Consider the following 72,089-nt stretch of genomic DNA (forward strand, 5'->3'; position numbering starts at 1 on the left):
CATAAAAATACCTTGAGTGTGATGATCTTTCTGCATAATGATCTTGAACCCTTCTTCTTCTACATCTAGCTGCAACATGTCCAAGGTTATGACATACATAACATTCAACATTATTCATAGAAGGGGTAAAGAATTTTCTTTGAGGAATTTCTTTCCTTGGTTGATGATGAGATTGATCTTTCATTCCTTCATTGATCACTTTAGATTTCTCTTTAGAATTTCTTGCCTCACCTTGTGAACTAGATTCACCTTCAACAGATTTATGGAAACCAAGACCAGTCTTTATAGCAGGGGACCTTTGACTACTAAGAATATCATCCAATACTTTAGAGCTATCTTGAAATCGTAAAAGCTTATCCTTTTCCTCTAGTTTACCTTTCAAGATATCTACCTCAACCTGGAGCTGTTCTTCCTTTTCAAGAGATTTCTTTTTCAAAACTTCTTCAGCTTTCCTTCCTTCTTCCATTTGTTCCCTTAGTTTGAGAATCTCTTTTTCTTGTTCTTCATTCAGATCCTGCTGCATTTGACGAACTCGGAAGGCACATTCTAGTTGAGATTTTAAGCTGGTGACTTCATTTTCTTGTTTTTCAATAGCTTGGAGTAGATCTGTATTCTGCTTCTTTGATTCTTCAAGATCTCCTTTTAGTGAGAGGATTGTAGCTTCAAGATTTTCATAATAACTGGATCGATCTCTGAGCTTCTTGATTGTTGTGTCCTTTTCAATGACTTCATTTCTTAGAGATGTTGCTTCATCCTGCAACTTTTGATACCTTTCCTTGCATAACTTGAGGGCATTACTCTTTACATCAAAACGTTTCTCTTGTTCAATAATTTTGTTTGTCAGCCTGTTAAATTCTGCCTCTATTTGACATCTTTCTTGTTCACCCATAAGAGCAAGTTTAGTAGTCTCACTATCACTTTCATCTCTTTCACAAGGAAATATAGCTGGAACATCAGAGGATAACACATTCATACCTGATAATGATTCTGAATCTGATTCTGAATCTGAAGAGCTTCTTATGCCTAATCCCCAATCGATTCTTCCACTGTCATAGTTCTTCTGAGATGACTTCTTTTTCTTATTAGCTTTCTTCTTAAGCTTCTTTCCCATTGTTCCACGGATCTCCTTCAAGCGATCAAGCTTCTATCAAAGGACCTGCTCTGATACCAATTGTTGGAAATAATACTGAGAGGGGGGGGGGGGGGTGAATCAGTATTATCACATTAATAAAACTTTTTCAATTCCATAATCAGATTCATATATGCTACTTCCACAACTTCTTAAGATTAAGTTAATCGATCTTCAATGAGTGCATTAGGACATTATCAACCATATTATCAGTTAATAGATGCAGTAACATAAAGTAGATCATCACACATAAGGCACACACATGAACACAATGATATAAGGTGGAAACCCAATGCGGGAGAAAACCACCTGCTGCAAGTCATCTCAATCTTCTTCTTAATAAGAAAATCCTTTTACAATATTTGTACTGGTGCAGCCTCATACCAGTACGGGAGCTACAACCCCCTTTGCTCTTGTACTAGCCGATCCATTTACTAGTACGCAGGCTACTACCTGCTACAATGCTCCAAAGATTTCCTTTAGCTCTTGTACTAGCTTAGATACTAGTACGTAGGCACTGGCCTACAATCTTCTCTGCTCCAAGTACCACGTTTCATCTATTTTCATACTGGATACACTGAAGCACAACCCATAATCTGAAAGGCCACATTTCATCCAATTTTCATACAAGGACCACTTTTCATTAATTTTCAAACTGGATCCATAAGCATCAATTAATCATCAAGTGTAAGAGAATCACCCAATCAACTGTAGTAACCAGATCAATAATAATAGGACCAAACCCAGAACACCATAATGATAAACAAAGATTTTAAGAGAAGGAAGCACCCTGCTCAACTGCTAGCCTGAGTCCGGACTCACCCTGCTCAACTCCTAGCCTGAGTCCCGGACTCACCCTGCTCAACTGCTGGCCTGAGTCCCTGGACGCACCCTGCTCAACTGCTAGCCTGCGTCCCGGACGCATTCTGCTCAACTGCTAGCCTGCGTCCCTCGCTCTGAGTCTATTGAACTGCCTGCGTCCCGGCGCACCTGAACCCTTCTGCGCCTGCGTCCCGGCGCACCTGAAACACTTCTGCGCCTGCGTCCCGGCGCACCTGAACCCTTACTGCACCTGCGTCCCTCCGGGCATAGATGATTTCAAGACTTCAGAAGTAACCCAGACAGTCAGATCTACAGATCTGAACATGCGCCGAAGAGATCTCGGTCCATCAGTAGATTCGCCTTGTTTAGATCTAGACCAGATCTAGCCCTCATAAGATCTTCAACCAAAACCATACTTAAGCCAAATGATCTCCTTGCTTTATATAGGCAAGCTCCTCCTTAAAACATGGAACAATACCACGAGCCGACACCATAGAAACACAAAACCGTCGGCTAGATACCACACAAGAAACCCCCACGTGCTTTTTCTCTGCCTTGAAATGTGTGCACTGGGTGGACGCACCCCCTGAACGGCTGGCCTGCGTCTCTGGACGCGGACCCTGCATGGTGTACCTGTGGGTACGCACCTTCTGAACTGGCTTCCCGCGTCCTTCATAATTTTTCAATAAAATGAGAGCTGATCATCAACCTTTGCTGCTGTCATGAAGAACAGTGATCTACCACCTGAATGGGTTGCCATCAAGGACAACACTTTAGCCATAATGCCAACAATCTCCCCCTTTGGACTTGATGGCAACAACACCAAAACACTCTCCCCCTTTGACATCAAGGGCAAAGGGGTATGCTCCCCCTAAGAACATGCTCCCTTTGACTATAAGCCAGATCTGCTGAAGTATCTGAATGAGCTCCCTTTTTGAATATGTCATGGTGCTCCAATCTGATAATGGTCTTTCTGAGAACAAGCTGAGATGTCTGCTCTGCTGTATAGTGCTTGTTCATGCTCAAGCTCCCCCTGATTGTAAGCAAGGTCTGCAAAAAGACGTTCTACAAGAAGAACATGACTCTATATATATCATAAATGACCTTCCTATCACCAAAAGACTCAATACATACATCCATCATCCATCACAATAAGGATCATCCATCCAACCAAGTGGGAATACATCAGAAATATGAAAACCAAATACATTACATCTTTATCCCATGCATAGTGGGGGGACATAGGCCGTTAGATGACCTGAAGAGATGACTACAATAGATAGACCATTACAACATGAGTCTTGCTATGATCTTTCAAACATCTAAAGATCATGACAAACATCATTAACAACATTGTATAATCTGCTCCATAGTATCTGTCAACATCAACTCATAACCATCCAGATCTACATGAATCAAGAGCCATCAAATGAAAGCATCAGCATCAATCAACATATGTCTGAATAATCATCCCTGTATCCAGCCAACAATCCTCATCCATTTGTGCCAAGAAAGAAATCATGCATCATGCTCATGTCAACATCATCATGAAATGCATATGAGTAACTCATCATCATCATGTCTCCAACAATGCAACTTTGAATAATCATCCACGAAATCAGCCAACCTCATCCATATATGTGCCAAGGACAATAAAGACTTCATGCAAGCATCATTAGAGAATCAACCATACATCTGATCATGTGACCAACTCATAATAGCAAGATGAATCATAAGCATTGTCACCAAGGACCATAATGCCAACAATGCATTTAGGACATATGCTCCCCCTGAACCAGTGCCATCTGTTAAATCTGATCATGCATATCAAGAAGAATCAGCCAATAAATGCTTTGAGACAGGTACGCACTTCATCTTCTGCTGCGCTGCGTCCTGTTGCTGCAGGGACGCACCCAAAAACACTATCGCGCCGCGTACTTTTACTCAGGGACGCACCTAAAATTACTATCGCGCCGCGTCCTTTTGCTTCAGGGACGCACCTGATCCTCAGTCGCTCTGCGTCCCCACGCAGATCTTCAGTTACTGAACTGCGTCCTGGACGCACCTGAACTTGGTCTGGCCTGCGTCCGCACGCAGGTCTCCTGTTACTGCACTGCGTCCTGTACTTTCAGCTTCCTCTGATTCTGGTATGTCTGTACATTGTACTGTGCCATCCTTTTCTGACTGTACTTCCTTTTTCCTCCATATCTTCAAGCGTGATGATGACATTTTCTCCTTTTGATCTTGTGCCCACACTTTGTTCCTGCATTCTTTAGCTATATGTCCAGTCTTGTTACATGCATAACATCTTCCATGTTTCATATTCCTCCTGTAACAATCAGCAGCTTTGTGACCAAACGTATTGCAAGCAAAGAAATATCCATAAAAATACCTTGAGTGTGATGATCTTTCTGCATAATGATCTTGAACCCTTCTTCTTCTACATCTAGCTGCAACATGTCCAAGGTTATGACATACATAACATTCAACATTATTCATAGAAGGGGTAAAGAATTTTCTTTGAGGAATTTCTTTCCTTGGTTGATGATGAGATTGATCTTTCATTCCTTCATTGATCACTTTAGATTTCTCTTTAGAATTTCTTGCCTCACCTTGTGAACTAGATTCACCTTCAACAGATTTATGGAAACCAAGACCAGTCTTTATAGCAGTGGACCTCTGACTACTAAGAATATCATCCAATACTTTAGAGCTATCTTGAAATCGTAAAAGCTTATCCTTTTCCTCTAGTTTACCTTTCAAGATATCTACCTCAACCTGGAGCTGTTCTTCCTTTTCAAGAGATTTCTTTTTCAAAACTTCTTCAGCTTTCCTTCCTTCTTCCATTTGTTCCCTTAGTTTGAGAATCTCTTTTTCTTGTTCTTCATTCAGATCCTGCTGCATTTGACGAACTCGGAAGGCACATTCTAGTTGAGATTTTAAGCTGGTGACTTCATTTTCTTGTTTTTCAATAGCTTGGAGTAGATCTGTATTCTGCTTCTTTGATTCTTCAAGATCTCCTTTTAGTGAGAGGATTGTAGCTTCAAGATTTTCATAATAACTGGATCGATCTCTGAGCTTCTTGATTGTTGTGTCCTTTTCAATGACTTCATTTCTTAGAGATGTTGCTTCATCCTGCAACTTTTGATACCTTTCCTTGCATAACTTGAGGGCATTACTCTTTACATCAAAACGTTTCTCTTGTTCAATAATTTTGTTTGTCAGCCTGTTAAATTCTGCCTCTATTTGACATCTTTCTTGTTCACCCATAAGAGCAAGTTTAGTAGTCTCACTATCACTTTCATCTCTTTCACAAGGAAATATAGCTGGAACATCAGAGGATAACACATTCATACCTGATAATGATTCTGAATCTGATTCTGAATCTGAAGAGCTTCTTATGCCTAATCCCCAATCGATTCTTCCACTGTCATAGTTCTTCTGAGATGACTTCTTTTTCTTATTAGCTTTCTTCTTAAGCTTCTTTCCCATTGTTCCACGGATCTCCTTCAAGCGATCAAGCTTCTATCAAAGGACCTGCTCTGATACCAATTGTTGGAAATAATACTGAGAGGGGGGGGGGGGGGTAAATCAGTATTATCACATTAATAAAACTTTTTCAATTCCATTATCAGATTCATATATGCTACTTCCACAACTTCTTAAGATTAAGTTAATCGATCTTCAATGAGTGCATTAGGACATTATCAACCATATTATCAGTTAATAGATGCAGTAACATAAAGTAGATCATCACACATAAGGCACACACATGAACACAATGATATAAGGTGGAAACCCAATGCGGGAGAAAACCACCTGCTGCAAGTCATCTCAATCTTCTTCTTAATAAGAAAATCCTTTTACAATATTTGTACTGATGTAGCCTCATACCAGTACGGGAGCTACAACCCCCTTTGCTCTTGTACTAGCCGATCCATTTACTAGTACGCAGGCTACTACCTGCTACAATGCTCCAAAGATTTCCTTTAGCTCTTGTACTAGCTTAGATACTAGTACGTAGGCACTGGCCTACAATCTTCTCTGCTCCAAGTACCACGTTTCATCTATTTTCATACTGGATACACTGAAGCACAACCCATAATCTGAAAGGCCACATTTCATCCAATTTTCATACAAGGACCACTTTTCATTAATTTTCAAACTGGATCCATAAGCATCAATTAATCATCAAGTGTAAGAGAATCACCCAATCAACTGTAGTAACCAGATCAATAATAATAGGACCAAACCCAGAACACCATAATGATAAACAAAGATTTTAAGAGAAGGAAGCACCCTGCTCAACTGCTAGCCTGAGTCCGGACTCACCCTGCTCAACTCCTAGCCTGAGTCCCGGACTCACCCTGCTCAACTGCTGGCCTGAGTCCCTGGACGCACCCTGCTCAACTGCTAGCCTGCGTCCCGGACGCATTCTGCTCAACTGCTAGCCTGCGTCCCTCGCTCTGAGTCTATTGAACTGCCTGCGTCCCGGCGCACCTGAACCCTTCTGCGCCTGCGTCCCGGCGCACCTGAAACACTTCTGCGCCTGCGTCCCGGCGCACCTGAACCCTTACTGCACCTGCGTCCCTCCGGGCATAGATGATTTCAAGACTTCAGAAGTAACCCAGACAGTCAGATCTACAGATCTGAACATGCGCCGAAGAGATCTCGGTCCATCAGTAGATTCGCCTTGTTTAGATCTAGACCAGATCTAGCCCTCATAAGATCTTCAACCAAAACCATACTGAAGCCAAATGATCTCCTTTGCTTTATATAGGCAAGCTCCTCCTCAAAACATGGAACAATACCACGAGCCGACACCATAGAAACACAAAACCGTCGGCTAGATACCACACAAGAAACCCCCACGTGCTTTTTCTCTGCCTTGAAATGTGTGCACTGGGTGGACGCACCCCCTGAACGGCTGGCCTGCGTCTCTGGACGCGGACCCTGCATGGTGTACCTGTGGGTACGCACCTTCTGAACTGGCTTCCCGCGTCCTTCATAATTTTTCAATAAAATGAGAGCTGATCATCAACCTTTGCTGCTGTCATGAAGAACAGTGATCTACCACCTGAATGGGTTGCCATCAAGGACAACACTTTAGCCATAATGCCAACAATCTCCCCCTTTGGACTTGATGGCAACAACACCAAAACACTCTCCCCCTTTGACATCAAGGGCAAAGGGGTATGCTCCCCCTAAGAACATGCTCCCTTTGACTATAAGCCAGATCTGCTGAAGTATCTGAATGAGCTCCCTTTTTGAATATGTCATGGTGCTCCAATCTGATAATGGTCTTTCTGAGAACAAGCTGAGATGTCTGCTCTGCTGTATAGTGCTTGTTCATGCTCAAGCTCCCCCTGACTGTAAGCAAGGTCTGCAAAAAGACGTTCTACAAGAAGAACATGACTCTATATATATCATAAATGACCTTCCTATCACCAAAAGACTCAATACATACATCCATCATCCATCACAATAAGGATCATCCATCCAACCAAGTGGGAATACATCAGAAATATGAAAACCAAATACATTACATCTTTATCCCATGCATAGTGGGGGGACATAGGCCGTTAGATGACCTGAAGAGATGACTACAATAGATAGACCATTACAACATGAGTCTTGCTATGATCTTTCAAACATCTAAAGATCATGACAAACATCATTAACAACATTGTATAATCTGCTCCATAGTATCTGTCAACATCAACTCATAACCATCCAGATCTACATGAATCAAGAGCCATCAAATGAAAGCATCAGCATCAATCAACATATGTCTGAATAATCATCCCTGTATCCAGCCAACAATCCTCATCCATTTGTGCCAAGAAAGAAATCATGCATCATGCTCATGTCAACATCATCATGAAATGCATATGAGTAACTCATCATCATCATGTCTCCAACAATGCGACTTTGAATAATCATCCACGAAATCAGCCAACCTCATCCATATATGTGCCAAGGACAATAAAGACTTCATGCAAGCATCATTAGAGAATCAACCATACATCTGATCATGTGACCAACTCATAATAGCAAGATGAATCATAAGCATTGTCACCAAGGACCATAATGCCAACAATGCATTTAGGACATATGCTCCCCCTAAACCAGTGCCATCTGTTAAATCTGATCATGCATATCAAGAAGAATCAGCCAATAAATGCTTTGAGACAGGTACGCACTTCATCTTCTGCTGCGCTGCGTCCTGTTGCTGCAGGGACGCACCCAAAAACACTATCGCGCCGCGTACTTTTACTCAGGGACGCACCCAAAATTACTATCGCGCCGCGTCCTTTTGCTTCAGGGACGCACCTGATCCTCAGTCGCTCTGCGTCCCCACGCAGATCTTCAGTTACTGAACTGCGTCCTGGACGCACCTGAACTTGGTCTGGCCTGCGTCCGCACGCAGGTCTCCTGTTACTGCACTGCGTCCTGTACTTTCAGCTTCCTCTGATTCTGGTATGTCTGTACATTGTACTGTGCCATCCTTTTCTGACTGTACTTCCTTTTTCCTCCATATCTTCAAGCGTGATGATGACATTTTCTCCTTTTGATCTTGTGCCCACACTTTGTTCCTGCATTCTTTAGCTATATGTCCAGTCTTGTTACATGCATAACATCTTCCATGTTTCATATTCCTCCTGTAACAATCAGCAACTTTGTGACCAAACGTATTGCAAGCAAAGAAATATCCATAAAAATACCTTGAGTGTGATGATCTTTCTGCATAATGATCTTGAACCCTTCTTCTTCTACATCTAGCTGCAACATGTCCAAGGTTATGACATACATAACATTCAACATTATTCATAGAAGGGGTAAAGAATTTTCTTTGAGGAATTTCTTTCCTTGGTTGATGATGAGATTGATCTTTCATTCCTTCATTGATCACTTTAGATTTCTCTTTAGAATTTCTTGCCTCACCTTGTGAACTAGATTCACCTTCAACAGATTTATGGAAACCAAGACCAGTCTTTATAGCAGTGGACCTTTGACTAATAAGAATATCATCCAATACTTTAGAGCTATCTTGAAATCGTAAAAGCTTATCCTTTTCCTCTAGTTTACCTTTCAAGATATCTACCTCAACCTGGAGCTGTTCTTCCTTTTCAAGAGATTTCTTTTTCAAAACTTCTTCAGCTTTCCTTCCTTCTTCCATTTGTTCCCTTAGTTTGAGAATCTCTTTTTCTTGTTCTTCATTCAGATCCTGCTGCATTTGACGAACTCGGAAGGCACATTCTAGTTGAGATTTTAAGCTGGTGACTTCATTTTCTTGTTTTTCAATAGCTTGGAGTAGATCTGTATTCTGCTTCTTTGATTCTTCAAGATCTCCTTTTAGTGAGAGGATTGTAGCTTCAAGATTTTCATAATAACTGGATCGATCTCTGAGCTTCTTGATTGTTGTGTCCTTTTCAATGACTTCATTTCTTAGAGATGTTGCTTCATCCTGCAACTTTTGATACCTTTCCTTGCATAACTTGAGGGCATTACTCTTTACATCAAAACGTTTCTCTTGTTCAATAATTTTGTTTGTCAGCCTGTTAAATTCTGCCTCTATTTGACATCTTTCTTGTTCACCCATAAGAGCAAGTTCAGTAGTCTCACTATCACTTTCATCTCTTTCACAAGGAAATATAGCTGGAACATCAGAGGATAACACATTCATACCTGATAATGATTCTGAATCTGAAGAGCTTCTTATGCCTAATCCCCAATCGATTCTTCCACTGTCATAGTTCTTCTGAGATGACTTCTTTTTCTTATTAGCTTTCTTCTTAAGCTTCTTTCCCATTGTTCCACAGATCTCCTTCAAGCGATCAAGCTTCTATCAAAGGACCTGCTCTGATACCAATTGTTGGAAATAATACTGAGAGGGGGGGGGTAAATCAGTATTATCACATTAATAAAACTTTTTCAATTCCATAATCAGATTCATATATGCTACTTCCACAACTTCTTAAGATTAAGTTAATCGATCTTCAATGAGTGCATTAGGACATTATCAACCATATTATCAGTTAATAGATGCAGTAACATAAAGTAGATCATCACACATAAGGCACACACATGAACACAATGATATAAGGTGGAAACCCAATGCGGGAGAAAACCACCTGCTGCAAGTCATCTCAATCTTCTTCTTAATAAGAAAATCCTTTTACAATATTTGTACTGGTGTAGCCTCATACCAGTACGGGAGCTACAACCCCCTTTGCTCTTGTACTAGCCGATCCATTTACTAGTACGCAGGCTACTACCTGCTACAATGCTCCAAAGATTTCCTTTAGCTCTTGTACTAGCTTAGATACTAGTACGTAGGCACTGGCCTACAATCTTCTCTGCTCCAAGTACCACGTTTCATCTATTTTCATACTGGATACACTGAAGCACAACCCATAATCTGAAAGGCCACATTTCATCCAATTTTCATACAAGGACCACTTTTCATTAATTTTCAAACTGGATCCATAAGCATCAATTAATCATCAAGTGTAAGAGAATCACCCAATCAACTGTAGTAACCAGATCAACAATAATAGGACCAAACCCAGAACACCATAATGATAAACAAAGATTTTAAGAGAAGGAAGCACCCTGCTCAACTGCTAGCCTGAGTCCGGACTCACCCTGCTCAACTCCTAGCCTGAGTCCCGGACTCACCCTGCTCAACTGCTGGCCTGAGTCCCTGGACGCACCCTGCTCAACTGCTAGCCTGCGTCCCGGACGCATCCTGCTCAACTGCTAGCCTGCGTCCCTCGCTCTGAGTCTATTGAACTGCCTGCGTCCCGGCGCACCTGAACCCTTCTGCGCCTGCGTCCCGGCGCACCTGAAACACTTCTGCGCCTGCGTCCCGGCGCACCTGAACCCTTACTGCACCTGCGTCCCTCCGAGCATAGATGATTTCAAGACTTTAGAAGTAACCCAGACAATCAGATCTACAGATCTGAACATGCGCCGAAGAGATCTCGGTCCATCAGTAGATTCGCCTTGTTTAGATCTAGACCAGATCTAGCCCTCATAAGATCTTCAACCAAAACCATACTGAAGCCAAATGATCTCCTTTGCTTTATATAGGCAAGCTCCTCCTCAAAACATGGAACAATACCACGAGCCGACACCATAGAAACACAAAACCGTCGGCTAGATACCACACAAGAAACCCCCACGTGCTTTTTCTCTGCCTTGAAATGTGTGCACTGGGTGGACGCACCCCCTGAACGGCTGGCCTGCGTCTCTGGACGCGGACCCTGCATGGTGTACCTGCGGGTACGCACCTTCTGAACTGGCTTCCCGCGTCCTTCATAATTTTTCAATAAAATGAGAGCTGATCATCAACCTTTTCTGCTGTCATGAAGAACAGTGATCTACCACCTGAATGGGTTGCCATCAAGGACAACACTTTAGCCATAATGCCAACATAAGTTAGCAGAGATATTTTGTAATGTAACACCATATATACCCAGAACAGAGATGTAATCAAGGGATGAGTGTTAGATGAAGAGAACCCTGTTGTAAGGTTCAACTTCTGGAGATTGTAACTACTTCGTAACCTGCAGCGTCTGGTCTTGATTTTCAGCTAATACAAGCTTCTTTTGTTGTTTATTGCTCACTTTCCACTTCTCTTTCTTGTTCCAGGCTGTGCCTGTTTGCATTTGTTCTATTGCTGTGAATGTTTAACATCAGAGGGGCTGTCATCCCACCTCTGTGTTAGGATTTAGCATGTATCATAGAACATGTGTGCAGGTTTCTGTTGTTTAATGCATAGAGAGTTGTCATCCTGTCTGTGCATTAGAAACTAGATTTACAGACCTCTTAACTGGTTGCAGCCGGCCATCATAGGGTCCTGTGCATCTGCTGGTGTGGTCAGTCTTCTCCATTATCACCTTATCCTCAAACTGTGAGTAATAGGTGGTTAAAAGCCTTGTAGTTTGGGGGTGTTCACCCATGTCTGGGGTCAATCATAGTAGAAGTGGTTATCTGGCTTGAATATGCAGCATTTGTTCCATTCATCCACCATTTATCCAACTATATTTGGTTGAATTTGTAATGTTCCCAAGCATCACCGATATGCAACCTAGGTGAGTTTCTTGGGGTGATAACATTAAATGGCGCCGTTGCTGGGGAGAGGAGAATCGAAGCTCAGCTTCCCTGGGAGACGACACAGCTTCAAGCTTTGATGACAGACAAGGTTTGAGCACAGATTTTGGTTGTAATCATCTGTCTGGCGACTCCACTGGAGGAAGGCCGTCCTTTGGCGACTCCACATTGAAGTTCTAGCGCAGCTGCTGAAACATGCACGAAGATATCTTCAGAATATCAGCTGAACCACTGCCTGATCCTGAGAAGATCGATAAGCAGAAGAAAATTTGCAGAAGGGAGCATCAGGATTAGGTAAGCCTTAAATGTTTCATGTATCTCTGCTAGTGTAGAAATACCTTCAGAGATTCATTCAGCTCCCGTATATTCATTTCCCTTTTGGATATCAGTTCAATAAACGCAGCCCGTGCTGTCCATCATTTTCCTCTGTCTCTCTTATCCTCTTCATTGATTCGTATCACTCTGCCTACCAGTACCCTTTCATTTAGGCTCAGTCATGGCAGGCCAGCAGACTCTAACAAAGATAGAATAAATAGTTGCTGCCAGGTATGGACCTTTGGTCTTGCCTTCTCCTTTAAATACCATGCCTGCAGGAGATTATCGAGTATACATGCCTACGTTTACTGGTGCAGAGGGAATATCAGCTGAAGAGCATTTAGAGTCCTTTTATAGCTATGTTGATAACTTGGATATCTATGAAGAGGATGTCTGGATGAGGATTTTTGTCTAAAGCTTAGAGGGGGAGGCTAGAAATTGGTTCAGACAATTACCCCCTAGGTCCATTGCACACATTGAGGCCCTAGATGATGTGTTCCTAAAGCACTGGGGGAATAACTCAGTGATCAGTAAGGGTGGGGAAAGCTCTCCATCATCTTTTGTTTCTTTGTATGCTCAGGTGACAAGCCCTCTAAGTTGCCCCATGAACACTGAGGCAAGAAATAGCTCAATGCCCAAGCTTGAGACTGATCACCTCAATCTTGATACTCTGATGCCTGCTCAGATGTCCCCCACACAGAATGAAAGGGCAGCTTGCCAGATAACAGAGGGAGAGGATGTGTAGTTTTGGGAATCCTCCATGGATGAAGACTGTTCTAAAGAAGATGTTGGAGCAGGTGATGTCTGTGTGTCCTCCACACGAGAGTACATTGGTTTGCATTCATTTTAACAGTGCAGGCCACAGGTAGCACAAGGAAGTACACAACATTCATTGTTGTCTAGCAGGTGTACAGAAGCTCCCATGAAGAACGTCCAAGGAGGAAAACACACAGAGGGGAAATGAGATTTGATCCCTATCTACCTGATAAGCTCAAATGCCCCAAACTGTTTGAAGTGGATGATCAAATCAATCCTGTTTTACAGCTCTATGATGAAGGGGGCTGAGAACAGGAGAAACAATTTTGAGGGCCTATTAGTTGGCCAAATTTTGAGTAATTATGTTTATTGTAATTATGTTCTTTTACAGTTGAATGCTTGGTTGACTCCATGCCCAATGGACACTAGGCAAGTGTTTTTTTTATATAGCTGTTTTGTATGAAGGCATTGGTCTACAGGTTCTTGAGACCTCACAGGGAGGATCTCATCCCCAGAAGGAGCCAGTGTTAGCTCTGCTACATAATCCAACATTTGAGGATCAAATGTAGTCTTGTTTGGGTTGTTTGCGCACAGAAGGATGCCCAAAAGCGGATACAAAGTGCCCCTAAAGCCTTCAAAATCCTCTTAAGTCTTCCACCGATTGAAAAAATTGCAAGGGGAAAGCCCTTTGGAGGGTAGAAATACATTATCGAGAGGCGGAAATACCCCAAAAACCATGTAAAAATCAAATTACAGACTTAAGGATCCGAATTAATCTCAGCCGTTGGATCTGGTCGATCAACGGTCCAGATCGCGTCGGCATATCACAAGCCGAGGAAGGCAGTGGCAGTGACATGATACATCGCCAATGAGCGATCGCCGATATCGCATCGGCGTATCATAATGGAGGACTTACCAAAGGGGCCTTATTATGTGCCGACGAGCGATCGCCGATATTGCATCGGCGTATCGCTATCGGCACTTCCAATGGAGCATGGGCCTTTTATGTTCCGATCCGATGGGCCGGACCTGACGGCCATACAATGCTGCACTTTATATTATTTTGGGTCTGCAGCGTCCGCCGATATCACATCAACGCTTTCGAAGGGGCAGGGCCTGTTGCATATATATGTTCCTATCCGATGAGCCGGACCTGATGGTGGTGTTAATTCCTTTTCATAAAATATTGGGTCCGCAGCGACTGGGGCACAAGACTTCACCGATGAGCGATCGCTGATGGGCCTGACCCGACGGCCATACAATGTTGCACTTTATATTATTTCGGGTCCGCGGCGATCGCCGATATTGCATCGGCACTTTCAAAGGGACAGGGCCTCCACATATAATATACCTCCGACCCGATAAGCCGGACTCGACGGCATTATAAGTTATTTTTGATAGATTATCGGGTCCGTGGCAATATCGGCGATCGACGCATCGGCGGGTCGGCAGTATCGGCAGTGGCATTATGATTGCGATATAGCGATTCGATCAGGGCCGTTAATCGCGTGCACAGATCAACGGTTCAGATCGCGTCGGCTTTTCGCTATCGGCAAAACCAAAGGGGCAGGGCTTTCATTGAAGGCATGCTTGCGACCCGATGGGTCGGACCCGATGGTGATTATAAATGATTTTTGATATATTTTCAGGTCCGTGCGCAAGCCATTTTCAGGGTATTTGGCGCATTTTTGTGTATAAATGAAATATAAAGGAGGCCTTAGGCGAGCGCCGATAGCGATGAAGCCTGGACCCGAAAGGGTCCAGGAAGTGGAATATATATGTTTTCAAGTCCGCCAACAGCCATTTTCTCATGATTCCAATGTTTTTAAAGCATAAGTCAATATATAAAGAAAAGCAGAGAAGCCGGCTCTGATATGCAAGTGCGACTTGAAAGGCGGACCCGATAGAAAAGTTATGCACGCCTCTGCCATGTTTCCTGTACCACTCCCGATTGTCCACTGCCGCCGAAGGAAAATGACAGCCAGCTACCTGCACCCGGCTCAATGATTCTCCAACAACCGCATTTAACTAACAGAGTGGCTGAAGATTGAAAAGGATAGCCTTGAGTAGATCACTGCATTTATCAGTTATGGGGCGTCTTTGAGTTAATACTCCAGCTGCCAGAGAAGGACAACAAAATATCAGAGAAGATCAATTTTGTCTACTGACACAGTCACGCTATAGCAGAGACCCATACCAAGCAGTTAGAGCGGTTGGTGATCCATTATGATCCCTCCACGCATAAGTTAGCAGAGATATTTTGTAATGTAACACCATATATACCCAGAACAGAGATGTAATCAAGGGATGAGTGTTAGATGAAGAGAACCCTGTTGTAAGGTTCAACTTCTAGAGACTATAACTACTTTGTAACCTGCAGCGTCTGGTCTTCATTTTCATCTAATACAAGCTTCTTTTACTGTTTATTGCTCACTTTCCACTTCTCTTTCTTGTTCCAAGCTGTGCCTGTTTGCATTTGTTCTATTGCTGTGAATGTTTAGCATCAGAGGGGCTGTCATCCCACCTCTGTGTTAGGATTTAACATGTATCGTAGAACATGTGTGCAAGTTTCTGTTGTTTAATGCATAGAGAGTTGTCATCCTGTCTGTGCATTAGAAACTAGATTTACAGACCTCTTAACTGGTTGCAGCCGGCCATCACAGGGTCCTGTGCATCTGCTGGTGTGGTTAGTCTTCTCGATTATCACCTTATCCTCAAACTGTGAGTAATAGGTGGTTAAAAGCCTTGTAGTCTGGGGGTGTTCACCCATGTCTGGGGTCAATCATAGTAGAAGTGGTTATCTGGCTTGAATATGCAGCATTTGTTCCATTCATCCACCATTTATCCAACTATATTTGGTTGAATTTGTAATGTTCCCGAGCATCACCAATACGCAACCTAGGTGAGTTTCTTGGGGTGATAACAGTGACATCACTATAACCATGACTGACAGCATGCATATACAACAAGCACATATATCACAATAATTATTAACACATATGCAAAAAACATGAATGCATGACCAACACACTGCCCATCTAGTCTGAGGGGTGAACCATGCTCTGATACCAATCTGTAACACCCTCCTCCCACATCTACCCAAGTAACCGACCAACCAGGGTAAACATGTGATGAGAGGTTACTATGATTAGATTCAACCTCCTATGTGACCTTAAGGAAGTGGAGTTGACAGGAACACAACATACAAACCTTCCACATCAACTACAGGACTCCCAGGAACCTTCCAAACCACTCAGGTAGATAGCCCCTAGGTCCCATTGAGGTTTTAGACCACTTGACCCTTGGACACTCCAATGATATGGACCTGACAGTGCCTAGGAGGCTCTAGACGCTCTCATGCCAAGGCATGCCAGTGTCCGGGGACTATTTTTCCGAGTTTTATGCCAGCGCACCTGGGATTTGAGACACTTTTTAAGGACCAGAGCCATGAAAACCCTCAACCAGACCCCTACTAGTCATGACAAGTGTTTCATTGAAAGTATCACGAATATCTAATCTACAGGTGTAAATCACGGATTGAAGCATATGGGTATCATACTTATCTAAGAATTTCTATGACGCATTGTTCCCTTACATTATTTGTTGCATTATCATCTAATAAGTCATAGATACATTGTTCATTCATCTACAAGTAAAAACATGATGAGAGCCATACATAAACACTGTCATAAAACACATACATAACCAACATAATAGCAACAAAAATACACAGAAAATCATGGCCATATGATCCACATATAAACCAGTATGATACTCATAGAAATACAAGGAGAAATGATCTCATATTGATGATGCAAAATCTAAACCCGGGATGGGACTACCACGTTCCACTTGATCATAGAATGGCTAAGCCAAATCTCTATTCATTCATTCATCCATGTTCCATATTCCAAACATGAATGTGGGACTCAAACCAAAAGAACCAACGAGGGCATGCCAAGGATAAACCACCTCACCCTCATTAAAACCAGGCTTTACCGTAATCCATCCTAGATCAGTAGGCCAACACAATGAAAATGTAATAACAGGCTTTAACATGATCTCCACTAGATCACTTGGCCAAAAAATAATAGATTCCACCAGATTTCTCCACCTACACCATGAAGAATTTTCTTGTCTCGTAGTCTCTTAGGCTTTACCACAATCCACACTGGATCACTAGGCCTTAAATCGAGACCCACTCTCCAGGCTTTACCACATATCCCAACCTGGGATTACTAGGCCCAACGTAGAGAAATCCACCTCTTGGCTTTACCATATATCCTTCCATTCACCGGAAAGTATTGCTAGGCCCATTGAGGCAACACAATCCTGGCTTTACCGCAACCCATAGTCTAGCCTAGGAGTTACTAGGCCAGTGGCTTTACTATGATCCACAGTTTGGTTTAGGGACCACTAAGACAAGTGCTCTATCATTTGAAGATCCACCTCACTTAACTTCAAATCCATTTGGAAATCCATCTCAGCGAAAACATGAGAACCCGATCACCATGGCTATCCGGAAATGGAAAGGCTAGGATGAAAACACTGTCACACCTAGAAAAACCCATGCCATAACAGTAAAAGAACCACATAAAATACCATGCATTCCAAATCTAGCAAGGAAAATACACATGCAAATCGATACCTGCAAAGAATATTGCTATAACTACTTCATGTTTCTCTTCTTTGTTTGATCTCTCTTCCTCTTGCCTCCTTTTCCTTTCTTAATCCAATACCAAAGTGCTCCAAGAAAACTCTGTGTCTAAGAGTGAGTGAGAGAGAGAATAATGAGAGAGCTCCAAAACTAAACTGACAAAAGGTTACAAACTGATTCTCATAAGCCTTTTTACCAATGAGGCCTCTATTTTCTTCAATTCCCATTATTTTGCTTCATTTTCCTCCTCACATGCAACCTGTGACCTTTCACATTCCTTTTCTCCTAATTTCCATTATTTTCTTAAATAAATGTGCCAAAAATGCCATTTTTCCTTTTGAAAGCCTTATCCATTGCCTTTTCCAATTTCCTTTAGCCATACTAAACCAATGAACACCGACACTAGGATGTTTTTCCCAACATTCAGCCTGGAATAAGTGTCCCTGTTATGAAACCAGCTCATAAAAAGATAGAAAAGATAGATGAACGCCTTAGAATTCAGCCTCTTCGAGGGGGCAACCTCCTTTACATTACATAAATGAACAATTCTTTGATGATACAAATGACAAAACCTCCTTTCTATATATAAGAGTCTAAGGGATCACAATATAACCAAGCCGACCTAACAATAATAATATAAAGGCACAAAAATAACAATATAGGGATTCTATGGGGCACAGTAATAACAATATGGGGACAATAGGGGCACAACAATATTAATAAGGGATGCAACTACAATAGTAATGGGGTAATCACTAGTATTATAGGGAACTAACATGCCCCTCTCCTTCAGAAAAGTGTTGTCCTCAACGCTTGAGTAGTTTTGGATGCTTCTGTATAAAATTCTTATCCTCCCATGTGGAATCTTCAGCGGATAAGTTCTTCCATTTGATGAGATACTCCGAAATTGATCGATTTCGTAGCTGTCGAGTTCTTATTTTTGTGACTTCTTTCAGTTCCAATATAATTTTTCCTTCCTCGTCAAGTTCTGGCAATATTGTTTGAACTGGGAGCTTGTCTCCTATAACCTTCTTTAAACATGAAACATGTAAAACTAGGTGCACTCGAGAAGCTGCAGGAAGCTCCAATTTGTATTCCATAGTACCAATCTTTTGCAACACCTTGTACGGACCATAATACTTTGGTGATAATTTATTATCCTTCTTAGCTTGCTTGAGGAACATTTGCTTATATGGTTGTAGTTGTAGGAATACCTAATCACCTACATCAAAACTCCTTTCACTGTGATGTTGATCTGCCTGTTGCTTCATTCTATTTTGCGCCAACACGAGGTTATCCTTTAAGAGTTGGAGAACTTGTTGTTGATGCTCGATGTGATGTTCCACTGCTTGAACCTTATAATTTTCTCTTAAATATGATGTGATGGATGGTGGATGATATCCATAAAGTGCCATAAATGGGGTCATTTTTGTTGCAGTATGGTAGGAAGTGTTATACCACCATTCAGCTAGAGGCAACCATTTGATCCATTGTGTCTATTTATCAGATACAAAGCAACGAAGATATCCTTCCGAACATTTATTTACTATCTCAGTTTTCCCATGAGATTGAGGATGATAAGATGAGCTATGAGCTAACTGAGTACGAAGACAGGAAAATAATTTTGTCCAAAAATTTCCAATGAAAATGGGATCTCTGTCACTTACAATAATCTTTGGGTTTCCATGTAGCTTTTGAATTGTTTCCATAAATGCAGTAGAAACTGTACTGGATTTAAATGGATGTGATAATGCACAAAAGTGTGCATACTTGGTAAGTTTGTCAACTACCACTATTATGACACTCTTTCCCTCAGACTTGGGTAAACCTGTGATAAAATCCATTGAAACCTCCTCCCAACGTTGGCTTGGAATGGATAAAGGTTGTAATAGACTTGGGGGTCTTAATTGTTTCAACTTTATTTTGTTAGCAAAACAAACATTCCGCCACAAACTTTTAAATATCCGCTTTAAAGCCATCCCAAAAAAATTCCTTCTTAACCCTGTGGTAAGTTTTTAAAAATCCTGAGTGCCCTCCTAAGGGAGAAGTGTGCAATTCCATAAGAATATTTTGTTTGAGTTGGGAATTCTTACAGAGGTATAAGCAATATTTGTACCATAATGAATCATTTTTCCAGCTAACTATATCAGATGTACTGAAATCTTGTTGTAACTTTCGAATAAGTGCCCACACTTCTTTGTCATTCTTCCATTCCTCCCTTGCTTCATTTATCCAATCTGGTTGGATAATAGAAATGGTGCACAACAATGCTTCCACATCCTCATCCTTTCTTGAGAGTGCATCTGCCACAACATTTTGCTTCCCTTTTTTGTAGATGATTTCAAAGTCATAACCCAACATCTTTGTGACCCATTTTTGTTGCTCTTCAGAGGATAATCTTTTTTCTAAAAGTATTTAAGGCTATCATGATCCAATTTTACCTTGAAGTGTCTTCCCATTAGGTAGGGTCGCAATTTCTTAAGTGCATGTAGTATTTCCAACATTTCCTTCTCATAAATAGCTTTGTGTAAAAACTTTCCCTTGATTGGACGACTTTTGAAAGCAATGGGTCTTTCATCTAGCATTAAAACAACACCAATTCCATTTCCTGAAGCATCACATTCCACAATAAAGGTTTTTGTGAAGTCCGGAGTAGCTAAGACCGGTGCTTGGCACATTGCCTCTTTAAGATGTTCGAAGGCCTTTGTTGCTTCTGTAGTCCATGAAAATGAATCTTTCTGGTGGGTTCTAGTATTGCAGCAATATTGCTGCAACTCTTGGGACTCCCTTCTTTACTTTTATCAACCCGGTAGTTCGTAACAAACTCGGAAGCGTTGGTGTTGTATGCACAAGTACTAGCTCTTGCCACAGCTGTCACTTGGTCAGCTGGCACAAGTCCGCTAGGAGCTTAAGCTAACTTATATGAGTTCTGAGAAGGAGCATTTTAACTGATGGATGAAAGCTAACTCAAAGAAGGCTGATCTACTTGCAGAAGGAAACTGAAAAGCTGAAAGGAAACGTAAACCCTAGCAAACCCTAAGTTTACCATCTAGCCCTACTGATGTAAGAAAGAGGATGCAAGATACTAAAAGAGATGCCATTGACTTCTAGGAAGGTAAATACACGTATCTAAGCTACTTCTATAGTAACATCTGAAAAAAACATCTTTTTGTATTTTTGAATCAGTTCCCAGAATTATCATGCATGCGATTTGACTGTTTTTTACTGTGCAGAGGTGGATTGGCGAGAGGAAATGCTTGGAGGAGGTAAGGAAGGTTCAAAGAGGGCCTAAGGGGTCCCTAACACCCTTCCAAAGAGTTTCACAGAGTTTGGTGATCAGGAAACCTCATTCGTGAGCCTCTACAGGAAGTCTGTAGGGTTTCTACAGGATGTCTGTAATTTTCTATAGGTTGTTCAGAAATGGGATTTTGGAGGATGGATGGAGAGAGAAAGGTGAAGGAGTGGGTATGGAGGTAGGATAAGGGTTTGAGATGGTCCAGGACTTGGTGGATGGAGTTGAGGAAAGATGTAGATGGCTGGATTTGTTCAAGGAGGACTGAAGCAATGTTGCACAAAAATTAGGGTTATGTGAGCAAATGGAAAACGTGAGGCAAGAGTCTGTGTCAGGGGATGGAGCAGATGGGATTGATGAAGTATGGGCAGATAGAGAAGTGGTACAGGTGCTCTGCAAGTTGTTTTTCCAACTGAACCAACGAAGACTTGTAAAATCTGAGACCTAGTTACATTGACCTAATCTGATCTAGCTAACAGTAAAGATAATGAACATAAGTTTTACTCGCAAGGAAACCATGTATATTAACTATGAAACGAAGCATTCAAGAATCTGAACATGTAACCAACTTCTGCAAATGAAAATCAAACAATAATGGTTGCATGGCAAAGCAAAGTCAGTGTTTTTGTGGGCAGCAAGGTCACCTTGATCCTAGCTCCTGATCCCACTGAGGGAGAGGTGAAATCAAAGGTGCTTGATGGCCCTTTTCTGAAGCTTTTCCATGTTAATAACCTATCAACTCAATCTGAATATCAAAAGTCTTTCTAATCATCAACAGTGACCTAGTTAATCAGCAAGATTTAATCTACTTAACAGAAATGATTTTGCAAATACATAAAGGAGGCCTTGGCACTCGGGTTGGGTCCAACCCCAAGAGCTACCGGCTCCTATAAAGAACTCAGATCTGATGCCAAGTAAAGCTGCCTCTCATTACTCAAAAATAATCATCACAAGAAAGTTATACAGTAGTAGCTACAAGAAAACGAGCTGAGAAAATGACAACACTATAGTGCAAATACCAACAGTTCCAAAAGTAAACTATGAAGGCTGAGGCCTTCCTATTTATACACTACAAGGGTCCTAGCAGCCCTCCTAAATTCAAGGGACTCGGCTGTTCCAACTGCTAGTAAATAGTCACTCTTCCCCAAAGCTACTTGGCTGCCTTTAGGATTCGTTTTGGTGGCCTGTTGAGCTCGGAGTTGAGGGTGGAGATTTCGAGGAAGGGCCATTTAATGCTAGAGACAACCCCCCTACAAATCCTCACCTCAAGCTTGGTTGTCACCCGGCCCATAATTGCTTGGTTTTGCTCCAAAATTTGTCCAAAAAACCTGAAATAACCACGTATTAGCCTCCTTGGTAGAGTGACCACCCTTATTCGTTCAAATAACATAAACATACTAAAAAAACATGAATAATCTATGAAAAATGGAGGATTGAACAAGGAAAATTAGGCAAAATGAGCCCAATAAGTTACCCAATTCGGGGCTCATCATCACCCCCCTGCTAAATGGGTTGCTCATCCTCTGAGCAACTAGTCCAGCTCATCATCCTTTATGGCTTTGATTTCCTCGCTCACGTCCCAGGCCTCCGCGGTGATATCCTCTTCTTGGTCGTGGAATCCTGCTTTCCTTTCCACTTACTCCCATTGTCTACCTTCCTCCTCTTCCTTAACTCCTTCTAGCAATCCCAAAAGCAAAGGAGGACTGAATTTCAGGACAATCCAATTGGCCTGCAGATTCTGCATCAACTGTTTGTAGGGAGGTACCCTTGCCAAGGCTTTCCTCATCCTAGTGGGAGAGTGGTATTCCTTTATCTTCAAGCTGTAAGGCAGTGTGTTCCACTGCCTTGTGCAAGCATGCAGGTAGTTTTCTCCCAACAGTCTCTCCATGTCCTCAAAGTGGGCAATAGCTTGAGCCTGTTGCTCAATGTATTCCGGTAGATCCTGAGGGTTGTTGGCCAAGTGTTGGTGGTCACTTATCACTGCTGAGGGGTCATCCGGCTCTGCTCTGATCATGAGTATCTCACTGAGTTCTCTGCCTATGATACTGCGGACCTCTGCTGCTCTCTTCTCCTCATGACTCATCCTCCTATGGTGATTTAGCTGCCTCACCTTCCATTTCCTCGGTCTCCTTTAGCCTAGCCAGTGTTTCTTGTAGAATAGTCTTAGCATCCTGTAGAGAGGCCTTTGTGTCCAACATTTTCATTCTTTCTCTCCAGGTGGATTGATTCAGGCTCCCCCGTTCATAAGTGATGGATGCCTTTGAGGGAGACCTCTCCTTTTGTGTAGCTGGGGTGTCTACAATCGTGATTGGTTCTTTTGAAGGTGGCTGGGGTCTGCTAGTCTTTATCCACACGCTCCTTCTTGCCTTAAAATACAGGGAAGGCTCCCTCTTTCGCTTCCCCTTCTGCTTGGGATATGTGCTTAGGGTGGCCAACACAGCTGCTGCCTCCCTGGCTAAAATCTCAGGCGATTTTTCCTTTTGTTGCCCTGTTTCCAGATTTCTTGTAGAAAGTCCTGTGCTGATTGTTTTCTATCTTCCTGTAGAAACGGTTTTCTGGCTTCCTGTAGAAACGGTCTTCTAGCTTCCTGTAGAAATGGTTTTCACTGTTTTGGCCTGCTTGGCTGGGGGTGCCTTCTCTTTTAATTTTTCTGTGGTTGCCTTGGGTGTGCCCTCACTTGCTTGGACTTTTTCAGTCCTCTCTACCCTGATTTGCAACCGTTTCTCCCTTGGCATTTGTGCCTTTATTCCACCCACAGTTTTGGGCTCAGCAGCTTGGCCTTTCTCTTGTTTCTCTTCTTTCTCTTTCTGTGGTGGTCTGTCCTGGGTTTCCTTACCCTTGGCTTTCTCTTCTGCCTCAATATGCTCCCTTTCCTCACTGCTGGATGAAGTGAGTTCCTCGGCCAGAATTCGGATATCATCATCCTTGGACATATTGCGGAAAATCTCCCAGGAGAGAGGGACAGTATAGGTATGGAGGGAATCTTCCACTAGAAGCTTGATAAGCCCATGATGGGCCAGCTGGTCCGGTGTCCCTTCCTTCAATTTTTTCCCACACTCAATTAATGATTGTAGGAGGAAATAGGGGATGCTTAACTTTTTTTTTGTGTGTAAATCCATCTTATGTTTGAGTTCAGTTAGCAACCGGAAGTGATAACCATATACAATACTGAACCGCCCCTCATAGGTAATGTATTTCATGATCTGAAGGCTGACCTCACTCCAAAATGGATGTAGGCTGGCTCTCTGGACCCCATTCTTATCTTCTGGAAACTGTTCCTTTGGTAGGAAGAATTATTTCTTGGCTCTTTGGCCCAATGCCCTCTCCTCTTTGCTCTAGGGTATCCCCAATGGCAGATCAGTGACTCGACTAATGAGTTGTGGGGTAAGCTTTAAGGTCAACCCTCTGAAATTTACGGTGGCCAGTATCTTGGATTTAGGCTGCAGGGACATTAAGAACTCTTTTGTTACCTCATCATCATGACCTTGAATTCTGTCACAGAAGGTCATCCAATTGGCACGGGTAAATAGGTCTACCACCTCGGGAGTTTCTCGCAATTTCCTGGAATCCGAGGGTTCCTTTCTGATAAACCCTCCTGGCATGGTGAGAATGCTCTGTTTTGGCTTGTGCTCTGATTAGAAGGGGAATTCTGTGTATGGTTTCCTCCCCAGAACTTTGAAGACAGTATCCCTCAGGTGTTTATATTCCACTTTGCACCAATTCCCTGGTTATAATGTTGTTGCTGCCCACAACTCGACTGTCAAAAGGGAATTAGGCTCTCACAAACAGAGTGCAGAGCTTAATTTTCATCCCCAAACACATAGAAATCACATTCTTTATGCATAGGTTAGCCCTTATAGTGGTTTATCGTTTCTACAGAAGGAATTCGTTAATAGGAACTGTGGAGGAGAATTTGACGCAGAACCAATTGAAAAAATTCCATGTATCACACAGGAAAACTACTATTCTTGACCCACAGGTAGATTTGCTTCTAATTCTCCTACTCCAAACAGTTTAATTCACCACCTTTCGAAATATCATGCATGGGAATGGTGTTTTTAGGCCTACCTCTCTTCTAAACTCCAATTTCGACGCAGAAAGTCCAGGTTTTTTTGCTCTGGGAGGCTATATCGTGTTTCTTGTAGAGCTCCTTCCTGTAGAGAGCTTTGCCGGCTTCTGGAGGGCGTCATGGCGCTTCTGAACGAGCCTCGGACACGGGAGTATTTTGAAACGGGCCAAGAAGCTCGGGCTAACGAACTGTAGAGGAGGAGGATGCGTACTTTGCTGAAAAACGGTTGCAAGTGTAAATGATAGTGGTTAATGTGAGTTCTTTGGCCGAACAATTTTGAATTACGGTGCAATTCATGGTGAGGGGGTGAGGTGTCCAGGTTGATCTGTTAGCCAACGTCACGGCCATCATTCTTCGGCGTGTCTCTGACCACCATTTCCTTTCTCTACCATTACCCGCCACCATTACTGCCAATCCACCGATTCTCCCCGACTGGACACTTCCCACGTGTCGGCTGCACGTCTCTTTGGCATAACCGAGCTCATTCGAATCCCACGAGGCCATTCGACTGACTGTGGGTGGCCAGTTGACTGGCCACCGAATTCGTTCAATCCACACCATTTCACAGACATGCAGTTTTTAGAGTATAGTCTATGCAATTTGACGAATAAGGTTAGACACTTACCTGTGTGGCCATGGACATGTTCTGCAGGCTTCGGGACGTGGAACGATGGCTTTGCTCACTGCTGCTTCATGCACAGGCGCTGGAACTCCTTCTTTCATTGGCTGATGCTGTATGCAAGGCTTCGGGACCCGATCCTCTGGTTGTGAACGCTGCATGCATGGCTCTATCTTTTCTCAGCTGTCGAGGAGGTGTTCACGTCCAAGTGGAGTTTGTTACATGTCCCTATGTCGATTTCAGCTACTATTGACTCCATAGTATGTGCTCCAGACGGATCAATTGCTACAGGATTCCTATAGGACATCATGTAGCTACTTCTCCTCCCGGGATGCATGCTAAAACGAGCAAGGTTGTATTCGTGGATGAAGGATCCTGATGGAGCTTTGACAGGTAGAGTGAGCGAGCCTTTGTGTGCTTGATTTGTCCCTTGGGAAAAATTTCAATCTGAGGAAAACAGGACTCTTTGCATGATTGTGCATGAATACAGGACCAAATTGTTGTAATGGCGGTGGAAAGAGATGAAACCGGTGATGGATGGAAGAGAGGGGTGGCTGCAGGCCTCATCCATAGACTTCAAGCATTAAATCCCTTTCTAGAATCAATTTTGGCCTGCCCGAAGGCTCTATAGGATGTTTCCTGTAGAAAGCCCCAAAAAATCTTGTAGAAAGCTCAGAACTTCCTGTAGGAGGTTGAATCTCGACCCGAACGTGTTCAAATCCTGGAAAAAGTGAGTGGCCATGGAGGGGGGTGTCTGTGAGGATGTCTGGTAGCTTAGTACGGACCCCTGTCCTCGTTTTGAGTGACCTTCTTTATCTGCACTGTATTCCCTGCAACCTGCAATAATTCCAGAGATTAGACAACAGGGGCACCTCCATGAGGTTTTCACCCCCATTATCTACCCTGGGTGCCTCAGAGAGGTTTTCACCCAAGGATCTTTTTTATTCCATTTCTTTATTTTCTGAGAGACAGCTGGGGTGCCTCCATGAGGTTTTCACCCTCACTGTCTGCCCTAGGCGCCTCAGAGAGTTTTTCACCCAGGGATCTTTTTATTCCTCTTTTTTTTTTTTGATGATCAAGGTGTGACCAGAATAGAGGCAGAACCCTGCTCTACTACCAGCACTAATTTTTCCGCAGTTTCAATGAACTCCTGCCTCGAAAGGGGTTTCTTGTAGATTTTCAATCGATGCCCATTGACAAGCATGGGGATGGCTTCTTCACCAATGGTCCTGATAAGGACTGAACCATTGCCATTGCATTTCTCCACTGTATATCATCCTAACCATCTTGTCCTCAGCTTTCCTTTGAAATCCTTGTATCTTGAGTCATACAACAGCGCCCAATCTCCTGGCTGGAATTGCTTTTCTTTAAGGTGCTGGTCATGCCATATTTTCCTTTGGAGTTGAAATACTTCTGAGTGGAGGAGGGCCTGCATTCTGTGTTCATCTAATCCATTCAGCTGCAATAATATTTCACGTTGAGCATGGCTGAGATCTAGGTCCAGCTGAGCTGCCACCCTCAATGTGTTGTATTCGAACTCTATTAACAGCAAAGCTTTCTTCCCGTAGACCAGCTGATAAGGTGTGAAACCTGTTGTAGTCTTCCAAGTGGTGTTGTAGGCCCAGGTGGCCTCAACCAGGCGATTTGCCCAATCCTTTCTGCTGCTGCTCACCACCTTAGTCAAAATCCCTTCCAATGCTCTATTAGTGAATTTCACCTGCCCATTTGCTTGAGGATGATATGGGGTGGAAGTCCTGTGCTTGATCTTTTGATGCGTGAGAAAGTCTTCAATTAGGTTCGAGGTGAAATGGCTTCCTTGATCTGTGAGTAACTCTCTTGGGTAGCCAAACTTGTAGAAGATATTTTCCCTTAAAAACTCAGCCACCTTTTCTTCTGTTGCTGCTTTGATTGCCTTTGTTTCTGTCCACTTGGTCAGATAGTCGGTGAACACAATGATGTAAGACCTTTGCTTTGAAGGAGGGTTGATAGGACCCATAAAATCCATGCCCCACTTCTCAAATGGCTCGAAGGTCACTTGAGGTTGGAGAGGAATTTCATCCCTTGGAGTCAGTTTCCCCATCCTCTGACATCGGTCACACTGGCTGATGTTTCTTCTGACATCTTGATGAAGAGTAGGCCAATAGTAGCCTGCCTGTAGAATTTTGAAGGCAGTCCTTTTTGCTACAACGTGGCCTCCACAAGGTCCGTCATGACAGGTTAGGAGGATGTCAAAGACTTCCTCCTCCCTAACACAACGCCTCAAGATCTGATCTGGGCCAAATTTAAACAGGTTGCCCCCGATCCAAGTGAATGGGGCGCTCTTCCTTACAATTCCGCTCTTCTCCTTTGAGGATAGATGCAGAGGGAACTGTGCTGAGACCAAGTAATTTGCTATATCAGCAAACCATGGAGAGAGTACTGAGATAGCAAATAGATGTTCATCTGGCATCTGGTCATCCACTGTTCCTTCTTCACCTGCAGGCAAATCCAATCTAGACAAGAAGTCAGCAACAACATTTTCCTTACCTGGCTTGTCGACAATAGTCAAATCAAATTGCTGCAACAAAAGTAACCATCTAATGATACGAGCATTGACATTAGGCTTATTCATTAAATATCTAATCGCAGCATGATCAGTGTGTACAAATGTTTGATAACCAGTGATGTAGTGTCTGAACTTGTTTAGGGAATGGACTACAGCCAGGAACTCTTTCTCGGTTACAGTGTAGTTCATTGCTGCCTTGGACAGGTTTTTGCTGACGAAGAATATGGCATATGGGAGTTTCTCCTCAATTGTCCTAAGGCTGCCCCTATGGCTTTGTTCGAGGCATTAGTGTGGATGTGGAAAGGTAGGGCCCAGTTTGGACCTCTCAAGATCGGGGCAGACACTAGCTTATCTTTCAACTCATCCAGTGCCCCTTGACAGTTGTCAGTCCATTTAAACTCAACATCTTTCCCTAAGAGGCCAAACAATGGTGAGGCTAGCTTACTGAAATCTTTAATGAATTTTCGATAATATCCTGCTAAGCCTAGAAAACTCTGAACATCTCTTACCTTTTGAGGAGGCAGGACCTTTTGGATGATAACAATCTTATTAGGATCCACCTGTAATCCTTGCCGAGAAATGGTATGACCTAGCACGGTCCCTTCAGTCATAAGGAATTCACATTTTTCGGGACTGAGGGATAGGTTCATCTCAATGCACTTGGTTAGAACTTTTCCCAGATTAGTCAATGCTTCTTGGAAGTTGGACCCATAAGGAGTAAAGTCATCCATATAGATTTCTACCGAATCATGGACCAACTCAGAAAATATGCTCAATACTGCTCTTTGGAAAGTGGAAGAAGCATTGCATAGCCCAAAGGGAAGGACTCGGTAGGCAAAGGTACTCCATGGACAAGTGAAGGTGGTTTTATCTTGGTCCTCCAGGCTTATTTGGATCTGATTATACCCGCTGAACCCATCTAGGAAAGAGAAGAACTTCTTCCCTACCAGTCCATCCAACACTTGATCTATGAAAGCCAAAGGGAAGTGGTCTTTCTTGGTGGCTTTGTTAAGTTCTCGGTAATCTACATAGATTCTCCACTTCCCGTTCTTCTTGGGCACAAGCACTAGAGATGAGATCCACTCACTATCGGAGATAGGGTAGATGAATCCTGCATCCAACAATTTTTGCAATTCTTCTTTGACAATGTCTTTAAGGGCTGGATTCATTCTCCTCTGAGGCTGCCTGACTAGTTTACAATCTTCTTTAATGTAAATGTGATGGGTATAGACCGAAGGATGGAATCCTTTCATCTCCTTATAGCTCCAAGCGAAAGCATCTAAATGATTGTTCAGTAAGCTACACAGCTCCTTCTATTGGGAAGGAGATAGGGAGGAGTTGATCTTTAAAGTTATCTCGGGACCAAACTCCACATTCTTAATTCTGGGAGAGGTCGGATCAGTCACACAGAGGTCCACTAAGGTGTTGGCTTGGGTATCTTCCACCAATTCCTCTAAGGACAGTGCACTGGGAGGTGGATTTTGAATCAAAGTCTCAATTAGATCATCCTCGGTTTGAGGGCCTCCCCTAACGGTTTCTACTATGCACAATGGCGCAAAGTAGACCTCATCCTCATCTCCTTCTTCCAACCAGAGTGGTAAGTCATGTTATAGCAGAGGTTGGGCAGGAGGGTATAGGACTAGCTGCTTGGACATAGGCCCATTCTTGATGGTCATGCTTCCAGCTCGGCAAATGATGTAAGCATCCGCAGTGGCTAACCAAGGCCTTCCCAAAATTAGGGGGTATCCAGTGAGCTTTGCCTTTGGCTGAAGGACCAAGAAGTCCGCAGGGTACTCCCAAGAGTCAACAGAGACCAAGACATCTTCCACAATCCCTTCGGGAGTCACGGTGGAGCGATCTGCCAACTGCAGGACTGTCAAGGTCTTCCTTAAGGAACTTTGAAGGTTGAGTTTAAGCATGGTGTCCCTGGTCATCACATTAATGGCAGCCCCTAGATCAATCAAGGTATGGGGGATAATGGTGCCATTGATGTGGACATCAACTATAGGACTCCCAGGGTCCAAATACTTTGGACAGATTACTTGCCCCAACATTAAATCGGACAGTTGTCCTATGAAATTGATAGTCGAGGAATCTCTCTTTCGCCTGCCTGGGTGCCTGAAACACTTCTCCTTAATCAATTTGTTGTATATCGGTACATCTTTTATGGCCTGGAGAAGTGGTATTTTCACACACAACTGTTTAAGTTCTCCCAGAAGTTCAGTCTCCTCTGGGTTTGGTTGCGTGGTTACTGTTAGTCGCTCAGGAAAGGATGGAATGGCTTTGGGTTCACTTTCCTGTTTCTCTTCCTCGTCCTGTGGGGGAGGAGGTGGCGATCTGGAAGGGTCTTCCCGGATCGCAAGTTGATCTCCTCGATCTCCACAGCATAGGTAGGGCATGTTGTCTCTCCAGTGTATACCTGCTGGGCTTGTCGGCTGTTGGGGTTCGGGTTCGGTTGAGCAGGCATCTGGGGTTGTCTTGGAGGAGCAGGAGGTAATGTTGTGGCTGAGCTAGTGGTGGAGGCAAAATGGCGGGAGGAGAGTTGTATTGGGGCCTCCACCTTGGTTGAGGTGCATTCCACTGCGGTTGCGGCTGGGCATGCGAGTGAAACGAATGAGCAGTGGGTTGAGTATGGTATTGAGGTGGATAAGACAACGGAGGAGGTGCGGACCAGGAAGGATGAGCAGGGGGGCCCCAAGAAGGCATGTGAGCAGATTGGTTGGGTCTATAATAAGCTTGGGATGTCCCTTGCATCCCCTGCTGGTAAGTTCTGGGTCCATGCGGCCTCCTTTGGTTGAGGAAGTAGAGAGGTTCAGTGGGTGTCTCAATCCCTTGGTACATGGCTTTAAATCCAGGTAAGGTTGGGCATTGGTTTGTGGGGTGGTTTTCCTCACAAACGAAACATACCTCTACTAAGTGCATTGGACACTCGTTCTTAGGGTGCTTCCTCGTACATCTAGGACAAAAAATGGCCAAAGCCCTCTCATCTTCCTCTTTCTTTTGTTGGATTTGGAAGGTATCGAGTTGCATGGCAATGGTCTGTCTCATCTCACTTTTGAGGTCTTCCATCTGATTAGCAAACTCATGCTTGGAGAAGGTAGTACTAGTTGAAAGTGGGTTCCCCCTACCTCTTTTCCAGGCTAGCCTAGAGTGGTTTCTAAACACAGTCTTTATGTCCTCATAAGGTAGTTGGTAGATGTCTCCTCCAGCTAGCATGTGGAGGATATCTAGAAGGTCTTCAGGGACTCCTCGGAGCAGAACCAGCTTTAGAGATTTAGGGTCAAGTGTGCACCTGGCCTGTTTATAGCTAAGTTGGAACCTTTCCTCGTAGTCTTCTAAAGACTCATCATTTCCCATGGTCATCCGAAAGATTTCTCCCTTTGTTTCCTTTGACCTACAGTAGTCCCGGTATTTGTTGTTAAAGGCTTGCTGCATCTGAGCCCAAGTGGTGATACTGTTTCCAGGTAACCCCATGAACCAGCGTAATGCTGCATCCTTGAGGGTAGAGGGAAAGAGTTTCAAAATTTTCTCATCTTCTGCATAGTCATAAGTTTGACAAAGGACAACAAACTCAAATAGGAAGGTATCAGGGTCTTAAGTGGTCAATCCATGGAAATGAGGTAAGGCTGAGGGACTTATGTTCTTCATCTTCATGTCCCCGTTGATCTCTCGGATGGGGAAGGTACCTTCTATTCTCTCATCATTGTCTCTAATGTTTCTGTTTTCAGCCATGGTCTCAAAAGGAATGTTTTCTTGCTCTTATTCTATTATAGGATCTTCGTATATCTTAGGAGGTTCACTTATAGGTTCTTTTGGGTCACTGCCACCAAAGAAGAGAGAAGGGTGACTCAGTGAAGTGGTGGGGGTGTTGGGTAGGAATTTTCTCTTATTATCTCTATTCCTACGAGGCATGAAAAGATTTTTGGTTTCTTTTCCTTTTTTCTGCTTGTACCTGCAAAACTGAAACAGATGGAATTGCAACTAACTAAAATCTATCTTGTAGAAATGAAAATGCGGAATTGAAATAAAAGCAGGAAAGGACTAATCTATTTTGCTGAAATCAAATTGCGAGAATGAAATGTTAGACTACGCTTGCAGAATTGAAATTCTATTCTACGCTTGCAGAATTGAAAGGCTAATATATGAAAGCAGGAAATGTCTAATTTACTTTTGCAGAAATGAAATTGCAGAATGGAACTAAAATAAACTACTTAGCAAAAGGTTAGAGTAGGAAAATAGAGGAAAAGCAGCAATCACAAATACTCTGAGGCTTCCCCGGCAACGGCGCCAAAAATAGTGGTGGGTTCTAATATTGCAGCAATACTGCTGCAACTCCTGGGACTCCCTTGTTTACTTTTATCAACCTGGTAGTTCGTAACAAACTTGGAAGCGTCGGTGCTGTATGGACAAGTACTAGCTCTTGCCACAACTGTCACTTGGTCAGCTGGCACAAGTCCGCTAGGAGCTTAAGCCAACTTCTATGAGCTCTGAGAAGAAGATTTTTAACTGATGGATGAAAGCTAACTCAAAGAAGGCTGATCTACTTACAGAAGGAAACTGGAAAGCTGAGAGGAAACGTAAGCCCTAGCAAACCCTAATTTTATCGGCTAGCCCTACTGATGCAAGAAAGAGGATGCAAGCTACTGAAAGAGATTCCATTGACTTCTAGGAAGGTAAATACATGTATCTAAGCTACTTCTATAGTAACATCTGAAAAAAACTTTTTGTATTTTTGAATCAGTTGCCAGAATTATCATGCATGCGATTTGACTGTTTTTGACTGTGCAGAGGTGGATTGGTTAGAGGAAATGCTTGGAGGAGGTTGGGAAGGTTCAGAGAGGGCCTAAGGGGTCCCTAACACCCTTCCAGAGAGTTTCACAGAATTTGGCGATCAGGAAACCTCATTCGTGAGCCTCTACAGGAAGTCTACAGGGGTTCTACATGATGTCTGTAATTTTCTACAGGTTGTTCAGAAATGGGATTTTGGAGGATGGATGGAGAGAGAAAGGTGAAGGACTGGGTATGGAGGTAGGATAGGGGTTTGAGATGGTCCAGGACTTGGTGGATGGAGTTGAGGAAGGATGTAGATGGCTGGATTTGTTCAAGGACGACTGAAGCAATGTTGCACAAAAATTAGGGTTATGTGAGCAAATGGAAAACGTGAGGCAAGAGTCCGTGTCAGGGGATGGAGCAGATGGGATTGATGAAGAATGGGCAGATAGAGAAGTGGTATAGGTGCTCTGCAAGTTGTTTTTCCAACTGAACCAACGAAGACTTGTAAAATTTGAGACCTAGTTATGTTGACCTAATTTGATCTAGCTAACAGTAAAGATAATGAACAGAAGTTTTACTCGCAAGGAAACCATGTATATTAACTATGAAACGAAGCAGTCAAGAATCTGAACATGTAACCAATTTCTGCAAATGAAAATCAAACACTAATGATTGCATGGCAAAGCAAAGTCAGTGTTTTTGTGGGCAGCAAGGTCACCTTGATCCCAGCTCCTGATCCCACTGAGGGAGAGGTGAAATCAAAGGTGCTTGATGGCCCTTTTTTGAAGCTTTTCCCTGTTAATAACCTATTAACTCAATCTGAACATCAAAAGTATTTCTAATCATCAACAGTGACCTAGTTAATCAACAAGATTTAATTTACTTAACAGAAATGATTTTGCAAATACATAAAGAACAAATAACAATACATAAAGGAGACCTTGGCACTTAGGTTGGGCCCAACCCCAAGAGCTGTCGGCTCCTATAAAGAACTCAGATCTGATGCCAAGTAAAGCTGCTTCTCATTACTAAAAAATAATCATCACAAGAAAGTTATACAGCAGTAGCTACAAGAAAACGAGCTGAGAAAATGACAGCACTATAGTGCAAATACCAACAGTTCCAAAAGTAAACTATGAAGGCTGAGGCCTTCCTATTTATACACTATGAGGGGCCTAGCAGCCCTCCTAAATTCAAGGGACTCGGCTGTTCCAACTGCTAGTAAACAATCACTCTTCCCAAAGCTGCTTGGCTGCCTTTAGGATTCGTTTTGGTGGCCTGTTGAGCTCGGAGTTGAGGGTGGAGATTTCGAGGAAGGGTCATTTAATGCCGAGACAACCCCCCTACGAATACTCACCTCAAGCTTGGCTGTCACCGGGCCCATAATTGCTTGGTTTTGCTCCAAAATTTGTCCAAAAAACCTGAAATAACCACGTATTAGCCTCCTTGGTAGAGTGACCACCCTTATTCATTCAAATAACATAAACATACTAAAAAAACATGCATAATCTATGAAAAATGGAGGATTGAACAAGGACACTTAGGAAAAATGAGCCCAATAAGTTACCCAATTCGGGGCTCATCACTTTCTTCAATAATGTTGTTAGAGGTGCTGTTATTCTCCCATAATTCTAGACAAACTTGCGATAATACCCTGTCAACCCGAGAAATCCTCGCAGATGCTTTATGGATGTGGGGATTTTCCATTCCTTAATGGCTTTAATTTTGCTAGGGTCTACCTTAACTCCTTCATGAGATACAATATGACCCAGATATTCCACCTCTTGTACTCCAAAGAAACATTTGGATCTTTTTGCATATATTTGTTTCTCCTCCAATAGTTATAGCACCCTGTCAACCTGTTCAATGTGATCCTTCCAAGACTTGCTGTAGATTAGTATATCATCAAAAAATACTAACAAACATTTTCTAAGGAAGGATTTGAAAATGGAATTCATCAAACGTTGAAATGTAGAAGGTGCATTAGTAAGGCCAAAAGGCATGACCAAAAATTCATAATGACCCTCATGAGTTCTAGATGTTGTTTTCGGAATGTCTTCTGTCTTCCTTCTGATTTGATGATATCCTAAATGAATATCCAAATTGGTGAAGTAAATTGATGCATGTAATTCATCCAATAATTCATCAATGAAAGGAATGGGAAACTTATCTTTAATAGTGAGTTTTTTGAGCTCCCTATAATCCGGACACATGTGCCATGATCCATCCTTCTTGTGCACCGATACTATTGGAACAGAGAAATAACTTTGACTAAGTTGACTTATACCAGCCTTGAGCATTTCTGCAACCATACACTCAATTTCACTCTTTTGGACATTGGGATATCTGTACGGCTTGATGTTTGGAGGAACACTTCCTGGAATCAAATGAATAGCATGATCATGATCACGAATAGGTGGGAGACCTTTGGGAGTCTCAAATACCTTGGAATGATTGTCCAAGACTTTTTGGAGATTGGAGAAATATATGATTTCAATGTGGAAACATCTAGCGAACATAATTGTGCAATTACACCTCGTTGTTCCTTTTTTAGAATCTTTGTCATCCCATTAGAGCCGATTATCTTTCCCGGTTTCCCTGCAATACCCCTTAATTCAACTTCCTTTCCTTCCGCAGAAAATTTCATGAAAAGTTCTTGAAAATTAAAAGCTATTGTAACCAAGGATTGTAGCCATTGGACTCCAAGTACAACATCAGCACCTCCCATTGGAATGGAAAGCATTGGGCTATTCAATACATATTATCCCATGGATAGCTTGATATTATGGCACTTTCCAGAGCAATTTATCGTTCCTCCACTTGCAACCATCACTTGAGACTCTGGTGCTGGATATAGGAAGCAATTCAATTCTTTTGCTATCTTACAATGAATAAAATTGTGGGTACTTCTTGAATCAATCAACACTATTATTACCCTTTTCTTCTTGATATGTCCTTCTATCTTGATAGTTTGAGGAGTGGTAATTCCAGCCAATGCATTACAAGATATGGTCGGATTCATTTCTTCTTTATCTAGGGTTTGTTTCTGGAGTATATCCTCTTCTTTTGACATTTCTTGTTCCTTTTCTTCCTTCCTCCTCTTCACAATCTATGTAGAATAATTTCTTCTCAGCACACTTATGACCTTTAGTGTATTTGTTATCACAACTGTAACAAAGCCCTTTTGCTCTTTTTTCTTTCAATTGTTTTGGTGTTAACCTTGTAGGTTGTGGAAGGCTAGGGGCAACAACACTTCCATTTTTGTAGTTTGAGTGGTAGGTTTCCTGGTTGCCATAATTTTGCTTTCCATTTTTCTTGCTAACCTGAATGCCTTCTCCAATGAATTAGGTTCCCAAAGGTGAACCTCATGTTGGATATTATCCTTTAAAGTCCCTATGAACACATCAATCCTATGCTCCTCCGACATATTTTTTACCTTTATGTTCAATTTTTGGAAGTCCTCAATGTGCTCCATCATTGAACCCTTTTGTTTGAGACTTATCAATTGGCTAAAAGAGGTGTTTCTTTTGGTATCCTCATAATGTGTTGTCATTTCTTCCGTAAAAATTGCCCACGTGACAATTTGTTTCCGAGAGCAAAGCTATTGATACCATACAAACTGATTTGGTTCCAAATATAAAGTTGCAATACATACCTTTTGTGTGTTCTGCACATTATGGAGATCGAAAAATTGCTCCATCTGTAGTATCCATGTTGCGGGATCCTTGCTATCAAACTTCCTCATATCGATTTTTGGAATATGGTGGGTCTTCAATCCAACATTACAGTCTATGAAATCATTATTAACATTTCTTTTGTTCTCATCATGAGTTTCCTTTGTTACCCTTTCACCATTAGTGACCATTTCTTGTAGCAACCTATTCAAATTTATTTTCAATTCATCCATCTTATCATCCATGCCATTCATCTTAGCTTCCACACCATCCATCTTAGCTTCCACGTCATTCATCTTAGTTTCTACGCCTTTCTTTAAACCATCCATCTTAGCTTCTGTTACTTTTTGTGCAAGTGAAATTTGTTGCACTTGGTCTCGTAATTTTGATATATCATGTTGCATTTCTTCCTCTTCTTCATGAGTCATGCTAGAGCTTTCAGGTTGCTTACTAGGTGTTTGCATTTTCTTTCCTCGGGGCATCAGTTACTAATAATAATGCTTCACTATGCCCTTTGAATTTCTTCAAACTAATTTTTCAAACCAAGCTTATGCAAAAAGTTAAAAAATCTACACACCTTTTTTCACTTTGTAGGAGCTCGATATTGCATCTGATGTATCTTTGTAATTTCAGATCTTCTAGTTCTGAAATTGCGACCTATAGTAGCTCTCTGTGTCCTCTTTCCAATGCCACCAGTCTGATCGAATTTAGATTCTTCAAGAAAGAGTTATGCACAATCTCCCAAGATGACCAGATTATATACCTTTTTATAAGAGTGAACTTGTATGAAGTGCCATGTGTCACTGTTTTGACCTTAGCATTTGAAAAATATACACAGGAAACTACAGTCTGTCATCTTTCTGTAACTTCTTACGAAATTTCAATCTGATGCTTAAAAAAAAAGTTATGACTATTTTCCCCAGGTCACCTATTTGGAATGTAATTCGGGAGTCTAAAAAAATGCCAACTTCCTCAGATCATATCTCTGAAAATATAGTGTGAAAAGCTCTGAATTTCAGACCCAAGGTTCGGAATGATTTCAACCCAAATGGGTTTATTTTTTAGCATCTGAAACGTCGTAGAAAAAAAGTTATAGCGAAAATTCCACGATGACCTGTTTGGAGCAGTGAAACCCTAGAATCCAAAGCTCTGATACCAAATGTTATGAAACCAGCTCACAAAAAGATAGAAAAGATAGATGAATGCCTTATAATTCAGCCTCTTCGAGGGGGCAACCTCCTTTACATTACATAAATGAATAATTCTTTGATGATACAAATGACAAAACCTCCTTTCTATATATAGGAGTCTAAGGGATCACAATATAACCAAGCCGACCTAACAATAATAATATAAAGGCACAAAAATAACAATAGAGGGATTCTATGGGGCACAGTAATAACAATATGGGTACAATAGGGGCACAACAATATTAATAAGGGATACAACTACAATAGTAATGGGGTAATCACTAGTATTATAGGGACCTAACAGTCCCACCAACCGTGATTATTATTTTCTCCTTTATTAACTTTTATTACATGGAATTTTCACTAGGGTTGTTAGAGGTTAACTATAAAGAAAACATTACATAAGTCTCTTCTCTATAAATATATCATAGAGAGATGCTAAGAATGTTGGAATAGTAGAACACACTAGCTTCTCGTGCATTGATGTCAAAAAACCTTAATGGGTTTAGATAATGTATGTTCGAAACTACATCTTGGACAGCTTCTTATTAAAACTCCTCATATGTATAGATATTTACAAGTCATTGATACTAGTCCACCGAGACTCAACAATATCTAAAGGATTACTCTTACATATGAATAGTCCCACCAACCTCTAGAATTTCATGCTCAAGTTGCATTACCAGACAAATTATACTGTCAGAAAAAAGTGCATTATAGTCTAGTCTCAAGTTTTATCAAGCAACATTCTTTGCGGGATTACATATGTACTACATTTCTTGTATGAATACAATTTACCTATGTAGTGTCTTCCCGACTGTGGATCATTTCTCTAAAAAGATTCATTAGATGTTGTACCACAAAAGGAATTTCATATGGTTATTTCATTGTTACCAGCCATTGTGAGGAACAATATGGTTACCTGAAATAGAGTCTCAAGCATGTTCTTAACATTGTAATACTCCTGTTTCAGTTGCTCCAAGCATTGGAGACAACTGCAAAAGGCAAATAAAGTACTACTATTAAGTTAAATTGATCAAAATCCCCTACAGATGAAATGGGATAAATATCACATTGCTTTTAATATCTGAGATGAAATGGGATTGCCCACCATTATTTGAATTAAGTTCATACCAAAACCAATATCAATCAACCTAGGGACTACTAGAAAATCTACAATATTAATTTTTAGAAATGCTCCAACCACCATATGCTAGGAAAATGTAGTTACCCTTATTTCTTGCTCTGTTCACAAAATGCACAGAATGATTTACATTCATTTTTCACTCGATGCCCTCCTATGTTGTCCATTCAAAACAGGGAAAGTCAGTTCATCCATCATCTTCCCCATAAACATTACTAAACAACAAAGCATGCTTAGTGATAATTTGCAACAAAAATTGCTATAAGTTGACTAAAAAAAGCAGTGACAAAACCCAAGCTGAAATTCTTATCCAGATATATTCTATTTTCTTCACTAAACTAACTTAGATGCCTTGAGCTCCAAATTAGGAAATTAATTTTTACAACAAAAATGGCTTCATCATACTAAGATTAAGGGGATTTTTGGGAGGAGGATCTACATGCTACCATGTGCTCTGAGAACCAGTGAATGGGAATTTACTCAAACCCAAATAATACTTCCAAAAAAACAATGAAAGCAGAAAGGAATGACTAAATGCTCTCGGTCTCTAGCAACAGATCTTCAGACCTGAACTTAACTAACAAAACTTAAAAAGGCCTGGTGGGTTCAACAAAAGATTGTTCGCTCAGATCTAATTTGCAGGGTATCATATCTACAAATTACAAAGTTAAAATAATTAAATAATTAATATATGATAAAAAATTGCATGGAGCCCTTGAGTAGCAGTAAAATTGACCCCTTTCCATCATTAGAAAAAATAACCCTTCAATTATCGTGGTTCCTTCTGCATTACCATTACTATATATATTACAGCCTGATCCAGTTTCATTTATATTGAGACTTCCAGCTTCTGCGTTATCTGTGGAAGTTCAGTTCGACCATTTTCCCAACTGCTTCATATAATTAACATTTTATTTGGAATTTGGGCTAAACAATGAATTAACATTTTCTCTGGCATTTTGGCTATTCGAGATGGTTAGAAGAGGCACTGAAAATACGACATCTATAAATTGTGCATTTATTGGATTACTAATTTTCATTACAATGGTAACAAGACCAATAGATGCTCATACATAGTTCCAATATCTTGGTGCATCCATGGCAACAAAGGAATTTTCATGTTAATTCGACGAATGTAGTGCTGCTTCTAATATCCAAAGGAGACAAATTATAATTAGTTATTTTGAACACAATAAGTCTTTTGACCTAGATTCTAGCAGAAGACATTAATAAATTTAAGACACAGACATAATTCCCTTGCACAATAAATACCCCACAACATGAGGTTGCAGTGAAAGACTTTGCACACATCGTAAATTAATCAAACCATTCTTAACGTGAAAAATATGGACAGAAGTGGATTGGTTGATGTACAGTTCATTCCTATGAGTCACGGATTATCTTAAGGAGAATGTGGCCCGATACAAATGTGCAAATAAAAACCTTCGATGTGAAACACGTTTTCGAAGGTTTGCAAAAGTGTTAACGTTTATGAACTACAAAGTTTTAGTAAAAATTGCAAATGTATTGGTCCGTCCATGATGTGTTATGCGGCAACAAAGAATAATGATAAAAGAGACAAATCTAAAGATGCCCAGATATTGTTTGTTGTGATGCAGGAGCATCCAGCTCCGAGGAGACTAATGACTATTGACGACTCACGGGAGAACAGAAACAAGTCAGAGGCTACAGGATTGGGTGGACAGACCACCGAGTTGGTTATTGTTTTTTTTAACTATTGTTTTATTTCCTTTTATCTCATAGCATTTTAGATTACAAAGTTGTTTAGGCCCAGGAAGGGAAAACTGTTTAGTTAAGTTTTTGTTAAAGAATAACTAAAATGACAGTTAGAATTTAGGTAGAGCAGTTTATCAATTAGTTATGTATCCATGTAGATTAAAAAGGAAAATAAACATTTGTACAGGGACTTCTTCCCTTCATGAAAAGCAAAAGAAATAGAAACGAGAACAAGAAACCCTCTGTACAGAACTACTGTTATTTTATCTGAGATAATCTATTGCTAACGACTCTTTTCATTATTATGCACATAACTGTTACTGTGTATTACTGTATCTAAAAGCAAATTAAAATAGGAGAAATTGTTGAAATGCAAGAGCGTTACAGACTTTGAATCAAGACCATAATATTACCAGAACCAGCATACAAAACGAGACAGAGTAAGGCGGTCACAGCACAGCGTATGAGCAAGGCGGATTTATTAACAGCATAAAGTTGCAGAACAAATACAAGAACGAGAGCGTTACAGGCATTCAAGGAAAGTCAGAATGCAACTGTAATAACCAGAACCCGTATGCCAAGCACGAGGAGAACGAGGTCTCGCAAAGTCCATATACAAGATTACAAAAAAGGTACCAAACCAACCATACTGTGTCCATTTAACTTAAATTAAATATTTCATAGTCATTGTGTACAGTAAGGACGAAAGCCTTACAACTTCATGTAACAAACCCCGGCATCGCCGTAAAGAAACACAAGTTCCAAACCCTTGCTATATGACAACCATCGACTGACACAAAAGAGCAGAGTACAGAGATTGCAAATGCCGGCAGAAGGCACGGCCAAACCCTAACAACCCAAACAAACTAAGATCTACAGCCACGGTCATAGTAAACACACTACAGGCAACTGTAATAGGAATAGACCCTACCCGTTTGCAAAGGGTACGAGGCCTGGAAAGATGTGAAGACTGCACAGCTCGGAACCCTCGTGAGCCAGCCCTCGGTTCAAACCTGTACACAGAAGCAACGAGAGGTTAGAACCACCAACAGCATACAGAAAACGAAGGAACAGACAAATGCAAGCGTGAAGGAACTCACCCACAGGTCGACGGAGAGCTGTCGAGGCAGAAACCCATTCCATAAACTGTAAACGGCACAGAACCTGTAAGTGTCGATAAAAGACAACCAAACCGGGTGAATCATAGCACGAAAGTTTACCTTCAAGGGCGGGAAGAGATTGGAAGAGCGGCAGCTTCAAGGACGCAGCTACCTGTACAAAGAATATAGCTCAGTGACAGAGAATGCAAACACTTATACAGTGAACCCACAAGACATAAAGCAGCTTACCATAACTTCAGAACAGAAACCCTGAGCTATACAGGCCCACACAAATCGACAGACAGCATCGAAGACAGAGGAATAGCTCCTCAACAGAAACTGCAACCAGTGTAGCCATTGACCGAATGTAGAGTTCATCTGCTGGATGTCACAGTGACCAGGGTTCGAAACCGGAAGCATCGCCACAGGATTACAGAAAGAGCAGCGGCCGAGTGATAGGCGGAAATGAGCCAAAGGCAAGACCTGAGGGTTTAACAAAGGCGGGAGTTGACGGAACCAGCCGGTAACTAAACCCTTAAACCGGCAGAGGTGTGAATTAATGAGCCTTGGGTTGAGGGCCGGGTAAACCGCGGGAGTTTTGTCCGCACATAAAGTGACCACCGGGCCTGAAGTGAGACCACGTGGTCTCACGTGACTGTGTGTCCACGTCACCAAGGGCTGGGCCATCAAAAGTGGTATCAGAGCAGGTTTTGAGTAAAGGAAAATGGAGGTTGGCAGAAGAGGAAGAGGAAGAGGAAGAGTCCGGAGGGTAGCAGAAGAGGGACTCCGTGAGGAGGTCCGTGTCTTGCGAGAACGTTTAGAAGCAATAGAAGCTGGGGGAAGAAGAAACCCGGCAGATAACAGTGATGAAGATGAGGCAGAACCAGAGGAAGAATTAGAGGGGGTGACACCAGAATTCAGACTGTTGAAGTCGGTTTTGCTGTCAAGTCATAAGCCAAAACATGAGCTGTCAACTTATGACGGAAGTCTGTCCGCAGACGTGTTGTTGGATTGGCTGAGTGAAGTCAATAAATATTTTGAATTTGAGGAAACCAGCGAGGATAAGCAGGTGAAGTTCGCCGCCACCAAACTAAAGGGACATGCATCCTTGTGGTGGGACAGCATTCAGGCGGAACGGAGGAGGCTCAATAAACAACCTATAAAGAAATGGTCTAGGATGGAGGCCAAGCTGAAAGAGAAATTTTTACCGAAAGATTATCAGATTATGCTGTACAGGCAGGTACAGAATCTAAAACAGAGGGGAATGACCGTTAGAGAATTTACAGAGGAGTTCTACAAGTTAAATTTGCGGGCAGGATATGTAGAAGACACCCCGGAGAAAACAGCCAGATTTGTAAATGGCTTAAGGGGGGAAATCTTGGATGAAATTGGTATCCTTTCACCCCGGACATTGGATGAAGCCTATCAGTTTGCGCTGAAGGCAGAAGAAAAAATTAACCGGAAGCAAAATGCCAGAAGAGGAGGTGGAACTGGCAGGGGGAAAGGTAAGATGTTTGGAAGAGGCCGAGGTGCAGGTTCAAGTGAAGAAGGCAGCAGCTCTAAATCTGCTGGAACAGCAGAAAAAGACAATAGCACTAGAGGAGGACGACCACCTCAGCGGGGGCGAGGATATGGTCGGGGCAGGGGAGCTGTCCAGTGCTATCGCTGTCACAAATGGGGACACAAGTCGTATGAATGTCCTGAAGGTGAACCAGCAGGTGGAAGAGGAGCTTATGTTGCTCAGCCAGAGGATGCTGAGGCAACACCTCAAGAAGCGGAAAATGCACCTGAGACAGGTGAAGCCTTGGTGTTGAATAAAGTGCTGTTGAAACCAGCAAAGGAGGTTGCAGAACCAGATCAACGGAAAGCGTTGTTTCGCACTGTCTGCAAGTCGCGAGGCAAATGTTGTAAACTGATCATAGATAGTGGGAGTACTGACAATTTAGTAGCTGTGGAGATGGTAGAAAAACTGGGATTAAAGAAGTTAAAACATCCCACTCCCTACAAAGTATCATGGCTGCAAAAAGGGCATCAACTGTTAGTTGACGAACAGTGTGAGGTGGAGTTTCAGATTGGTAAGTACAAGGACAAAATCCTTTGTGATGTCATGCCAATGGATGTCTGTCACCTACTGTTGGGGCGACCTTGGCAGTTTGATAGAAGTGCAGTTCATGATGGGAAAAGCAACTGCTATAAGTTTGTGAAAGATGGGATCAAGCATACGCTTGTACCCATCAAGGAGGAAAATACAGCAGAAGCTAGTGGAGTGAAAGCACTGCTGTTAGGCGGAAAAGAGTTTATAAGACAGATTGAGGACAGCGAGATAAATTTTGCTGTCATAAGGAGACCAAAGACAGTGGTACTTCATACACAGGTTTCGGATTTACCTGAAGAAGTACAGAAGCTACTGCAGGATTTTGGGGATATTGTGGTAGATGATCTTCCAGATGAATTACCACCAAGGAGAGGTATTAGTCACTGTATCGACTTTATACCAGGAGCAAGCCTACCGAATAAGGCAGCTTACCGCATGAGTCCCAAGGACCATGAAGAAATCAGGAAACAGGTCCAGGAGTTGTTGGACAAAGGTTTGATTCGGGAGAGCATGAGCCCATGTGCAGTACCAACTGTTTTGGCTCCAAAGAAAGGAGGAGAGTGGAGAATGTGTACAGATTCCAGGGCTATTAACAAAATTACTGTTAGGTACAGGTTTCCCTTACCTAGGATGGACGATATGATGGACTGCTTGAGTGGGGCAGCTTATTTTTCGAAGATTGATTTGAAAAGTGGATATCACCAGATCCGGATTCGGGAAGGAGATGAATGGAAGACCGCTTTCAAGACAAACGAAGGGTTATATGAGTGGCTGGTGATGCCATTTGGATTGAGCAACGCTCCCAGCACATTCATGCGATTGATGAATGAGGTACTGAAGGAGTTTAACGGTAAGTTTGTAATAGTTTACCTGGATGATATTCTGATTTTTAGCAAGACTAAGGAGGAGCATTTCAGGCATTTACAGAGTGTGTTGAGGAAGTTACAGCAGAACAAGCTGCTGATTAACCTGAAAAAGTGTACCTTTTTCCAGCGAGAGTTAGTATATCTGGGATTTGTTATTGCAGAAAATGAATTGAAGATGGATCCAGAAAAGGTGGCAGCTATAGTTAGCTGGCCTTCTCCAAAAAGCTTGTTTGAAGTCCGCAGTTTCCATGGACTAGCCAGCTTTTACAGAAAATTTATCAGGAATTTCAGCGAGATTTGCGCACCTATGCTGGACACAATTAAGAAGGTAAATCAGCCTTTTCACTGGACTGAAGCAGCAGAAAGTAGTTTTCAAACTCTGAAAAAGAAGATTACAGAGAGACCGATATTGAGGCTACCTGATTTCAACAAACTTTTTCAAGTTCGTTGTGATGCCAGTGGGACAGCCATTGGGGCAGTCCTTAGCCAGGAGGACAGACCGGTCGCCTATTTCAGTGAAAAGCTAAATGAAAGCAGGCAAAAATACTCAACCTACGACAAGGAGTTTTACGCCGTTGTGCAGGCTTTGAAACATTGGAGACATTACCTGTTAGGTAACGAGTTTGTCTTATACTCTGACAATTCTGCGTTACAGTACATTATGCAGCAGCACAAATTGAATCATAAACATGCAGCTTGGGTTGAGTATTTGCAAAGTTTCACGTTTGTACTGAAACACATTAGCGGACAATCAAATAAAGTAGCAGATGCACTCAGTAGGAGGACGTTGCTTCTCCAGGAAAGCACGATGCAGATTTTGGGATTTGAACACCTAAAAGAGCTGTATCCGACCGACACTGAGTTTATGGAAGCCTATGAGGCTTGCCAAAACCCGCTGTTACGAAATGACAGCAAGTGGCTAGACTATAATCTACAGGAAGGATTGCTGTTCAAAGGAGGGCAGTTATGCATACCCAACTGTTCTATGCGGGAAAATATTGTACAGGAAAAGCACAGTGGAGGACTGGCTGGACACTTTGGTATAGACAAAACGATTGCTCAGGTACGACATTTCTATTTCTGGCCGAAATTGCAGCGGGATGTGCAGAGGTACGTGAGCAGATGTAAAGTGTGTCAACTAGCAAAGGGTCACAGTCAAAATACTGGTCTTTATTCGCCATTGCCGATTCCAAGCCGACCATGGGATTCAGTGAGCATGGACTTCGTTCTGGGTTTGCCGAAGACACAACGAGGTTTCGATTCAGTAATGGTTGTAGTTGACCGATTTTCAAAAATGGCACATTTTGTACCGTGTAAGAAAACCAGCGATGCTACTTATATAGCGCATCTTTTCTTTAATGAAATCGTTCGGTTGCATGGACTCCCGAAATCCATTGTCTCTGACAGGGATGTCAAATTTACTGGTCACTTTTGGAGAACTCTGTGGAAAAAGTTAGATACTCAATTGCAGTTCAGCTCCGCTTACCACCCGCAGACTGATGGTCAGACGGAGGTAGTGAACAGAAGCCTAGGAAACTTACTTCGAAGTTTAACAGGGGAAAATTCCCGGACGTGGGACCGTGTACTTGCTCAAGCAGAGTTCGCGTACAACGATTCACCGAACCGCAGCACCGGGTACAGTCCGTTCCAGATTTTGTACGGCATGCATCCGCGAGGAGTGCATGAATTGCGAGATTTGGGGAAACTTGAGAAACGGAGCGCTGATGGGGAAGAATTCGCTCAAGCTATGAGCAACTTGCACGAACAAGTCAAGCTGAAATTGCAGGACAGCAGCCAAAAATATAAACAACGAGCTGACACAAAGCGTCGGGAAGTACAATTTAATGTTGGGGATGAAGTACTTGCATACTTACGTAAGGAGAGGTTTCCAAAACGGGAGTACAATAAATTGAAATTCAAGAAGATCGGTCCCTGCAAAATTGTCCGAAAGTTTTCTGCGAACGCTTACGAGATACAGTTGCCACCTGGAATTGGGATTTCTCCCATTTTTAACGTGGCAGATCTGTTTCCCTATGTCGCTGGTTCGGAGAATGATGCAGCAGCAACAATGCCACAGAACACCAACCATGGAGAAGACACTTGGATGAGACAGTTGCCAACAGCACCACCCCTTGAGGTCGAAAGAATTCTGGATACGCAGGTAGCTAGACGCACACGCAGGAAAGAGTATCTGCGATATTTAGTCAAGTGGAAGAACCGTCCAATAGAGGACAGTTCGTGGCTCAACTCAACGCAGATACAAAAGGCGGGCTATTCTATTGACGACCTCATGGAACGGAGCCATGACTTTTTGCCACCCCGGGAGCCTGATGCAGGAGCATCCAGCTCCGAGGAGACTAATGACTATTGACGACTCACGGGAGAACAGAAACAAGTCAGAGGCTACAGGATTGGGTGGACAGACCACCGAGTTGGTTATTGTTTTTTTTAACTATTGTTTTATTTCCTTTTATCTCATAGCATTTTAGATTACAAAGTTGTTTAGGCCCAGGAAGGGAAAACTGTTTAGTTAAGTTTTTGTTAAAGAATAACTAAAATGACAGTTAGAATTCAGGTAGAGCAGTTTATCAATTAGTTATGTATCCATGTAGATTAAAAAGGAAAATAAACATTTGTACAGGGACTTCTTCCCTTCATGAAAAGCAAAAGAAATAGAAACGAGAACAAGAAACCCTCTGTACAGAACTACTGTTATTTTATCTGAGATAATCTATTGCTAACGACTCTTTTCATTATTATGCACATAACTATTACTGTGTATTACTGTATCTAAAAGCAAATTAAAATAGGAGAAATTGTTGAAATGCAAGAGCGTTACAGACTTTGAATCAAGACCATAATATTACCAGAACCAGCATACAAAACGAGACAGAGTAAGGCGGTCACAGCACAGCGTATGAGCAAGGCGGATTTATTAACAGCATAAAGTTGCAGAACAAATACAAGAACGAGAGCGTTACAGGCATTCAAGGAAAGTCAGAATGCAACTGTAATAACCAGAACCCGTATGCCAAGCACGAGGAGAACGAGGTCTCGCAAAGTCCATATACAAGATTACAAAAAAGGTACCAAACCAACCATACTGTGTCCATTTAACTTAAATTAAATATTTCATAGTCATTGTGTACAGTAAGGACGAAAGCCTTACAACTTCATGTAACAAACCCCGGCATCGCCGTAAAGAAACACAAGTTCCAAACCCTTGCTATATGACAACCATCGACTGACACAAAAGAGCAGAGTACAGAGATTGCAAACGCCGGCAGAAGGCACGGCCAAACCCTAACAACCCAAACAAACTAAGATCTACAGCCACGGTCATAGTAAACACACTACAGGCAACTGTAACAGGAATAGACCCTACCCGTTTGCAAAGGGTACGAGGCCTGGAAAGATGTGAAGACTGCACAGCTCGGAACCCTCGTGAGCCAGCCCTCGGTTCAAACCTGTACACAGAAGCAACGAGAGGTTAGAACCACCAACAGCATACAGAAAACGAAGGAACAGACAAATGCAAGCGTGAAGGAACTCACCCACAGGTCGACGGAGAGCTGTCGAGGCAGAAACCCATTCCATAAACTGTAAACGGCACAGAACTTGTAAGTGTCGATAAAAGACAACCAAACCGGGTGAATCATAGCACGAAAGTTTACCTTCAAGGGCGGGAAGAGATTGGTAGAGCGACAGCTTCAAGGACGCAGCTACCTGTACAAAGAATATAGCTCAGTGACAGAGAATGCAAACACTTATACAGTGAACCCACAAGACATAAAGCAGCTTACCATAACTTCAGAACAGAAACCCTGAGCTATACAGGCCCACACAAATCGACAGACAGCATCGAAGACAGAGGAATAGCTCCTCAACAGAAACTGCAACCAGTGTAGCCATTGACCGAATGTAGAGTTCATTTGCTGGATGTCACAGTGACCAGGGTTCGAAACCGGAAGCATCGCCACAGGATTACAGAAAGAGCAGCGGCCGAGTGATAGGTGGAAATGAGCCAAAGGCAAGACCTGAGGGTTTAACAAAGGCGGGAGTTGACGGAACCAGCCGGTAACTAAACCCTTAAACCGGCAGAGGTGTGAATTAATGAGCCTTGGGTTGAGGGCCGGGTAAACCGCAGGAGTTTTGTCCGCACATAAAGTGACCACCGGGCCTGAAGTGAGACCACGTGGTCTCACGTGACTGTGTGTCCACGTCACCAAGGGCTGGGCCATCATGTTGACTTTATATTCTTTGGCACTACAGGGTACAAATAGAAGACACCAAAATATACACTTCGCAACAATGAAATATCTGGCACTGCATATCTCCAACAAATAGTGTCGGTAAAATAGCTTGAACGGTGAATTACGCACCATTATGGCAATAGATCCCAAGTCTATATTACTGCCTCAAATGGATGTTGAGGCAGTGCAAGGTTCCAATGAAAGGTGCCAATCTATTTTCTTGCTGACAATAAAGATCCCAAACTATATGAATAAAATGTAAAGTGGATAAACTGAATAAAACGTAAAATGTATAAACTATGATGACCAAGATTTCGCAAACCTCTTGTGCAGATCCCCCAGGTTAGAGAAACAATGTGGGGGTCTAATAAGCATCGAATTATGTTTGAGCCCTGAGCTTTAGTAGTTCAAAATCTAAAACCACAAGTCTCAAATCTCGACATCATAGGAATCAAATAAAAGTGGGTATCTATTTGCTTGTTATGGAGGTATTCCTGGACAGTGCAGGGTTCCAACAGAAGCTGTCAATTCATTTCATTTATGTCAATGAATTCAACGATTTGCTGGAAAAATAGGGGTTTCAATAGAAGAGTGATGGATAATGAATTATCAACAGAAGATGCAAGTCTATAGATGACATGAAATGAAGAACCAAAGGCTTGGCTTGGGTAGAAAATGTTAATCTAGTGTTCTTATTGAATTTTGTTTTCGGTTCTAGGAGAGTAGCTATTATGCATCAAATTATTCCTCAAAGGACATTTAGAAGATGAATGGTAATAATAATAATTCCCCAGCCAATGGGGGGAAGGGCTTAATTTAACAATTCAATTTATATTTCCTGCAATGTTATGACTTCAAAATCAGGAGGGGGGAAAATATCAATTCACTCACCTTGATTAAGAAGAAAACTACAATTGGTTAGGACTTGCATAAATGGACTAAGCTTCTGGTACTCTACCAAGAGTTCCGTCAAGTACCTCTTTTCGTTGCTGTAGCAATCAAATCACCAAGGATTGGACTGTCCATTAATATAATCGAAAGGCAATATAAAACCTTAAAAATAGGTACGAAAGAGAGAATGACTTCACATGCAGATCTCAAATTAAACACAACTTGAGCTGGCGATTGTGTGCGTCAAATGAAGCTCCTCGTTGTTGGTGTTCAAGTAAACAACCTTAACGAAGGCCTTCCCTCCCTTCTGCTCTTTCTCTGCCTTCGTATGCATAAATGAGGTCCCTTATTTGGGCTCCTCTGAGTTGCATGGAATGAGCCCCTAGAATGAAATTGATAGCGTCCATGAGGTTGGACTTTCCAGCTCCGTTCACTCTAATTATGGTCATAAAGTTCTTGAGAGAACCTATCACCTAGTGCCCTTTATCAGACTTGAAATACTCGAGTTCCAACCATTGTGTTTGTCCGCTCAACAATATTAAGGAATTGTTTTGTCTTGGAAGTGGACAAGAGGGCAGGGTTTTTTCTTCAAGCCTCATGTCCTGCAATCCTCGAGAAGTCTGGTTAGTAAAAAGGGCGCTGATTCAAATAATTCGCGCGCTTGGGTCATTGGTTTAAACATCAATCTCAGGGACATTTCTTTGCCTCTGGTGTTTCCCATTCCATCATATAACATGACAAGAGAAATGCAACGGCTCTTAGACATCGTCAAACCACCAGATATCTCATAGATATCTCGTTCACAAACATAACGTATTTGCTTTATGACGACCCATTCATCATCCACACGTTTCTGATTTACAGTGTCCTCTCCTCTCCTGGAGTATGTATGAATATTCAAAACCCATTCATCCATAATAAGATATAGGAGCTGTATGGTTGGTTGGTGTTGACTAAAGATATTCAAACAAAGCAAGCATAAGTCATCATATTAGATTATGATATTAATAAATCGAACCCATGGTGTTGGACTGGACTAATTGATCCATTATATTATATTGATGCATGATATAATAATCATATTTATTATTGAAACGCTGACTGAAATAATGAAGGGGAAAAATAAACAAGGAAGAAATACAAGAAAGCTTAACCGAATAACCAAGACAAGAAACTGAATGGATTGGAATTTTTATTCAACAATGATTCTCCGTGTCGTGAATGATGGGCATTTGAATGTTTTTATATCCCCAACTATCGTTACATAACTGATTTATTCGGTATACAAAACTGTCTATTTACATTTACCTAAATTTACTAATTCGTTGTCAAACTAACAAACTCCACCTTGACAACAATTTTCCCATTCATCATCTTTCCTGCAAGCCAAGAGAAGCTAAACACCACCGCAGCTTCTCTACTGTAACTGGCTTTGTGAATATGTCTGCACAATTTTCTCGTGTATGGACCTTTTTAAGAGCTACTTTTCCGCCATTGATCACATGTCTCAGAAAATGATACCTTACATCAATGTGCTTGGTTCTGCTGTGATAGGCAGGGTTTGTAGCCAAGTGAATAGCGCTTTGACTGTCACAAAGTACATTCACTTTCTCTTGCGTCCTTCCAATCTCATCGAGCAGACCCTTTAACCAGATTGCTTCTTTACTGGCATCTGAAGCAGCTATATATTCAGCTTCGGTAGTGGACAACGCAACTGTTTCTTGAAGCTTTGACATCCAACTAATTGCTCCACCTGCAAGAGTAAAGACATAACCTGTAGTAGATCTTCTTTTGTCCAAATCACCTGCATAGTCAGCATCTACATATCCGCAGACTGATCCTTCACTACCACTAAAGACGATGCAATGGTCACTTATGCCTCTTAGATATCGAAGCACCCATTTCACTGCTTGCCAATGTTCTTTACCTGGATTTGCCATGAACCTGCTGACAACTCCAACTGCATGTGAAATGTCAGGTCTTGTAGATACCATCGCATACATTAAGTTGCCTACAACGCTTGCATATGGTACATGAGACATATACTGCTTTTCTTCATCATCTCTAGGACTCAAAACCGAAGAAAGCTTAAAATGGGAAGCTAAAGGAACATTAACAGGTTTTACATTATTCATAGAGAACTTTTCAAGTACCTTCTCCACATACTTCTGCTGTGACAACCAAAGCTTACCATTTTTCCTGTCTCTGTGTATCTCCATGCCCAAGATATGTTTTGCTGCTCCAAGATCCTTCATATCAAACGTCCAAGAGAGTTGAGCCTTTAACCTGTTGATCTCTTCCATGCTTTTGCTTGCAATAAGCATATCGTCAACATACAAAGCTAAGATAATGAACATGTCATTGAAACTTTTGAAGTACACACAATGATCAATTTCACTTCTTATAAAGTTCTGGCTCACCATGAAGGAATCAAACTTCTTGTACCATTGTCTGGGAGATTGCCTCAGACCATACAACGATTTCCTGAGCTTGCAAACTAATCTTCTGTTGCGACCTCGTACAAAACCTTCTAGTTGTTCCATATATATCTCTTCGTTCAAATCACCATGTAGAAAAGCTGTTTTAACATCTAACTGTTCTAACTCAAGATTAAGCAACGCAGTTAGTGCCAACACAGTACGTATAGAGACAAGTTTTACAACTGGAGAAAAAATCTCATGAAAGTCTATACCTTCAACCTGAGAATACCCTTTTGCTACCAGTCGCGCCTTATACCTTTCAATACTACCATCAACTTTCCGTTTCAGCTTGAAGACCCATTTACATCCAACAACACTTCTCCCTTCAGGAAGCTCTACAAGATCCCAGGTATTGTTTTTGGCTAAGGAGTCCATTTCTTCTTCCATAGCCATTTTCCATTTCTCGCTATCTGTATCATCTACTGCTTCTTGATAACAAGAAGGTTCCCCATCTTCAGTAACCAAAGCAACAGATGAAGCAGAATCTTCATACCTTTTGGGAGTTTTCCTTTCCCTTGTAGACCTTCTCAGAGCGAGTGGTTGCTGAACTGGTTCAGAAACTTGCACTGGTTTAGAAGCTTCAACGGCTTCCTTTGTGTCTTCAACACCTTTGTCTCCAGAAGTCTCTCCTTCCTTTCGACTGTCACCGAAAGATCTAGCCTCCAACTGAACTTGTTGACTCGGCGATACCTGTTCTTGTTCAATTCTTTCAACATTTGATTTTAACAAAGAGGATTCATCAAATGTTACATCTCTACTAATGACTATCTTCTGCAATGTAGGATCCCACAACCTATATCCTTTCACTGCATAGTCATACCCAACAAAGACATAACATTTCGACTTTGGATCTAATTTTGAACGTTGATTTTTCGGAATAAGAGAATAAGCATCACAACCAAATATCCTCAAATGAGAATAGTCACAAGACTGACCTGTCCAGACTTCTTCAGGAATTTTACAATCAATTGCTACTGAAGGTGACCTGTTAACTAAATAACAAGTAGTAGATACTGCTTCTGCCCACAACTCCTTTTGCAAGTTAGCATTGCTGATCATGCTTCTGGCTCTTTCCATAAGAGTCTGATTCATACGCTCAGCAACACCATTTTGCTGAGGAGTATAAACAGTAGTTTTGTGTCTAACAATGCCCTCATCCTTACAGTATTGTTCAAATTCAACAGAAGTGAACTCACCACCATTGTCAGTTCTTAGACATTTAATAGATTTGCCTATTCTTTTCTCTACCATTACTTTAAATTGTTTAAAGACATTTAATACATCAGCTTTCCTTTTTAGCATATAGACCCAAACTCTACGAGAGTAATCATCAATGAACGTTAAAAAATACAATGCACCTCCATATGACACAACAGGGGAAGGCCCCCACAGATCAGAATGAATGTAGTCTAAAACATCTTTACTATTATGATTGCCAACTTTAAATCTCTGTTTACACTGTTTTCCATACACACAATGTTTACAGAAATCTAAATTCAAGGATTTCAGATCGGGAAGAGATTTATGTTTCATTAGTATGTGAAGACCTTTCTCGCTCATATGACCTAAACGCTGATGCCACAGACGAGTACCTGCTTCTTCCTTTTCTCTGACGCAACCGCTGCTTCACCGACCTGAGTACTTCCTTTTAACCTGTAAAGATTTCCGACCTTTTCTTCCTTCATAACCATAAGGGCACCTTTGAAGACTTTCAAGACGCCATCCTGACCTGTAAACTTATAACCATTTGAATCCAACACTCCCAAAGAGATTAAATTTTTCTTCAAATCAGGTACATGTCTAACACTAGTTAATGTCCTAACTGTGTTATCATACATCTTAATCCTGATATCTCCCATCCCAACAGTCTGACATGACATATTGTTACCCATAAGCACAGAACTACCGTTTACATTTTCATACGAAGTAAACCAATTTCTATGTGGGCACATGTGATGCGAAGCACCAGAGTCTAACAGCCAGCTATCAAAACTCTGAGAGACATTACATTCAGGTGAAGTTTCATCTATCATACACAATTCTTCAGCAGATAAAACTTCGTCTACCATACCTGAATCGACCTGATTCGCTTCGTTCTTCGGGTTTTCGGATTCCTTCCGTTTCCAACAGTCCTTCTTCAAGTGTCCAACTTTACCGTAGTTCCAACATTTTGCCTTACACTTCTTGCCCTTTGATTTCGACCTGGAAGACCCCCTTGGTTTTTCTCCTCTTTCATTTGAGTGTCCTCTAGCGACCATGGCTTCTGATGCAGCTGTTTCAGTGCTGGATTTCCTTCGTACTTCTTCAGACAGAAGAGCTCCCACGACTGATTCAAACTTCAAAGAATCAGTAGAGCTGAAACTGATTGAAGTTACGAAGTGATCCCATGATTCAGGCAGAGAACACAGCAAGGTTATGGCTTTATCTTCTTCCTGTATTTTGACTTCCATATCTGTTAATTGACAAATTAGTGTATTAAAAACATTCAAATATTCTACAACATTTGAACCTTCTTTCATTCGAAGACTGTATAACTGTCGTTTTAGATAAATTCTGTTGGTTAATGATTTTGTCATATAGAGTTTTTCAAGTTTTTCCCACAATCCTGACGCCGTAGTCTCTTCAACAATGTTGAAGAGAACTTCATCCGCTAGGCATAACCGAATGGTACTGAGAGCTCGGGCATCCAAGTCCTCCCAGTCTGAAGTAGTCATGGTTGCAGGTTTCTTAGTTGCCCCATCCAATGCCTTCTGCAACCCTTGTTGCACAAGTAGATCCCTAACCTTCAGTTTCCATAGAGAAAAATTGCTCTTTCCGGTGAATTTCTCCACCTCGAATTTTGCATTCGACATCTTGGCCATTTTTCTAGGATTTCAATCTTCAATCCTTAAACTAGGGTTTTCTCTTTAAAAAAAAATAATAATTTTCCTTTATTTTCAGACCCTTTCTTGCAAAACCCTTGCAAACCTTTTCTTCTACAATATTTGTAAAAAAAACAACAACCTTTTCAATCTGCTGTCTTAAAAAAAAATTTCTGCAAACCTTCCTTCCTTTTTTTTTTTTACAATATTTTTATAAAAAAACCACAACTTGACTTGATTTCAATCTTCAGTCTTTGTTTAAAAAAAAAAATTCTGCTGGAAAAAAAACAAGTCTCGAAACTCCGATCAATACCCGGATTTCACACAGACTCTGTCACAAATCCTCTGCAACTTTATGCAGGCCCTCACGCAGGTCTTGGACTTACGCTGACAGCACGTCTCTCACGCCTCGCTGGACAGCCTCCCAATTCGCCTTACAGCCTCCCAATTCGCCTTTTCTTCAACGTTTGGGCACAATCTTTATAAGTTTCACACGACACTGTAATGAGACAGCGGCTCTGTTCACACGATACTGCAATGGGGTCGAGCCTTCGCTGCAACCACAGCTTCCGGTGGTACACTGTTTCCACAGCAACATTGTCAGGCACTCTCGGCACACAGTTTTTATGTGGGTTTGATCACACACATCCACAGCAGCTTCGTCAGGGTCCAGGGGGTTCGCACAGCAGCTTCGTCAGGCTTTATGTGGGTTTGATCACAGGTTCGCACAGCAGCTTCGTCAGGCTTTATGTGGGTTTGATCACAGGTTCGCACAGCAGCTTCGTCAGACTCCAGGGGGTTCGATCACACACGTCACAGCGTTAACAATGGATCACTTATCACCTCCTTGGCTGTGCTCTACCAAAAACCTTGCGCTCTGATACCACTTATTGAAACGCTGACTGAAATAATGAAGGGGAAAAATAAACAAGGAAGAAATACAAGAAAGCTTAACCGAATAACCAAGACAAGAAACTGAATGGATTGGAATTTTTATTCAACAATGATTCTCCGTGTCGTGAATCATGGGCATTTGAATGTTTTTATATCCCCAACTCTCGTTACGTAACTGATTTATTCGGTATACAAAACTGTCTATTTACATTTACCTAAATTTACTAATTCGTTGTCAAACTAACATTTATTTCATATCAAAGTTTATAAAATAGCTATAGATTTAAAGATTTTTATAGCTATTCGACCAGACCAACAAAGTAAAGTAAATATTGAGATTTGTTGTCCAGGGTTTGGTACTAGGCTTAACCTCCTCATAGCATAGCATAGCAGAGATGGGGGGCGTTGATTTTGAAGGTTTCACGAAGTTGTAGAGGGCAGATGGCTTCACTTCGATCCTTGCTATCGGCACTGCAAATCCACCCAATGCTGTGGATCAGAGCACATATCCAGATTACTACTTTCGAATCACCGGTAACGAGCATAACACAGAGCTCAGGGATAAGTTCAAGCGAATATGTAAGTTTCAGTTTCTTTTCTTCATTCATGTGCGATTCAGTTTCAGTTTATATTATTATAATAAGGCGCCATTCAATTTCTGTTTCAGTTTCTATTATTATTATTATGTCATTACATTAGCCAGCCAGCTAGTCAAACAAGTGAGAGATTCCGAAATCTGCATTGATTACTTTTCAAATTTAGTGGCTGTAACTTTTTCAGATATTATTGTAATATTTAGTGGCTGTAATATTTTTCAGATATTAAGTTGATTGATTATACTTTTAGATACAGGTATTATTGCAATTTAGTGGCTGTAATATTTTTCATATATTAAGTTAATTGATTATAATTTAAAAGTATTATTGCAATTTTTAGTAAAATATAATTTCATATAGATAATTATTTCATAAATTTGGATTCATTTTAAATAGATCTATTATCCTATTATCATTTTTAAGTTGGGAAAAAAATAATGTTATAAAGTATTATTATAATAAAATAGTGGAAATTTCAATATTCATTTTATATTAAAAGTGATAAAGTTGATTTTATATTAAAACTTTTATTTATTTAATTACAAATATGTTTTTAGATGTTTATGTTAATAATTTTAAAACAAATTGTATAAAATTTTTATTATTCAAATGAGAGACATTAAAATTCATAACTACCCAAAATAAAAGATGAGTGAATGTAAAAAAATATTGTGAATGCATTGGCATAACCTTTTACGTCTTCGATTTGCTATAGTTCTAAATTTTATGTGAATTTTTTTATTTTTAATTAATAAAATTCATAACTACCCTAAATAAATAAAAAATAAAAAATGAGTGAATCTAAAAAAACAATTTAAACGTAGCAGCATAACATTTTAATAAAATTTAAAGTTTAAATATATTTACTCATTTTACACTCTCACTAAATTGTCGATAACTTAGATCAGGAGATCTTAAGCGATCTCTGTCGAGAAACTCCAAATTTGACAAGAGGAGGGGAGGGAGGACGTCATAGATGAAAAGCGCCCCCATATTGACACATGGCATTCAAAACCACTAGCGAAAAACCCAACCCCTCTTGTAAGGACTTGCGGTTCGGGTCACCTTCACCGTGCGAAGGATGGGCGAGGAGATCATGCGAAATGTGAAGTGAACGAGCCAAGGGCGAGTTTATACGATGTTGGGTGAGTTGAGAGGGTGGTCCCATGAGTTGGGCGAGCCGACCCTCCACTCGTGCGAAGGCAACATGTTGAACGAGTCGGCTTGGGCATTGGGCATGGGTCAACTGGATGACATAACCCACCACCCGCTCGTATATATTGGCATGCGTTTGTGGAGGCAAAGGCATTCATTCAATCAACACGAGTTTGATCAAAGCAGTTTTGCAGTGCATGGATGAGCCCACACGACGGGCAGAACTCGGGTGAAAAACTCGTGTAGAAAACTTGGGTGAGAAACTCAGGCAAAAAACTCGTGCAGAAAACTCGGGCGAAAAACTTGTGCAGAAAACTCGTGCGAGGTCGTCAGGCAGAACTCGGGTGAGGTCGTTTAGGCAGGACTCGGGCGAGGTCGTTCAGGCAGAACTCGGGCAAGGTCGTCGGGCAGGAAACTTGGCCGAGGTTGTTCGGGCAAATCGGGTGAGGTCGTTTGAGCGAGTCGGGTGAGGTTGTCGGGCGACCCGGGTGAAGTCGTTTAGGTGACTCGAGTGAGGTCGTTGGGCGACCCGGGTGAAGTCATTCAGGTGAGCTGGGTGAAGTCGTGTGGCGACCAGGGAGAGGTCGTCGGGTCGAAGTGGGTGAATTTGTGTGGTGACTCGGGTGAAGTCGTGTGGCGACTCGGGTGAAGTTGTTCGGGTGAACGAGTTTGGGTGAACGGGTGGATGTGCAGACGTGCGGCTGGGTGAGGGCACGCTGTGCACGACGAAACGTAGAATTGTGCGGACGAGCAACTTGGGTAGGGTGCGCTGTGCACGACGAAACGGTGGAAACAGTGAAGTGTTGGAGTTGTGAACGGAGGTCTGACTCGTGCGGAGGCGCCCGTGTGTGGCGACTTGGTTACGACGAGGTGCGCCTAAGTTGGGAAAATAACACGATCGTGTGACGAGGTGAATGAAGGGTTGGTGAGTTGTGCGGCGACCGTGCAAAGGCGCCGACGAGATGGGCAACCGAGTTTACCAAAGTTGGAAATTTGGCTAAGTGTAAATTTGGGGTTTCCCAAGATTTAACTTGTTCTTATAAAAGAAGATTATATATATTGATTCGGGCAAACTCATATTGCAGGGAGTTGCCCCTCCTTTTACACTATTGTGCATTTCTATTGTATAATGCTATTTATGTGAATGTTATGGGCTTTCACTGTATAAAGGACAAAGATAATACTTGGTAATGAAAAATAAACTAAGTATTGAATGTTGGGCGTATTCTACAATTGTAAGTATTGGAGAAAAGAAAACAGTTGGTAGTGCCGCACCTCTCTATAGTGCAGCTGGAAGAGTACTGCCAGTGTAGGGGCGTGACAGGTGGTATCAGAGCTGGTGAACTGAATCAAGGAGCTGATTCTACGAAGACTAAAGACTTGAAAGTAATTTCAAGTTTTGCAGGTGACAGGTGGAATATCAGGGTGATTTGGGTGAAGGGTGAAATAGGTTTAGCAGAGGTGAAGCCTTGTGCTTGGGCCAAGCTAAACGACAAGGCATGGTAGGTTTGGAAGAATGCGAAGAGAAGCTCTTGCTTACCTTATACAGGTTGAAGCGGATGAAAGAAGATAACCCCCGAATTCGAGAGAATCTTGAAGTCTTGGAAAGGAATGTTGAAGACGAACTTCTTCAACTTGGTTGGACAATGGAGCAAGATGAAGTTGCAGATTGTGCTAACAAGGAAGAGGAAGCCGTGATGATTGAAGATGTTGCAGATATGACCACAATGGAGGATGAAATTTATGATGATCAAGTTGAACCAGGATCATGCAGTTTGCAGACATGGATGGATGAGGATACTCACATGGAGGAGCCTCATGATGATGAAGTAAGTATTGATACTTGTGTTTCATTTGAGCATTTGGTAGATGAACCATATGCAGGGAAGGGCAAAGCTAGTTTGCCGATGCTAGGGAGGATTTTACCATGGATGTCTATGATGAGACTTTGTATGGAGAAGTAAGGATTGTTCACTGTTGCAGGACTTGTTAGGGTTGTTTGTGACCTTATGGTAGAAGGTACAAAGGTCCGTGACAAGGTAGGAACATGATGATCATTGTGGAAGAATGGGTCATGCTTTAGCCACATGGAGAATTGGCTAAGTGCCTGGCATGACTCATGGACAGATTGGAGGAGGGCACACACTTGAGTTTCTTGGGTGGACTTCTCATGGCCGAGACCAAGAGGTAGTCTTGGTGGAACCTTTAGTGGGGGAGCTATGATGGAGAGACTCATGTGATGATGATATGGTTGGGTGATCGAGTTCACTAGACCGAAGATTGCAGACTTGGATGAGGATGACCAATTGTTGTGATGGGTCTACTTGGTGGACTACATGGGCAACTTAGTCATGGACATCAAGTTGGAGACATGGAGCATGGCAGTCTTATGCAGGGACATTATGCATGAGCACTTGTAGAGGTGTCACTTATGGGCATCCAATGAGGAGTGTCGAGGCAGGGATGTTGTGCAGGTGGATTTGCTAGTGTGACATGGAGATGGTTTATTTATGAGATGATGGAGAGGTTGTGCACTTATGTACAACAAGGCCATGGACTGGGATGTAGTTGTGAGCAGACTATGGAGCATTCCTACTACATGGAGAGCTAAGGCATCTTGCAGAGACCTTTGGGCCGAGACTTGTATGCTTGTTGGATGTTGGTTGGGGATGACTCATGGAGCTCATGATGACATGAGGTTGTGACTTTTGGAGACTTCATATATGGTGGACTTGGAGGATCTGATTCATTGAGGAGATGAGGTCAGGGACTTTGATGCAGAATGGGATGCATACTTTCGAGTACATGTATGTTATGAAACCAGCTCAAGAAAAGATAGAAAAGATAGATCAACGCCTTATAATTCAGCCTCTTCGAGGGGGCAACCTCCTTTACATTACATAAATGAACAATTCTTGGATGCTACAAATGAAAATACCTCCTTTCTATATATAGGAGTCTAAGGGGTCATAACATAATTAGAGCCGACATAACAATAATAATGTAGAGGCACAATAATAACAATAGTGGGCTTCTATGGGGCACAAGAGTAACAATATGGGCACTACATGGGTACATCAATATAATAAGTGGGTTGTACTAATAACAATAAGGGGTTACACTAGTAGTATAGGGGCCTAACATGCCCCTCTCCTTCAAAAAGCGTTGTCCTCAATGCTTGAGTAGTTCTTGATGCTTCTTTATAAAATTCTTGTCCTCCCATGTGGAATCTTCAGCAGGTAAGTTCTTCCACTTGATGAGATACTCTGAAATTGATCGATTTCGTAGCTGTCGGGTTCTTGTTTCTGTGACTACTCCAGGTTCCAAAATGATTTTTCCTTCCTCTTCAATTTCTGGCAATATTGTTTGAATTGGGGTCTTTTGCAACTTTTGAATAAGTGGCCATACTTCTTTGTCCTTCTTCCATTCATCCCTTGCTTCGTTTATCCAATCTGGTTGGATAATAGAAATAGCACAAAACAACGCTTCCACATCCTCATCCTTGAAGAGTCTTCCCATTCGGTAAGGTCGCCATTTTTTAAGTGCATGTAGTATTGCCAACATTTCCTTCTCATAAATAGCTTGCTTTAGATGTAGCAGTAAAAATAACCAATCACCTACATCAAAACATTTTTCACTATGATGTTGATCTACCTGTTGTTTCATTTGATTTTGCACCGAAGTGGCGTTATCCTTTAAAAGTTGGAGAACTTGTTGTTGATGCTTGATGTGATCTTTCACTGCTTGAACCTTTTTCTTCTTGATATGTCCTTCTATATTTAGAGTTTGAGGAGTGGTAATTTCTTCCAATCCTTTACAAGATATGGTCGGATTCATTTCTTGACGCTCGATGTGATCTTTCACCTCTTGAACATTTTTCTTCTTGATATGTCCTTCTATCTTGATAGTTTGAGGAGTGGTAATTCTGATCAATGAATTACAAGATATGGTTGGATTCATTTCTTCTTTCTTGATGTGATCTTTCACTTCTTGCACCTTTTTCTTCTTGATATGTCCTTCTATCTTGAGAGTTTGAGGAGTGGTCATTCTTGCCAATGGTTTACAAGATATGGTCTGATTCATTTCTTCTTTCTCTGGGGTTGGTTCCTGGCATAGATCCTCTTCTTTTGATGTTTCTTGATCCTTTTCTTCCTCCTCTTCATACTCTATGTAAAATAATTTCTTCTCAGCACACTTATGACCTTTAGTGCATTTGCTATCACAATTGTAACAAAGCCCTTTTTCTCCTTTTTCTTCCAATTGTTGTGGTGTAACCCTTGTAGGTTGTGGAAGGCTAGGAGAAACAACACTTCCATCTTTATAGTTGTGAGGGGTAGACTTCCTTGTTGCCATAATTTTACTTTCCAATATGTCACAAAGCCCTTTTACTCTTTCCAATTGTTGTGGTGTTGCTCTAAAGAAGGTGTTGCTCTCTATATCCTCATAATGTTCTGTCATTTCCTCCGTGAGAATTGACCACGTAACAAGTTGTTTACGAGAACAAAGCCCTTTATACCATAAAAATTGATTCGGTTCTAAATATGAAGATGCAATACATACCTTTTGTAATAGTGGTACACCTTGTAGATCAAAATATTTCTCCATCTGAAGTATCCAATTTACCGGATCCTTGCCATCGAACTTCCTCATCTTGATTTTTCTTGATTTTAGGACCTCGATCTTGAAACGAATGTAACTCTGTACTTTCAGATATTTAAGTTTTGAAATTTCTACCTGTAGCAGCCCTCTGTGTCCTCTTTCCAATGCCACAAGTCTGACCCAAATTGGATTCTTCAAGGAAGCGTTATGTGAAATCTCCCACAATGACTTGCTTATAGACTAGTTCAGTAGAGCGAACTTGTACGACGTGCCACGAGTCACTGTTTCGACCTTTGGATCTGAAACATGCATAAAAGAAACTACAGTCCATCCTCTTTCTGTACCTTCTTACGAAATTTCAATCCGATCCCCAGAGCGAAAGTTATGGCGATTTTCCCCAGGTCACCTGTTTTGAATGTAATTCAGGAGTCTGCAAAAAGACCAACTTCCTCAGATCATATCTCCACAAATATTGCGCGAAAAGCTCTGACATTTGGACCCAAGGTTCAGCGCGATTTCTTCTCAAATGAGTTTTTTTTAGACTTCTGAAACATCATAGAAAAAAAGTTATAGTGAAAATGCCACGATGACCTGTTTGGAGCAGCGAAACCCTAGAATCCAAAGCTCTGATACCAAATGTTATGAAACCAGCTCAAGAAAAGATAGAAAAGATAGATCAACGCCTTAGAATTCAGCCTCTTAGAGGGGGAAACCTCCTTTACATTACATAAATGAACAATTCTTGGATGCTACAAATGAAAATACCTCCTTTCTATATATAGGAGTCTAAGAGGTCATAACATAATTAGAGCCGACATAACAATAATAATATAGGGGCACAATAATAACAATAGTGGGCTTCTATGGGGCACAAGAGTAACAATATGGGCACTACATGGGTACATCAATATAATAAGTGGGTTGTACTAATAACAGTAAGGGGTTACACTAGTAGTATAGGGGCCTAACAATGTATGGGTGTAGCTTGAAAGAGTGACTTGATGTGGAAGGTCGATATGAGACACTTTGGAGTGATCGAGTTACGACGATGATGATGCCTTGGTGGCAAAACTTGGGCATGGGTTGAGCCGAGACTCAACCACCTTTGGCACATGGGAGCTGATTGATCTATGATCATGGGCAACACATGGATTGATGAGACAGGTGTATACTTGTTTCTATGGTAGACTTGAGGGATGGCACATACAGATGTGATGGAGGTTGCTTCATGGACCTGGATGTGGCACATTGAGAGTCAAATTTTGATGAGATGATCTCTTCATATTGAGGAGGTACACATATGGATGATGATGTTGGGATAAATGCGACTAATTTCATGCAGCACATTGATAGCAAACATCATGGACAGCATGTTGCAGATGAGATGGAGACTACTTCATGGACCTGAGCATGGCTTACACTTATGTGGAGATGGATTCTTGATCGAGTTGATGATGTGACAGAATGTTCATAGAAACAACTAATGGTGGCATGAGGATGTACATTCTCATGGTTTGGCATGATGGTTGGATTAACTACCCAACTAGTTCAAACATGGGGCTGCAGCGTGTACAGATATGTGTTAGCATTTGTTGGAGTATCATGGCAGCAGTTCACATGAGGACGATACATGATGAGGTCGACACGATATGTTGCAGGAAGCATGTAGCTTGAGATGGAGGGGCCAACCTTCCATGATGGGGAGCAGCATGTGGAGATTGTGACACGGTGGTTGATGATCATGGATTGAGATGATTTCCGATATATGACATACCAATGGGCTGTATGCCTTGGTATGGTGATCTTGGTGACAGGTGGTTGCCGGGATGAGATATTATCGAGGACAACAATGACTTCAAGTGGGGGAGGATGTAAGGACCTACAGTCTGTGTCACCTTCACCGTGCGAAGGGCGGGCGAGGAGCTCGTGCGAAATGTGAAGTGTACGAGCCAAGGGTGAGTTTATACGATGTTGGGTGAGTTGAGAGGGCAGTCCCACGAGTTGGGCGGGCTGACCCTCCAGTTGGGCGAAGGCAACATGTTGAACGAGTCGGCTTGGGCGTTGGGTGTGGGTCGGCCGGGTGACATAACCCACCACCCGTCCGTATATATTGGCATGCATTTGTGGAGGCAAAGGAATTCATTTGATCAACACGAGTTCGATCAAAGGAGTTCTACAGTGTGTGGATGAGCCCGCATGACAGGTAGAACTCTGGTGAGAAACTCGAGCAAAAAACTCGGGCAGAAAACTCGGGTGAAAAACTCGTGCAGAAAACTCATGCGAGGTTATCGGGCAGAACTCGAGCAAGGTCATTCAGGCAGGACTCGGGCGAGGTCATTCAGGCAGAACTCGGGCAAGGTTGTTCAGGCAGAACTCGGGCGAGGTCGTTGGGTAGGAAACTCGGGTGAGGTCGTTTGGGTGAATCGGGTGAGGTCGTTCGGGCGAGCTAGGTGAGGTCATCGGGCGACCCGGGTGAAGTTGTTCGGGCGACCCGGGTGAGGTCGTTGGGTGACCCGGGTGAAATAATTTGGGTGAGCTGGGTGAAGTCGTGTGGCGACCCGAGTGAGGTCGTTTGGGCGAACCGAGTGAAGTCGTGTGGCGACCTGGGTGAAGTCGTGTGGTGACTCGGGTGAAGTTGGTGGGGTGAACGAGTTTGGGTGAACGGGTGGATGTGCGGACAGGTGGCTGGGTGAGGGCGCGCTGTGCACGATGAAACACAGAATCGTGCGGACGGGCGACTTGGGTAGGGCGCGCCGTGCACGACAAAACGGTGGAAATGGTGAAGTGTTGGAGTTGTGAACGGAGGTGTGACTTGTGTGGAGGCGCCTGTGTGTGGCGACTTGGTTACGACGAGGTGCGCCCAAGTTGGGCAAACAACACGATCGTGTGATGAGGTGAACGAAGGGTTGGTGAGTTGTGCGGCGACCGTGTGGAGGCGCCGACGAGCTAGGAAACCGAGTTTACTGAAGTTGGAAATTTGGCTAAGTGTAAACTTGGGGTTTCCCAAGATTTAACTTGTACTTATAAAAGAAGATTATATATATTGATTCGGGCAAACTCATATTGCAGGGAGTTGCCCCTCCTTTTATACTGTTGTGCATTTCTATTATATAATGCTGTTTATATGAATTTTATGGGCTTTCACTGTAGAAAGGACAAATATAATACTTGGTAATGAAAAATAAACTAAGTATGGAATGTTAGGCATAGTCTACAGTCGTAAGTATTGGTGAAAAGAAAATGGTTGGTAGTGCCACACCTCGCTATAGTACGGTTGGAAGAGTACTGCTAGTGTAGGGGCATGACACCCCCCCTCCTTGGAACAATTTGTTTCAAAGACTAAGACTAAGCACATTGGCTGGACATGTAGTTATTTTAATATTCCACGTGTTTAATTTGTTCCGTACGTACACCATTGACGCCTTTTCCTCTCCTCATTCGCGGCTTCACACTCACTCTCTTACCTCAATTTCAACCTATTAACACCGACTTGATGGATAATCTGATGAAGGTTGGTGTCTAACAATTAATTGGTTCCCTAAACTCGATCTCCTCATTTGCCCCTTCACATTGACACTCTCTCAGCTCGATTTCTACCTCTTGACACTGACTTGATGGATAATCTGAATATTCAAAACCTATTCATCATCCACATGTTTCTCATTTATAGTCTCCACATTTCTCATTTACAGTCTCCTCTCCTGGAGTATGAATATTGAAAACCCATTCAAAACACTCTCCTCTTCTGGAGTATGTATGAATATTCAAAACCCATTCATCATTCACATGTTTCTCATTTAGTATAGTCTCCTGCTGGAGTAGAGTATGTATGAATATTCAAAACTCATTGGTCCACATATTTCATGGATTTAAATCTTTTTATATTTAGATTATTTTTAAAAATTTATTAATATTAATGACATCTTATTTATTTAACAAATAAACTATATATTAAAATTACTTTCCCAATATAACTTATGTTACAATTAAATGTTATTTAGGTCAGTAGTACCTTTAATTCCTTTTCAGAAAGAAGAAAAAAAAATCTTTATGAATATAGTTCTTATGAATTTTAATCTTATAAATTATGTATCAAAATGATATTTTATTTAAATTAACAAAAAAGTCTATAGATAATCCCAACTTTTAGAAGTGATTTCACATGAAACACCTATATTATAATTAAATGGTGATTCCACATGCAACACCTATGTTATAATTAAATGTTACTTATGACAGTAGTACCTTTAACTCCCTCTCCTAAAAATCTTTATGAAAATAGTTCTTATGAATATCAAGCTTATAAATTATGTATTGAAATGATATTTTATGTAAATTAACAAAAAGGTATTGCAACCATTAACAAGCAATAATCATATTGATAATCCCAACTTTCTGAAGTGATTTCACATGCAACACCTATGTTAATTATAGGTCACAGTTTCTATCTTGAGAATTATGAGTCACCATTTCAAATTCCAAGAAGGTACACTTTCACTGTGTCTTTCTTTTTTGATAAAATGTTACCATTTTAAATTCTAGAAAGCAGAGTATGTCATATTACTAAAACTAGATAGAGATCAAATTGTCTTTCTTTCTTGATAAAAGGTACCCATTTTAAATTCTAAAAAGCAGAGTATGTCATATTACTAAAACTAACTAGAAATCAAATTGACTACTTTAATAATCTCAATGCCATTGTGACCACTCCACTCCTTCCTCCTATATTCAAAGTTATGTTCTTATTCTATCCCTTATGCCTTGCATATATCAAATTAAAATATGAATGAATGTTTGGAATGCATATATGAAAAGATGAATCAATGTTAAAAAAATATTTTGGATTGTGCTTTCTTGTAGCACACAAGTTTTTACGTTCTTTCCTCTTAATGAAATCAGGTGGAGGCAAAACCCAATCTGGATCCTATTAGTACTCCGTAATTTTTGAGGTTGCGGAAAAAATCACAGATGTAACCACAAAACCAATTTGGAAACTTGGAATCTAGCCCTTCGAGTTTAAGAGGGCATCAGGTGGAGGCAAAACCCAATCTGGATCCTATTAGTACTCCGTAATTTTTGAGGTTTGTAGAAAAAATCATAGAGGTAACCATAGAACCACTTTGTGATGCAGGGTCACCCCCACTTACACCCACAATATGCATGTGAAATGCATAATCACATTTGCCTTGCCCCAAGAATGTTATTTCCCCGCCTATTCACACCTTCAAAAATTAAGGTTTAAGGCTTTTTAATTAATACTTCATTGCAGAAACATTCATATGATTCTACATATAGTTTGACCCTCTTTAACCTTTAATTAGGACTTAATTCAACCCACTTTAATCGGTGATTAATCCTTACCCGCGCATATTAACCATACCCACTCTTAACTTTGGTTATGCGTAAACTTAACCCATAAACCTTTATCCCCTTTAATTCTATTATAACCCTCATATAATGGGAATATACACAAACACACGAAAACTTAAATTTTTTGTTTTTCCATAGCTTTGCACGTTTATCGATGCTTACCTTTATCAGGCTCATTCTCCACTGTAGATTTCCCTCCATCAGATTTGAGGTTGATGGCTTTTCCCGATCAATCAAACTTGCTCGACAATCCTTCGTCGTTGATCTGCACTCAATGGATCTGATGGTTCACAACGATATTGGGTGAGTCACAAGCATGGAGAATACCCACCTAATAAATTGGTTTTCTCTCTCCACCCTTGTGCTATGTGTCAATCAATAAGTGGAAACAGGTGACTACCCTCTAATACCACCTACCACATTTTCTCCGCCCGATAATCCGCTTATAATTTTAAATCCGCCTTGCTTCATTAACTAACGCCTGAGCTTGTTAGTGCCCAATGAATGTAGATCTGCTACCATCGACGGCTGCGACGACTCCTCCGGATTCCACTTTCGCCAGCTCTTAAGTTAATCTTTGTCTTTCATTTCTTGATTCCCTTTTGCACGATTTAATCCTGATCGTTCATTTCCTTCGACCTCGCTCGTTGATCTTCAAGATCCAATGACTCCTAGGCACCGACGACTTGCCTCTTATTCGTCCCCTTTCTTTGACTTTAACTCATTTTTCAGTGTTTTTCCCATGGTTTTGGGTTTTCTTCAGGGTTTCGCCTTTCTCTCTTCCGCTGCTCAATTCACTCCCAAGCTTGACTTCTACGAATTCATACATCGTTGTCTCTCTCAGAGCTTCACTTTGATCTTTCAATTGGATTCATTGATCCATTATGATTCCTCTGAATCATTCTCATCCTCTGTGTATTTCTATAGAACTCTATCTGCAACCTTTGTTACAGAATACACAACTTACACGTAATTCAATCATTCAATATTCATTTCACACAGTTATACAGTTATGGAATAAACCTCTATATATATAAATATAAACAAGTGATTACATATCAAGAATCTCTGTCTCTCAGGCCTGATCTTCAATACCAGTGGCCACTCTTCTCATTCCCGTAGGCTTACAGTCAAACTTATCTAACCCCTGTTTATGCCTTTTAGGCTTATATTTATACTAGAAAGGTTTTGTTGAACTAGTTCTAGTTCAGATCCTTAATCTACCAAACTAATTCCTAAATGTCCTCTAAGTCCACTTCTAACTCCAGTTAATCCCTAAGAATCCCCTCTGGTTCCTCGAATCATGAAACTACCTTAAGAGTTATAATTGACTTCTAACTCTCTCGTCATTATTAACCACTCGTGTTCTCCTTCATTCGAGAGCATTTACAAACATCCTCACAACATTTAATTAATTCCTATTCTAATCACTTAAACATTAATGATTACATACATAGGAATCCATCTTCCTTAAAAATACAAGACCCCCGATGTCTACTAGAATACAAATAAATTATTGAGTTGAATGATCCTGCATCAGACTCCCAAGGTTAAAATAATCATGATCTCTTGATCATGTGTTTCTGATCTTTGTCTTCCTGGATCCCATACTTTGTTCTATAATTTATCTTTGGTTGCTGCTGTTGTTTGTTGCTATTCTCCAGGTTTCCATACTTTATGTTGCATTGCCCCACTGGCTATGCTATCACAGTCTGTTGTTGTCTTTCTTTTTCTATTGCTCCTTTGATTTCTTGCTGCTGTCTTCTTCTGAGACACCTTTATCATTATCCTTCTTATCAGTTCGATCTCTGTATCCAGTATATCTTCTAACTGATAATTTTTGTCTTCTCTTTGAAGTTGTTGGATTCTTACTGCCACCCTTTCATCCTTACCCTCTTGTTGTATTCCAAACAACCTCTGTTCCACCTTTTTAAATTTACTTTCAAAAGGTAAATAGTCCTCCAATTTCCTTTGTACTTGTCTCCTTTCAAATACAACACCATGATGTTCATCAATCCCAACATATTTTCCCAGTAGCATAATATCTTTTTTCCATGGATCAAACTTTTCCATAGATCCTTCTTCTTTGACCTTTATTTGGTTGCTCATATGTGCCAAATTTTCTCCATCATTTGCAACAAAACCTGCTCTCACAAAACAATTGTTAAAATAAAAAACATAAGCCCTCAGCGCCTCTTCTTCCTTTGACAACATTTCAGTATGTTGTTTTGATTTTTCCTCCTCTATTAGCACATCAATATGCTAATTCAAACTCTTTAAAGAATTCTCTAAAGAACTCTTGAGACTATCAACTAGTATCTCTTCCACATCATATGCTCTAATGATGTCTGTCTGCTCTTGTCCACTGTAGTGAACTCCTTCCTTTGCAATCACATTGTCATACTCTGAAATTCCTAGCAAATATTCCAGCAATGCGAGTTCTCTATGACACTTCGCAAGTACTTCATCATCACTTATAATCCCTGCATTTATAAACAAATTGTTAGTTTGAAAATTACAAGGCTCAACAGTTTCAACTGTTTTTTCACATATCAGTTCTTCATACTGAACTTCATCTCTTTTTCCCACAAGAAATTATCCCTGTGTTGTAATAGTTTCAGTACTAAGTTCTTTCTACTGCAATAAGTCATTGCCTTCCTCATTCAAGAGATATTCTCCCTTATCCTTTACTCCAGGGCATTCATCTTCTGAAAGATACTTTTCCATACTTTTGACAACTTCAAAATATTTCTCATCCTCTGCAAAACCCTCCTTTGTTAGTGACCAATCATCAAATGTCCTTTCTCCCAAGGTTAAATCCTTTGCATAGGTTTCTTCCTTCTTAACATCTTTCAGTAGATGTCCTTATTTTTTACTAACTGTCTCAAGAGCTTCCATGAATATTTCCACTGTGCCTATCATCATGGTGAACTGACGATCCTTTACTATTTTTTCAAGCTAACATAGTCTCTTCTTCAAGTTTTCCTATAATATCTTGTTGCTTACCTTCTCCAAGAGCTATCCTTGTCTCACCATCTGCATTAATATTCTCCTGCATTTGTTCTGCATCCACAGACAAACTATCAATTTTAAAAACATAAGACCATGTGGTCCCACTTGATGTTTCAACCATCATATCTCCTTGCTGTTCCAAGTTCTCTTTATGACTCAGAAATTTTTTGATGGTCTCCTCTTCAATCTCCTCAAGCCCTTCACTTGGTTGCCTGATATCTTTCCCCAACTGTATATGAGACCTATCTATCTCATCTTCTTCCAGAACAAAATTTATATTCTGCTTGTCTTCTTCCTCCTTTATGACAATATCAACAAATTGTGCTTCTTTACATGTTTCACCTGCAAATATACACAAATTATCATATTTAAAATCATGTAACCTTTTGGTCTCACTTGAAGTTTCAGTCTTCAGTTTTTCATTTCCTTCCAGAACTTCACCCTGCTCTACTTCACAAATTGACACTTCCATTTTCATTTCCAACTCAGCTTCTCTGAATTTTTCCATCAGCCACCTTACTTGCCTCTATTGTAGCCTTCTCTGCAACTTATGCCACTTCACCGGCTTCTTCCTCAATACCCAACCTTGTCTCTGGCTTTCCTCTAGTATCATCATCAATACATCGAGTTGTTCTTTCATCTCTGCAATTTCTTTGTCAATTTCCTCTTGACTCATCCTCTTGCAATTTGCCTTGGCATCCTCTTTCTTCATCTTTCTTCTGATGTGGTCTTCCTCAAAACCTCTGCTATGACTATCAATAGCCATCTTCTTATCCTCTCTCTTCATGAGCTCCTCACTCACTCACCATGAGTTGCATTAAAGCCTCTACAACAACTGGTCCTCCTTGTTGAAACTTACCTCACCAAGCTTTCCTCTGTACTTGGTCTTTTGGCAAGCACTTGGTTCTCTATCTCTGGAACCTCCTTTGAGCACTTCTCTCTGCTCCTTCTAGGCTTCAACTCATTTGCATCTCCTAGGAACACAATTGTCCTCTTGTATTTCAATCACCATAAAATAGTTGGTTCTGACCACCTCTTCTTTCACTTAGAAAGCCTTACCAGCTTTTTTCATCCCT

The 72,089-nt window shown here is 41.5% G+C and overlaps 1 protein-coding gene and 1 long non-coding RNA gene across 3 annotated transcripts; both read right to left on the minus strand.

Moving 5' to 3' along the window:
• Nucleotides 1–41,758: 41,758 nt before the first annotated feature.
• Nucleotides 41,759–42,532, minus strand: LOC149156484 (uncharacterized). Of its 2 annotated transcripts, none has more exons than XM_089445750.1 (3): nt 42,191–42,532; nt 41,942–42,005; nt 41,759–41,854 (listed from the first exon to the last, which is right to left on the minus strand). In XM_089445750.1, exons 1-3 carry the CDS (start codon nt 42,359–42,361, stop codon nt 41,769–41,771), a joined length of 321 nt encoding a protein of 106 aa, XP_089301876.1. In that variant the 5' UTR covers nt 42,362–42,532; the 3' UTR covers nt 41,759–41,768. The 2 variants fall into 2 exon arrangements, with proteins under 2 accessions (XP_089301876.1, XP_089301875.1); XM_089445749.1 differs by having other exon boundaries at nt 41,942–42,113.
• Nucleotides 42,533–47,989: 5,457 nt separating this feature from the next.
• Nucleotides 47,990–48,514, minus strand: LOC149156485 (uncharacterized). Its single transcript, XR_016262220.1, has 2 exons — nt 48,457–48,514; nt 47,990–48,369 (listed from the first exon to the last, which is right to left on the minus strand). It is a non-coding gene; the product is annotated as an uncharacterized LOC149156485 (long non-coding RNA).
• Nucleotides 48,515–72,089: the final 23,575 nt, after the last annotated feature.

This window comes from Pinus tabuliformis, chromosome 9 (assembly GCF_031772625.1).
Source record: "Pinus tabuliformis cultivar Carrire ecotype Pingquan chromosome 9, CPIR1, whole genome shotgun sequence".
Lineage (NCBI taxonomy): Eukaryota > Viridiplantae > Streptophyta > Pinopsida > Pinales > Pinaceae > Pinus > Pinus tabuliformis.

Coding starts and splice junctions, on each gene's coding strand:
- LOC149156484 (XM_089445749.1), bottom strand. CDS start 42,361: ATGCTTCCGGTTTCGAACCCTGGTCACTGTGACATCCAGCAGATGAAC. Junction 42,114..42,190: donor GTTTCTGTTCTGAAGTTATG/GTAAGCTGCTTT, acceptor TTCTTTGTACAG/GTAGCTGCGTCCTTGAAGCT. Junction 41,855..41,941: donor AGCTCTCCGTCGACCTGTGG/GTGAGTTCCTTC, acceptor TTCTGTGTACAG/GTTTGAACCGAGGGCTGGCT.